Source organism: Rhinolophus hipposideros (genome assembly GCF_964194185.1).
Source record: "Rhinolophus hipposideros genome assembly, chromosome: 3".
Lineage (NCBI taxonomy): Eukaryota > Metazoa > Chordata > Mammalia > Chiroptera > Rhinolophidae > Rhinolophus > Rhinolophus hipposideros.
Window position 1 is genome coordinate 97,879,240 of NC_138049.1, and position 71,532 is coordinate 97,950,771.

At 43.8% G+C, this 71,532-nt stretch overlaps 2 protein-coding genes across 3 annotated transcripts in view; one reads left to right on the forward strand and one right to left on the reverse strand.

The window, feature by feature from the left end:
- Nucleotides 1-34,944: 34,944 nt before the first annotated feature.
- Nucleotides 34,945-44,226, forward strand: LOC308496215 (triggering receptor expressed on myeloid cells 1-like). 2 transcript variants are annotated; one of them, XR_013993142.1, is made up of 4 exons: nt 34,945-35,036; nt 38,197-38,562; nt 39,917-40,511; nt 43,762-44,224. XR_013993142.1 is itself a non-coding variant. In XM_081045098.1 (4 exons), the coding sequence occupies exons 1-4, from the start codon at nt 34,988-34,990 to the stop codon at nt 43,886-43,888; spliced, it is 744 nt and encodes a 247-aa protein (XP_080901224.1). In that variant the 5' UTR covers nt 34,945-34,987; the 3' UTR covers nt 43,889-44,226. The 2 variants fall into 2 exon arrangements, 1 of the variants encoding a protein (XP_080901224.1); XM_081045098.1 differs by having other exon boundaries at nt 40,310-40,511; nt 43,762-44,226.
- A 24,406-nt stretch (nt 44,227-68,632) lies between these two features.
- The window catches only part of LOC308496216 (class I histocompatibility antigen, Gogo-B*0103 alpha chain-like), a 3,966-nt gene continuing 1,066 nt past the window's right edge, over nt 68,633-71,532 (reverse strand). The window contains exons 3-8 of the mRNA XM_081045099.1: nt 71,363-71,532; nt 70,427-70,702; nt 70,197-70,310; nt 69,731-69,763; nt 69,546-69,593; nt 68,633-69,390 (exon numbers count right to left, since the gene is read on the reverse strand). The exon at nt 71,363-71,532 is cut by the window's right edge and continues 106 nt beyond it. Coding sequence (XP_080901225.1) covers nt 69,386-69,390; nt 69,546-69,593; nt 69,731-69,763; nt 70,197-70,310; nt 70,427-70,702; nt 71,363-71,532 — 646 coding nt within the window. The 3' untranslated portion in view covers nt 68,633-69,385. The remainder of the gene's footprint in view (nt 69,391-69,545; nt 69,594-69,730; nt 69,764-70,196; nt 70,311-70,426; nt 70,703-71,362) is intronic.

The following is a 71,532-nucleotide window of genomic DNA, read 5'->3' on the forward strand; positions in this document are numbered from 1 at the left end:
CATTTCAGTTGGTCGTGTTAATTTGGATGATGGAGGGGATAGAACAAATATGTAATTAAAGTGTTAGCAAGCCCGTGAGAACATACCACGTGGAAGATGAGCCTCCAGAGAGGACATGGAGACTTCCTGTCCCAGGGCACTTTTTCAGGAAAAGGCACACACATTTCTTGACTGCTTTCTCTGCAGGGGTGGAGGTGGGGAGGGTGCGAGGCTCCCGGGACCTCTGCTTACCTCACTGTCCACTCGCTTCACCAGTCATGAAAAAATTTTCATCTTATTTTACTCATGTACACATTGTTGTAAAAATATTCAAACAATACAGAATAGAATGTGAAAGTCTCACTTCCCACCCCTGTCACACACGCCTACCCACAATCCTGTTAGCCTGGTGAGGTGATCCCTGCACACAGTTGTCTCTGTTTTGCACATGCACACACACGCTGTTTCTATGGATGTAGCTTTATTTTCATTTTAACTTCTATTAATGAGGGGCGATGATATGTGTCACTCAGCCGCTATATTGAGTATTTGGACCTAAATGTTTTTTTGGCCATCTGACCTATGCCTGTCGGGACACACAGATCTGCCTCATTCTTTCTAACCCGCTGCGTAATTCCTCCTATTATAGATGTAGCATTCTTTAGTCACGAGCGTCCTTCGTTTTATTGCTCATTTTCATTGTGCTTCACAGATACTGCATTTTTTTTTAAATAAATTGTAGGTTTTTGCAACACTGCCTGAAGCAAGTCTGTTGGCACCATTTTTCAAACAGATGCAGCTGATGGTTAGCATTTTTTAGCAATAAAGTATTTCTTAAATTAAGGAATGTACATTCTTTAGACACAATGCTATTGCAATATGATAGGCTACACAATAGTACAAACATAACTTGTATAAGCACCGGGAAACCCAAAAAATCCCCGTGACTCGCTTTATTGTGATATTCGCCTTGTTGCGGTGACCTGGAGCCGAACCCCGGTCCTCTGAGGTGTGCCTGTAGTGCCTTTCCTATTCACGGCCACTTGGATTTATTTCTAAGTTTCATATTATGTAAAATGTTGCGGCAGGTAACTGTTTACATACCTCTTTTTGCACATGTGAGTATATTCTCCTACATACACACCAGAAAGGACTGAGCGATTTGCAGGGAGGGATACACATTTAATATTCTGAGAAATCTGCACAGATCGATTTCCTAAAAGGACGCACTGATTTCTATTTCCGCCAACAGCTGTTGAGACCGCCAATTTTCTCACACCTTATTGCCATTGGAAATGACCAGTCTTTCAAAGTTTTATTAATTTAATGGGTGAAAAAATGATCCCCCCATTGTTTTCATTTGCATTTTCCCACTTACTGATACCATTGATTCTACCTTCATATATGCGTTTTTGGGGGAGTTTCCTTGGATTGAAGTTTCTATCTATCCTTTTCTGTTTCTTCTATCGAGTAGTTGCCCTTTTCTTTGATTTTGCAAGTGCTTTGTACATTCTGGATATTAATTATTATATAACATGTCATTATTTTCTATCCTGTCACTTTTAAAAACACAGTTTATAGTGTCTTTTATCATACTTAAGAATTGTTTTTTTTTAAAGTGGGAAACCTATCAGTCATTTCCTTCTTGGCTTTTGAGTGGGGGAGCTGTTTGTATGGGGGGGCCAGTCCTCTGAGGAAAGGGCGAGTGGCATTTCTCTCTTCTGAGAGAACGAAGCCTGTGAAGGAAGACCCATTTTCTCACGGAAGGAGTTCACTTCGGATCACCCAGGATGCCTGTGAAAATACTGATTTCCACCAGTGTGCCTGAGTGCACTTTGTGGAGTCCAGTTAGAGTGCCAGTGAAACCAGACCCAGGGTCAAGGATGGGGAGGACACAGTCCTGCTTTGCGCCTGGGTCCAGTGACAGGCAGGTCACAGAGATTTGCTCAGACTCCCTCCTTTGCCCTCTCCCTGGGGCAGGAGCTTGGAATACAAGGTCAGGGACCCTGCAGGGCTGGGGGAGGGGCACCCTCCTGTGTGCCCATTCCTGGAACATGCCTCCTGGTGGGCCCTCTGCCTGCAGGGCCACTGCTCCCTGCCTCACCCCTCCTGTCCTCTGTCTTCTTTCTGGTCCTCTTCCCTAACCCCTAATCTGAAGCCAAGGGCCTGGTGGAGGGGGTGTTAGCAGCACCAGTAAGAGAAAAGGTCCTCCCAACCAAGCTACCCTCTCCTTGGGGGTAGCTCTCGGACGGTGGTGGCGGGGCTAAAGAAATGAGGTGGTCCCTGGGCAAGGGGCCTGATTCATTGGGGCTCCCTGCCACCTCTGATCAGAAGGAATTTAGAAGGACAAAGGCCTCCTTTGAGAAAGTGGGAGGCGTGGGGTGATGGGCTCTATGGAAATAGAGGAGAAGTGAAGTGGAGCCAGGAGCTTCCTTCACTCAGTTGCATGGAGGGTCTTGGGCTTTGAGAAGCCTCAGCTCTGCCCTCCCAAGGCAGCCACCAGAACTAAGGTGCTCTTGCCTCCCTCTTGCCCAGTTTCCTCACCCCCTTAGGTGGGAGGGCAGGCAGGGGAGACGCTGAGAAGTACAGGGAGGAAACTGTGGTCAACTCAAAATTGCCCACTCTTTTTCCTTTCCCTCTCTCTCCCTGCACACTCTCTCATTTCCTGGTTCCTGGTTTTACCTCTCTCCCCCAGAAGGATGGGCTGAAGATAGCTGACAAAATCAAAGGGTCATTCTCATCCTGACCACCGTCCTAAACCTCGATGGACCCCATAAGCCTCACGCTTAGGTTTAACTGGTAGGTCAGTGATGTGTTTTCACCCTGGAAGGTCATATGGGTTTTGAGGGGAGAAGAAAGGTGTGGGGAGCCATTATTTACTGTTGCTCTGGAGTCTGGTGGTCTGGCTCAATTTATGACTAAGGCCTTATCTCTGCAATAAAAACCTTGAGAGTGTTTTTGCAAGTTGCTGAGGAATGAGGTGGGAGTGGCCGTTTCCCCAGACACAGATAACTGATGGCTATCAGGATGATTGGTAGACTTTGTCTTGTTAATTACTTTAGAGAGTTTTGTAGTGATTTGTAGTTTCTTTGTAAAAGTTAGAAAATTTACTCTCTGTAAGATAACACAAGCCAGTGAATGTTAAACTGCACGTACCCAAAGGATATAAATTGGTGAAGGTGATTAAATCAGTGCTCCAGCATCCCTGGAGACCAGCCGCATCATCATTTGTTTGAGTGTCTCTTTTTTGCATTCTCACTCCCCCTTTTAGGAACCTTTCGACTCGTGGCAGCTGGCCCGTCACAGAAAGGGACATTGGAAGTGCAGGGAGGTTCCCGGGCAAAGGGCAGAGGTGGGGAGAGGAGAGCTGGGATCCACCCTTACTGAGCATGGGCCTCAGAAGGGCTGGTTGGAGGGGTGGGGCTGGCTCTGGAGAAGAGCAGGGAGGAGAGGAGAGGCAGCCTCAGGGCTGAGACACCACTCTATCTTAGCTCCCATGGCTGCCCCACTGATGGAGGTGTGGGAAATGTCACTTGAAAAATAAGTCGGTGAAAGAATCAAATCTCGTATTTTCCTTTAATGGATTTCAGAGTTTATAGAATCGGGAAAATGTTGATGTTGACCCATAATTTACAAAGAAGAGAGAGATAGAGAAAAAAACACCCCAAGAACCTTGGTGTGGTGTGTGCAGCTCAGAGACCTCCTTCTATGTTGCTCCTGTGGATTCCTTAAGGCTCTGAGGTGGGAGGAGGGGAAGAAATGAATGAAGTGGCTGAGTCCATTGTTTGACCCTGTTCCCCTCTCCCCATCCCTGCCCCTCTTCCAGCAAGCCTGCTCCCTGCCTTACCTAATCCAGTTTCCACCCAGCTTCCACCATTTTTCCTGGTATGCCCCGTTCTCCCCAGAGCTTGCAGCTTTCTCTCTCTTATGTGAGCCTCTCTCCCTCAGGACTTAGGACAAGGCAGCGTCCTGGGCTGGTGGCCTTGGGCCAGCATTCCTGGAAGGACAGTTGGTGGGAGGACTTTCTGTACAGGTGAGTGTTCCTGAAGGAGGAATGAATCAGAGAGGGAGAGAGGGAGAGGAGTAGAGGGAAGGGAAGGGAGAAACGTGGACAAGATACCTGAGAGTTTACACCTGAAAGACAAAGTGGGTTTGTAAAGAACAGCAAGACAGCTGGATTCAGTGTGGCTTTAACATATAGAGAGCCCTGTCAATCATAATTTTCCCTGCCTCTGTGTTCTCTGGCTGATGTCCCCTCCAACCCTCAGTTCAGGGACAGAAGCTGTTTCCTGCTCCATTAGCCCCCAGTTCAATTCAAACCCATCCGGGACAAGCAGGGCTGACAGAATCAGGCTCTTGGTCAGGAGGAGACCACAGACATGGGGACCAGGGCACTGGGGAGGGGGGTAGGGCAGGAGCAGAGGGTGGAGTTTTGTTCCCTGGAGGACAGAGGGACAAAAAGGGGAGATGACAGGGCTGGGGTGGCAGCTCTGTTCTTGGCCCCTGATCTAGGCCTGTGTGGATGAAGGTCCCACCTTCGACTCACTGTGGAGGGGCAGTGATGGCAGAGGAAGCCCTGGGGACCGCTCTGGCTTTTGCAGTGGGGGACACACAGATCTAGGTCCATGGTGAGCCCAGGTCATTGGGAGCCCAGGTGACCTGCCTGGAGGCAGAGGCTGCTGGGGAAAGAGAAGGGACAGTATTGAGTGGGGAGCACAACCCACCCACTCATTCCTGAAAGCAGAAAATCTGGAATAAAGAACTGGGATGAAGTGGGAACAGAGCCCATCTGTCTAGGGGAAAACGAATTTTGGGATTGGCGACTGGGTTGTGAAGTCTTCTGGCTCAGGATTAGACAAATTGCTGCCCGGCTGTATCGAGTGTCTGTGGAGGTGTCACTGGCTCCAGGAGGAGCACTTGAACAGGAGTCAGGAGACCTGGGCCTTCCTCTGAGCATCTCGTCCACTGTTCCCAGGCCCTCTCTACCTCTCAGCCTCCTCAAGTGTGGACACAGCCACCATCTTGAAGCGGCTTACATCTCTGATATCCATGCCCTTTCTTACACGTCTAGGGCTGATAGGGAATGAGACACCTTGTGGGGAATTTTAGGGACATCCCTGTCCTTCCTGGTTCTGTGGCAGAGCCAGCCTGTAGGTATTTACCCACTGGCTCAAGGGCCTGGCTAAATACCTTGTACGGACCCCCCTCTGTCTTCTGAGACTGTGAGCTGCCCGCCCACCACTCCCACTGCTCTGCCTTCCCATTGAGACCCCAGACATACCCTGCCTGGGGTCATCTCTGGAAAAGTGATGGGACCTTTAGAGGATAAAGAGAAGACCATGGCTAGGGGTGGGAGTAGGGGGCGGGGGGGAGGACCAGAAGGGAATGAAGTGGTGTCAGCTCCAAGGAAGTGGGAAGTGTCAGTGTCCGTGGCTGGGTCTGCACCCCTACCCAGGGTCCATGAGGGGAGCCGTCTGTCCAGCAGGGGAAAGAAAAGGGCCATAGCTGGGAGATTCCTGGAGAACGGGGTACCTGAGGGCCAGGGGGTTCCCTGGGAGGTCTCCCTGGAGAGAGAGAGACCTCAATGTACATGTAGGTATGATCGTGTCCCCCAGGGGCCCTCTCTCTGAGGCTTCCCAGAATGAGGACCAGGAGCAACCCATGTGGCCAGCCTGGAGGAGGTCCTTGGGACACTTTGGGAAAATTCTAGTCCTGAGCTACTGAATGTGCGATCTACCAGTTGGGGCTGGGAGTAAGTATTTTGAAACTTCTGTGTCAGTTTGACTTTGCCTCAAGGTCCAAGCATGTGGTCAGTAAACTTGTTTTGTGTAGTCAAACAGGGTGTAGACCAGTTTGCGTGTTGTCAAATGTCACGGATTGCTACATATGGCACCAGCTTTGTCCTAGCGACATGCAATAGGACTATGTTCCAGCATGTGAGACGTTAAGGTTACTTGGTCGACTATAACCCAAAAATATAGAAACACCTGGAAAAATTATTTTTATCATTTGTTATTTTTATAATCATTTTCACTTTCAATCTAACCTGTTTGTTTTTAATTTAGACTTGAACATGATTAACTAACTTAGAGTAGTGATTAGCTCATTGAAGTACTAGTTCACAGATAGCAAAACCAAAGTCACTGAAATTTTGTCAAGAAACGACATATCTTTTCTGAATGTAGCAGTAATAATAAGCCAAATGATAATAGTGGAATTGATTCCAAAAGCATTGTTCTTTCTGAAATCATTCCAAAGAGTTTGTACTAGTTTTATTTGAAGATGTAATCCCTCTTTGAGAGGCAGAATAATGCCCCCACCCCACCCCCACCACCTTCAATGTCCACATCCTAATCCCAGGAACCTACGAATATGTCACCCTACGTGGCAAAAGAGACTTTTCAGATGTCATCAGGTGAAAGACCTTGAGATGGGGAGATTAGCTGGGTGAGGCCAATCTTTCATATTTAAAGCTGGGACTGTTCCCCAACTATAGTCAGAGAGAGACACCAGCAAAAAGGACCTCTGGCTTTAAAGATGGAGGAAGGGGGCCACTGCCGAGGAATATGGCAGACGCTAGAAGCGGGGGCAGCTCTGAGTACACAGCCACCAAGAAAACAGGGCATCGGTCTTCTAGCTACAAGAAACTGAATTCTACCTGACGTCTGAATGAGCACTAAATGGATTTTCTCTTAGAGCCTCCAGAGAGAAACAGCCTGCTGATGCTGGATTTAATCCAGTGAGACCCATACTGGGCTTCTGACCTACAGAATTGCATTGCTTTAAACCACTGCATTTGTCGTAATTTGTCATGGCAGCACCTGGAAACTATGGCACTCATCATATAGAGAGTGAGAGTTTTTAGTTATCAGTAATGGTGAAAATACTAATACCAGTGAGTTACTTGTTGAGATGTACTGGCTAATGAAGGGAATCCATCATAAAACCAGTGGAATTTACATACCAAACACAAAAACACAAGTTCAAAACAAACCAATTTTTTTTTGAAAGACAGAGTATTGAGGTAACAAGCTTGAGAGCAATCAGTATTTCACATATAAACTCTAGTGTTCTGTGGGCTTCTTGTGAAGTAACACTTTGTGTTGCTAAGACTAAAAATCTATCTACAATTGCCAAACATTGAAAAACTCCATCAGAGATGTTTGCTTCACAGGGTTGGGTTAACTTGTGGCAAGAAAGAAAGCTTAAGCGTCACTTTCCATCGAATCTTTAGCTTTGGGCATCCAGAAATATCTAATGGCAGGAAAGACCAAGTCCCAGAACAAATAAAGCTAGCAAAATATTTTTCATGGCAACTTGAAAAGTGCACATATATTGTTGACATAAGCTGTTCTTTTACGACATGTGCAATTTGAACATGATGACGTGAAGGAATTCTGCATCTTTTAACTTCATTGCCAAACCACAACCAGCTCTGAACTGTATAGAACTATGAGGGATCAAATTATCAACAAGTGGTTTGGGGTTTAAGATTTATGTTTGGGGTTTAAGGAGTACCGTGTTTCCCGAAAATAAGACCTAGCTGGACAATCAGCTCTAAGGCCTCTTTTGGAGCAAAAATTAATATAAGACCCGGTCTCATTGTACGATAATGTAATAACGGGTCTTTAATATAATGTAATGTAATATAATGTAATGTAATATGATATAATACCGGGTCTGATATTAATTTTTACTCCAAAAGACGCCTTAGAGCTGATTGTCTGGCTCCGTGTTATTTTTGGGGAAACACGGTATGTTCTGATGGCGGCAGCTGCTACATCGGGAAAGCATTCTAAACCAGTCAGTCACTCAGATTAGGGAGACTTGTGCCAGAATGTAAATCAATGCACTGCTTCCTTCATTAAGAAAGTCTCGCTATGACAAAAATATCAGCTGAACTGAACAGTATGCTTATCAATGTGGAAAATTATGAATTACATAAAGATGAATGTATTGAATTGGAAATCATTCCCTTCATTATGCGATAAAATGGAAACAGCAGAAACAGTTGTTTTCACATGCCCAGTTGCAATATTACTGAGAGGGACAGTTCTATTGAGAATGTTTGATCTATTGGAAGGACTCTTCAAGTTTTGGCAAGGTAGAGACCAGTCTAGTGAAGGTGTGAATTGCACAGTCAGACTTGTTTATAAGATGGCCTTGACGTTCACGTTTCCATGCAACAGGTTTTTCACTGGCAATAAAATCTAAGAGCAAAAGCGAAAGACAGAAGCTTAGAATAGTTTCTGTAAATTGTTATGACATGTTCTTAATTTAATAACAATTATCGCCAAAATAGGTGATAATCTTGATATTGCATATCTATAAAAATGCTCACAGAAAAACTTTAATAATTTGATAGGATGTCAGATTTCGTTTTCTGTCAAAAGAGGAAATATGCATTGGAAATTCATAGATCCAGAATCCATTATATCATCCCAAGATAATTTGAGTATAACTATAGACTTATAAGATAATATTTTGGAACGAGCTACTAGTGGAGGATTGAAGATGCAGTTTGAAAATATAGCATCACTCGCTTCCTCTTGTAAAAGTTAAGATAAAAATATTGAGCTTGTTGAAATGGCTTTAAAATTCCTTCTTGTATTTTTGTCAACATAACTGTGAGACCAGTTTTCTACTATGAGTGTTATTAAAATAAAGCATCAAAACAATTTCTTTATACATTTTTCCCTAAGAGTGATGGTGTCATTAATATTACTTAGATTAGGTGAGTTAATAAGCAAGAAGAATCATCATTTGTCACATTTAAGTCTTTAAATGTAGATATACAGGGTATTTGTTCAAAGTATAAATTTTGGCCTTTATATGGAAAATTGCTCTCTTCCTTCTAACTTTTTGTTTACTTATGACTGAGAAACAACGAAACATTACAGGTATAATGTTAAGCCACTGTATCAGTCACATATAGGCACACTTTCAATGAACAATGTGTGAAGTTTTTATAATTTAAATTTTCCCCCTGTGCTATATTTGTTCTGGTTGTATTTGTTGAAATGCAATTTTATGTCTGTCAAATCTAATAAGTATTTTAGGCTTGCACTTTGTATGTCTCTTTTTTGTCATTGTTTCTAGTAATATATTTTTGTTGTATTTAACAAAGAAAAAGTCATTGATGGATAGGAGGGTTTTTTTTTGTTGTTGTTTTTTTTTAGGGTCCTCCGCCACTCTCTTAGTCTGCTCAGGCTGCTATAGCAAAGTACCACAGTTTGGTTGGCTTAAAAAAACAGAAATGTATTTCTCATAGTGCTGGAGGCTGGAAGTCTGAGATCAGCGTGCCAGCGTGGTGGGTTCTGGTGAAGCCCCTCTTCCAGGTTGTATCCTCACCTGGTGGAAAAAGGAGAAGAGAGGTCTCTGGTGTCTCATTTATAAGGGCACTAATTCCATCCAAAGGGCCCCAACCATGACCTAATCAAGTCCAGAGGCCCCACTTCCTAACACCATCACTTTGGGGGTTGGGATTTCAACATGACTTTGGAGGAGACCCAAACCTTCAGTCCATTACAACCACAGATACTTTGAGAAGATCGAATTTAGACTGAGGTTGGCAAACATTTTTGCAGAAGGCTGAGTGCAACCACTTTAAGCTTTGTGGGCCATATGGTCTCTGTCACAGCTTTTCACCTTTGCTGTTATAGCAGGAAAACAGGCACAGATGATACATAAACAAATGGATGTGGCTGTCCCCAAATAGCTTTCTTTATGGACTGAAGTTTGTATTTCCCATAATTTTCACATGTCACAAAATATGTTTTTCTTTCAAGTAGTTCCCCAGTCATTTAAAAACCACGTTTAGCTTTCAGATTATAGTTTGCTGACCCCTGATCTGGGCCACGAGGAATGGACAGACCAACATGACGCCAACACGGTGGGGGTGGTTTGTGGCCAGAGGACACACATTTCCTGAGCACCTACTATGTGCCAGGTACAGGTGCCTTCTCCGAAGATGCTGGACAGTCTTGGGCTCCCCTGTGGCCAGGTCATAGTAGCTCAGGTCATGCCCAGCTGGTGTGTGTGAGCATCTTTGAGGAGGCTTGTACGTCCTTACCACAGACAGAGTTGAGGTGGGTATGTGTGTGCACACCTGCGAGTCCCTTGGGCACACGTTCCCAGCAGCCTGCCCAGGAGACCAGGATGCGGGAGAGGAAGCCTGGCTTATATGACTAGGAAACCAGGAGGAACCAAATGGAGCCAGGGGACCCTAAAAAAAGGGGCTCACCAGAGAAACTGCCAGAGAGAACGTTTTGGAGTTTGAATCTCCAGGACAGAGTTGCTGGAAGTGGTAGATTCCACACCAGTAATGTCCTGCGTCCTCCCTCACATCAGTCCTGGTGACAATGAGGAATCCCGCACCAGGGTTGTCTCAGATTGAAAGCCAGGAGCTGAGTCAGTGTGTGGGGCCTGGAGCTGGGCACTAAGCTGGCGCACATGAGCACCAATACCTCCTTACACCAGCCTTTCTTCTCGTAGAGTCAGCCCTTGGGTGGGTACTGGCACCTCAGGGAGAGGGTCTGCCCCCCAGGCTCTGCCTTTGCTGAGTGTGTGACATGGCCCACGAGCCTGGAGAGCAATGCTGCAGGTCAGGGCCATGCCAGGACTTGCCCTCCAGCCCCAGAGCCCCTTGCTCTGTACCTTGCTGTCCCAGCAGTCCCCGTCACACCCATTCCCCCCTCCCCATGCCCTTGCTTTCCTCCTCCCCTGGGAGCTTAGCATCGGCCTCAGTAGACGTGGGGCTCTGCAGGCCATACCACCATTTTCTCATGTGCTGGTGGGAGGGGATACGGGGGTGCCTGGGAAGAGGGAACGGGGCCCTGGACCTTATTCTGCTTGGCTCTTCCAGCACCTCTGAGATAGACAAAATGGAGAAAGCTAAGGCCTGGGTTAGGATGTGGGAGAGCAGGGAGGGCCGATACTGTGGGCAGAGAGAAGCAGGGACCTCCAGCTGCAGGTTTTGATGGGGCGCTGCTCGGTGGTGCACAGCTCAGGTCTGGGAGAGGCTGCAACTCTCCTCTGTGCCCAGCTGCCCCTTCCCCACTGAGACCTCTTCTGGGGAGGAGCTGAGAAGGCCAGGAGGCCCCTGTGGTCAAGTAGCGGACAGCTTGCTCTTTCTCTCTTTATGTGCACCGCCTCTGCTTTGCAGGGCCCTGGCTCTCTCTCCTACCCCCTCCCCCAAGGAGAGTCACACTGAAAGTGGGTGACAAGCTCAAGGGCACTTAGAAGTCTGAGAGAGAGGCCTAAGCCCCACTGGCCCCAGGGGTGGTCAGAAACTTCATGTTGGGGACCTGCCTGGTATGTCAGTGATGTGTTTCCACGTGGGGAGGTTTTGTGGGTGCTGAAGGCAGGAGGAGAGAGGAAGTGGAGATTCAATTCTAGGAAGGAAGTGTAGGGAGGGGGAGAGGAGAGCTAGGAGCAAAGAGAGCAGGGGTCCTCAGAGGGGCTGGTGGGAGCCATGGATCAATGGCAGGTGTGGGGGTGGGGGATGGGAGCCAGGAGCAGGGTCCTGGCATGGTCTCTGTACCCTCAGCTCCCACCATCTAAGGGCACTAGAGAAACATTTGTGTAATTAACACACAAACACACAGATGAAAGACTCTAACATCTCTTTCTTTAGTGAATGCTGGCACTTTTAAGATTTAATTTCTAAAAAGATGGAATTTCCAAAGCAAAGGATTGTTTTATATATAAAAAATATATACCCAATAATGTACTTTATGTATTCAGTAAATATATATTACTCGATAAATACATTATTTAATAATATACACACATATTTATATACTTAATATATTTATGTGAGGTCTGACAATTACGTTCATGAATTTGTTGCAACATTTTTTTACATCAGAGGGAGTATGCATTATGAATTTGTACCAACTGGACAACCAGTTAACCAAGTTCACTATTTGGAAGTGCTGAACAGGTTACGTGAAAAAGTTAGACGACCTGAACTTTTCACCAACAATTTATGGCTCTTGCATCACGACAATGCACGTGCTCACACGGCACTGTCTGTGGGGGAGTTTTTAACCAGTAAACAAATAACGGTATTGGAACACCCTCCCTACTCACCTGATCTGGCTCCCAGTGACTTCTTTTATAACCTGAAGATAAAGGAAATATTGAAAGGAAGACACTTTGATGACATACAGGACATCAAGGGTAATAAGATGACAGCTCTGATGGCCCTTCCAGAAAAAGTTCTAAAATTGCTTTAAGGGTGGACTAGGCGCTGACATTGGTGCATAGCTTCCCAAGGGGAGGACTTCCAAGGTGACCCTAGTGATATTCAGCAATGAGGTGTGTTTGAGATGAGTTTGCGAACTCTAGGATGAGTTTGCGAACTTAATTGTCAGATGTCGTATACACTTAAATATATACTTATATATGGAGGGTGCCAAAAATGCATACGTTTTAGGAGATATAGTTATCTACGTATACTTTTCAAAGTTGAATTGAATTACTGTAGCAATGTGGAGTATGACATTTGCTCAAAAGATGGCTTTAATCAAATGAAGGCTAGCGGTATTCATTACATTACAATTTTAATACAGTTTCTTCCTTTCTTAAAAGGTGTATACATTTTTTCTCCAGATTTTATTGGGGAAGGTGAACAGGACTTTTATTGGGGAACAGTGTGTACTTCCAGGACCTTTTCTTAGTGGTGAGGGCGCCTTTCAGCTTAGTTGTGGAGGGCACAGCTTAGCTCCAGGTCCAGCAGGCAACCTTGTGGTAGAGAGGACTCGCTCCAACCAACTGAGCCGGGAGCTCAGCCCAAGGTGCTGTGTTCAATCTTAGTTGCAGGGGGTGGAGCCCACAGTCCCTTGTGGGACTCGCAGAGTTGAACCGGCAACCTTGTGGTTGAGAGCCCACTGGCCCATGTGGGAATTGAACCGGCAGCCTTTGGAGTTAGGAGCATAGAGCTCTAACCGCCTGACCCACTGTGCCGGCCCCCTTATACATTTTTTTGGCACCCTCTGTATTTAATAAACATATACTTATAGGTATATACGTATTTAGAGAGAAAATTAGGTGCCGTGTGTAATTCCAGTGGCGGCCAGTCTAATGCCTGCCCAGGGAGCTGTGTGTGCAGTTAGACTGCAATGGGAAACTATCAAGGAGGCTTGATTCTAAGTCTACTGCTTTGCCCCTGTTCCCCCAGCCCCAACTCCTACTCCTCACTCTGCCTCAGTGAAGGGTTCTCCTTACCATAGGAGTGAGCAGAGCCCGGGGATAAGGGCAAAGAGACAGACAAAAGGAGGACGGATGTTATAGGGGCATCAACTATCAGCGTCCAAAGGACCACAGGTGGGAAAGCAGGATTGTTTTAGAGCGAGAAGGAAACCTCGGGGACAATGCCCACTGGGCTGGGGTGGAGGAGCAGCTCTCAACTTCCCCCATGATGGAGCTGGGAAATAGCTGCTTATCAGAAATGAAAGGCCTTCCATCAGTGCGGATTCACAAGTGAGGGCAATGAGGCCTGTCCCAAGTCACGGGGCTCCTTCAGGGCTGAAGCAGGACTAGGACCCAGGCCTCCTGTCTCCTGGTCCTGTGCTTCTCCTGGCTCCTGGCTCAGGTATTCTCCAGGGCACCTCTGGGTGGTCCCCATCCAGGTGTGTCTATTGCACATCTGGGGCTCTCTCCCTCTGTTCTTCCCTTGGGACCCAGAGCTCTGTGCTGTGGCCCCCCTGACAGTGTCACCCAGAGAAATGAGAACTCTGGTCATTTCTTTTTTTCTGGACAAACTCTCCCTCTACCCAGGGGGACTGGGTCCCAGTGATCTTGTTCGAGGAGGTCCCTCTGGCTGACCCGAGTGAGTTCAGGGTGGGTCTGGCTTATACACAGGCTCCAGGCTGGGTACAAGGGCTGCAGCCCCAACCTGGATCCTCCCTCTATTCTCCCTCAGTGGGACCAAACTTCTTTCTCCCTCCCTGTTTGCCTGCTAACAGTTTCCCGGGGCTTCTGTTGTGTGGACTTCTCATGAGCAAGGTCCTGGTGCTGACAGCCCTCCTCATGCTCCTGACCTGTGGAGCCCCGGCAGGTGGGGCCTGGGCTGGCCTGGGGTCCATGGAGCAGGGGAAGCTTCTCTCCTGCAGGAGGGGTTGCAGGACAGGAGTAGCCAGGGATCCCACAGATGGGTTATATCAATTGTAGCTTACATCAATTTAAATTGTCTCTTACCCCGTCTGGCTCTCCACACTCATTTGATTGTCACAACCACCATTGCCTTTGGCCTTCACATGCACGCCCTAGGGTCATATCCATCCACAGCAGCTGGGTCTCCCGGTTGTGAAGCTGGCCTCAGGTGTCTCCCATAACTAATCCTCAGGTATGCACGTGGACATGCTGAGAGACACACGCACACTTACAGAGATTCATTCCCTCCATCAGAAACCAGACCTGCACATACAGAAGTCCCCTCTTAGGGTCCCCCAAACCTAGTGGACGGGCACAGCCTCAGGTTCTAGAGCTCCCACCCCAGGACTTTGTATCATTCTACGTTCTGAGGGGAGCAAGTGTGGGCACAAGAAGAAGATGACAGAATCTGGTGAGGAGAGACTTTAAGGGATGAGAAGGGACTGGGGTCGGAAAAGGGTCAGATGAAAGAGAAGGTGTGGCACTGTCAGGGAATGTACTTCATGCCCTGAAATGCCCCTCTTCCCCCACCCTTCCGGAAGACACCTCCCAGCACCTGAATCCACTACTGTGATGGCGCTTGTACCCCAAAGCTGAGAACCCCCAGATTGCGTTCTCCAGCTCCATGTCCCTAAAGCGTGGACCCGCCACCTCTGGACTCTCCCTGTGCATCTGGGCCACCCTTCTCCCACCCGGCTCCCCCAAGCAGGACCAGATCAACTGGTAGATATCCTCCCCCTTAACCTGATCTTATCCCTTCCTTTCAGGGTTCCCTATTTTCCTGTCAGCCCACAGATTAGCTGGTCGCCCAGGTCGCCCTTGCCCGTGTGGTCAGCTTTGGTTTCTTTCTCCCAGTAAAAGAAATACCCTTAGTTCATGGTATATAAAAAATATGATATTTGATATTTCTAAAACTGGTATAAATTTAGAAAGTATATGGCAATGAAGGAAAATAATATTTCCATCCTGTATACCAGACAAAAAGGTTAATAGCTTTAGTACATAAACATCTTTTTCTTTTAAATAAATAAGAATCTGGCAAGCCATTTCAATTTTAAAAAGGGCTGAAAAATATGCACAAGTAATTCATTAAAGAATAAAGAACAAATAATATGTATGAACATGGGTTCAAAATGGCTGATCATCAAAGATGTGAAATGAAGTGAGACCCCAGGCTTGGCCTATCAGTTCAAAGAAGATTAAAATAAATGATAATCATATTCTGAGCTGGACAGGTGTAGGGAAAAGGGAATTCTCGTGAATTGTTGGAAGGACATAATTTATAGCCTCTTCCTGGAGGGCAGTGTGGTGATGAATTAAAAGGCAGAAAAAGTAATTTATTCATCCATTCCACTGTTAATGGACATTTGGGTTGTTTCTAGTTTGGGGCTGTTGTAAATAGGTGGCTACGAACATTTAAAAAAAGGTGGAGAAAGGAAAACAAAGTAAAGAAGCAGCTAGCTGGTGAAGCAGCCGGTCTAAACAATTGTCTAAGTAATTTGACAGTGTGCTGATAGCTGTTGTTTAAAAAGGCAAATCATTGTACAAGACTCAAACAAGCACAGCGTTTCCCTGCGCCACCATTTTAGGCCCCTGCTCCCATTCCCCCTGAAGGAACCCACTTTAGATCTATTTATTCTGAAATTGCCTCTATAGTTTTGGAAGAGAAAAAATAAAGCTTCTCCTGCCATTTGTTGATTTTCCAGATTTAGTATTATCCATTAATCCCCTATGAAGGAAGATGAGAACTGGTCACTTAACACATCACTTTCCTACCCACCCCACTCCTCTATCCCTAAACCCACAACATAGTCAAATCACAGCTGTCCGTAAGACAGATATTCAGATTTTACATTTTCTGACCATGTAAATATTTTTTTATAGCCTAGCCATGGAATGATGTACTGAGATTGTGTTTTATTATCCCCCAAATTACCTTATATTTCGTTCATTTTATTTTCTAAGTATTCACCACAAACGCATTTCTGAACTCTCTACCACAAGTATAAATTTCATCTTTGTGGGTTCAGATACCTTAAGGCATCACTTGGACCCATTCCCTTGAGACCCGGTAGATGTTCCTTGCCTTTTGCCGGTGTCTGCACTGGTTTCTGTGTAAGCCCGCCGCACAACTGTCCCAGGATTCCTTCTTGCCATCTTCTCAGGCACTCCGTTGGACGTGCTCTCTGCTGATTTTCATGACTTTCTCTGTCTAGTTTTATACTTCTTTTCTTTGGAACATTCCTGCCAATATCTTCCCTTACTTTTGAGAAGTCCAATGCTGTTTTTATTTCCAATCCATTGACTGTGAGATTTTTTTCTCCCCTCTTACTCTTGATCCTTTTAGGATCTCCACGCCCCCCAACCCCTGTTCTGAAATTCCATGCTGGTGTGGGTCTTTTGTCATTTATTGTGCTGAGGACTCAGGGGGCTCTTCAATCCAGAAAATCATATCCTTAATTCTGAGGCATATATTCCTTATTTCTTTTATAATCTTCCCTTGGTTTTCTGGTTTTTTTCCCCCTCTATGGAATTTCTGTTATACAAATGTTAGGCTTTATGGACTCATCCTCCAAATTCCTCATTTTTTCTTTTTTACTTGTCATCTTTTTTGTTTACCTTTTATTACAATTTACATACAGTCAAATGCACAGATCTTAAATGTATAGTTTGATGAGTTTTGACAAATGCACGTAACCTGCTCCTGTATCAATATATAGAACATAAATTCAGCAACACTTCACTCCCAGAGGCAACCACTACTCTGATTTCTTCCCAATTGTTTCAGTAGCATTTATGTCTTCTGGAACTTTTTGTGAGCAAAATCGTAGAACATGTACTCTTTTGTGTCTGGCATTTCTCACTCACCACAAAGTTTTTGAGGTTCATCCATGCTGTTCCATGTATCAGTTCCTTTTTGTTCCTCAGCAATATTCTTTGCAAGAATGTACCACATTTGCTTATCAATTTACCTGTTGACATTTGGGTTACCTTCCAACTTAGCTATTATGAACAAAGCTGCTGTGATCATTCCTGAATAAGTCTTTTTATGGACATACATTGTAATATTTGCTAGGACTGCCATAATTAAGTGTCACAGAGTAGATGGCTTAAATAACAGAAGTTTATATTCTCACAACTCTGGAAACCATAAATCCAAGATTAAGGTGTCAGCAGGGCTGGGTTTTGCTGAGGTGTCTCTACTTGGCTTGAGGATGGCTGTCTTCTCCTCCCTGTGCTTTCACACGGTCTTCCCTCTGTACTTAACTGTATCCTCATCTCCTCTTCTTATAAGGACACCAGTCATTTGGTTTAGGGCTTACCCTAATGACCTCATTTTAACTTAATTGACTCTTTAAAGACCTTATCTCCATATATAGTCACATTCTGAGGTATAAGGGGTCAGAACTTATATGAATTTGGGGGGACTCAATCCAGCCCTTAACATGCATTTTCCTTTCTCTTGGTTAAATACTTAGATATGAAATTGCTGGGTCATAGGATACGAGGACATGAAACTTTATAAGAAATTGCCAGACAAATTACCAAGTGATGGTATCATATTAACCACCCTCCACCCCACCAATGTATGAGAGTTTCTGTTCCTTTATATCCTTGCCAACATTTTGTATTGATAGTCTTTTTAATGTTGGCTATTCTCACAAATGCGTACAGGACTCTCACTGTGGTTTGACCTTGCATTCCCCTGATGACTGATGATGTTGAGCATTTTTTCTGTGCTTACCAGCTACTACAATTTCCTCTCTTAGAAGGTACCTGTTCCAGCTTTTTGTTTACTTTTATTGGATTTTTTTTCTTTCTGTTATTAAGTTCTAGGAGTCCTTTAACTATTCTGGATATAAATCCTTTTCCAATTGCAGAATTGCACATATTTTATCTGTGTGGCTAGACACCATTATTTTATTAATAGGGTAGACACCATTATTTTCTTAATGGTGTCTTTGGAAGAACAAAAATTCTTAAGTTTGATGCAGTCCAATTTATATATTTTTTAATGTTTAATGTTTTCTAAGTACCAAGAATCTTTGTCTACCCGAGTATCATAACAGTGCTTGTCTTATGTTTCCTTGTAGAAGCTTTATTGCTTTTGCTTCTATGTTTAGATGTATAATCAATGTTTCATTAATTTTCATGTATTGAGGTTCATTTTTGCCCCATATGGATATTCAATTGTTTCTGCAGCATTTGTTGAAAATATTTTTCTTCTCCATTGAATTGCTTTGGCATTTTTAATTTTAAAATAATTAATTAAATATATAAAGTAGATCTACTTCTGAACCCTCGATTCTGTTCTACAGATCTATTTGGTTATCGGTTAACTAACACTATACTCTTTTAATCTTTGTTGCTTTATATCAAGTCTTAGAATCAGGTACTGCAAGTCCTCCAACCTTTTTTTTTCCCTCACAGTTTTTTTTCTGGTTATCCTAAGTCCTTTGTTTTTTCATAAAAATCTTAGAATCAGTTTATCAGTTTCCACAGAGAAGTTGTTTGGGGGGCATTGTGTTGAACTTATGCATCAATATTAGGAGAGTGGGCATCTTAACATTATTGAGTCTTCTGATCCATGAATATGGTATGTCTCTTCACTTAGTTGGTTTCCTGGATTGGTACTTCATATTTCTCATGCTTTCTATGTTAATTTTCATCTCTTTTTGTTTTTTGTACTTCCCAAAACATTTTGTCAGTGTTCTCTTCCTACTATTTTATTAAGTTATTTTTTATCTCTATCATATTTTTAATGGCAAAAGGTACTATTTGTGTTCTCAGTGGAGTCTCATTTTATAGTATTCTATTCTAGTTTCATGGATGTCTTCTCTTTTCTTTTTAAAGATATGATGTATAGGGCCTTTAAATGGTTTAATTCAGGGCCCTGTGTTATCTATTTCCCTCGTGTTGCTTTATATGTTTAGATTTTTTGTGCTATTTATTAGAGGCTTTCCAAACAGGTGTTGTTGCTCATATTTCATATTATTCGTTCTGTATATTTTTTCTGTATGTTTGCAAATTTTTAAACATTAGAAGTTAAAGAAGAACGACTACAGCATAAAAGTGCTTGGAAATTCTCTGTGTGTGTGATTTGCTAAATGTTGGATTTTTACTCTAGAACAGTTTCTGACCTTTGGTACTATTGACATTTCGGCCTTTGTTCTAAGGGCTGTCCTGTGCATTGTAGGATGTTTAGCAGCTTCCCTGGCTTTTACCACTAGATGCCAGTAGCACCTCCTCATCATTTATGACACCCAAAAAACTTTCTAGACACTGACAAATTTCTCCTGGGAGGCAAAGTTACACCTATTGAGAACCGTGTAAAAGTAACTGCAATTTAAAAGGTTAAAAATAATTGCAAAAAGCGCAATTACTTTTGCATCAACCTAATAGAATAATCAGGCAAAGCCTCTGTAGTTTTTGAAGGATGCCCAGCTCTCAGCATCCCTAGTACTTTTCTCCTGTACTAGTCATTTTTCCCCAGAAATGAATCTGCTAACATTCCTATCTGGGGTGTAGACAAGGGCTAACGTGGCTGCTAATATTCTTAAATCACAGCTGCTGCTGTGGTAAGTAATCATTGATATGGAATAACAACTTCAGAATATCTCCCAGAATGTGGAAAGAAAAAGTAATTTAATTTTAAAATGATCATCTACAAAACAATAAGGAATAGGGAGACAGCAAATGCATAAGTTTTCCTGAGGACAGGCCAGCAGAATAAAAATAGAATTAATGATTTAAGATGTTGTAGGAGAAAACTTTCTTGAAGTGAAGAAAATTGTGTGTGCTGATTAAAGGGACTTACTGCATCCCAGACAAAATCAATAAAAAGAGATTTATATCCTATCAGTCAGGATAGGCTTGTGTCTGCTGGAGCTATTCAGTGGCATCGCATGAGAAAAGTTTATTTTTCTCCTGTGCAATGTCTGCTGAGGATCCAGGATTTCCAGTACACTGTCCTCGAAGCTTGGTTCTTCAATCTTATGGCCTCTCCAAATCAGCAAGTGTTTCTACAACAAGAGAAGAAAGATAAGCAATTAAATGCTCCCATGCAGAAGTGACACTTCCATTTACATTTCTGTGGACAAAACAAGTAAGCCTGTCTTGCCCAATTTCAATGGGGCTGAGAAATATGATTCTCCTAAGTGTGTAGAAAGAAAGATAATTGAATACTGCCTCTAGGCATAGCTGGCAAAATTTATTCTTCTATGACTAGTAAGAAAAATAATCTATAATCATCATTGTTCAAAGAAGAAAGAGTTACTTGCAAAGGACTTAATAAAAAATTTTGGTTTCAAAGTTTTCTACTGCTGCAGTAAATGCTAGAAGATGACAAATTAGCCTCTCTTGAGAACAGGGAGAAATATTTTGATCTAGTAATTTTATGCCCATTAAATTGTCCTAATTTTGTAAAGACAACCCAAAGAGTTTTCATAGGAAAGAACCTAAGGTATTTTTCCTTAAAAATATACATTGAAAATGATCTTCAGTTCACTGAGATAAAGTGAAACACAAAATGACACAGCTGCGGTTTAAAAAACCAGAGTAAATCAGAAACCAGTCAGACTAAAGATAAGCTCAAGTAGCTGCTGTAATTCTGTGTTACAGATACAGAAACTTACGTCTGTAATTGTTGCTCGTGCCTAGAAATGTAATGAGTTCTGCATGTTGATCTTGTGTTTGGTGACTTGGTAGTTTCTCCTATTATTTCTAAAGCCTTTTTGTGTATATCTTTGGAGTTCCTTCATATCACCTGCAGACGCTAGTTTCATCTCCTTCCTTAGGCCTTCCTTTGCTCTTGTCTTAGGTGTTGCTTCAGCTTTTCACTGTAGTGATGACTAGAAGAGGTGATAATCAGTCTGCTGGTCATGCTCCTGAACTGCAAGGCAATACTCCACATTTCCAGCCAGGATTCTCACTGTGCCATCCATTGCTCCCGGGCGAGCAGAAAGCACACAGCAGCCTGGTCCTCTGTGAATTTTCATCACGAGTTATTTTGAAATGTGATATTAATTTTTCCATTATCTACTGTTAGTTATATTTTTGCCATTTATTCCATATTTAACTTCATCATGGTTGCAAAATGTGGGCTGTATTCTGAGGTGGAATGTGTAGTGAGTGAATGGTGTCCAGATTCCCTGGTGGGTACAAGTGGCCATTTCGCTAAGCTCTGCCAGTGCGGTTGAAGCCCAGTGTTTAGTGTGAATTCCAGGCAATCTTGAGAAAAAACTTTGGGTTGATCTGTGTGCACTTTTCTCCCATGTGATAAACCCTTACAATTTCCTTTCCTGTGTAATAATTTGTTTTAACTGAAATTTAAACAATCGTCTTTAAAAAATTTTGTTTTTCTTTTGGATGTTCTGATACAATCCAATCCCAAATTCCTGGTCACATGTCTGAATCTCCTCTCAAGACATTCTGACACAGCAGGGATTCTGTTGATTCTCTTTCTACAAAGTCACTCCTGCAGCCTTCAGTTGGAAGGCTGGACTCCTTGCTTCTATGCCTGGTACACAGCTGCCATTTGGGGTCTCTCTTCCTTCATGACCTGCGGCTTCCCTTCGTCTCCCCCTGCATTTTCCTGGTTCTTGTACCTTTGTTTACTTCTTTGTATGGGTGGATCATATCCTTCAGCAACAACCAGAAAAAAGGGGAATGCAAAATACATCCTGAGGCTCTTTCTATCTAAAATGTCTCTTTTCACCTTGAAACTAATAGTTTGATGCCCTGTTTTGAGCTGGAAAATATTTGTCCTCAGAATTCTGAAGGCGCTGCTCTAGTCTCTTCTAGCCTCCATGGTTGTTGAAAAGTCTGACCATTATGATGACTATGATAATATGTGATCTATTGCTTTCACTTTATTAGTATCTTCTCTTTGTTTCCCGCGCCCTGAAATGCCACAGGGACAAGACTGAGCCTGTGTCTATTTCCATCCATTTGCTCAGCACAACGAGAGGCCTTTTCGATCTAGAAATTCATGGGGAAATTTCTTGGATTAGTTCATGAATGAGTTCCCCCTCTCTGTTTTCTCTTTCTAGAACTCCCTTTCTTCAAATATTAACCTCTTGGACCAGCTGTCTTATTATTTTTTCTCTCTTCCATTTCTCTGCTGTTCTCATTCTTTCTCATTCTCCCTCTCCTCCTTTTTCCCCTCCCTCCATCCTTTTCTCTTATTCTTATTATCTGGGCAATTTCCTCAGCTTTATATTTCACTCCTTTCATGGAAATTTAAATTTCTGCTGTCATAATAATTTTCAATTTCCAAGGGCTGTTTTATTTCTCTGAATGTTGCTTGTGAATTGTTTACCTGTTTTTATTCATGACTCCCTTGATGGCCACTGTTTCCTCCAGTTCCTTTCCCCACGCTCTGTTCAGTTCTTTCTCTTTCACTGGAGAGCTTTTCCTTAGCTATGTGACAATAGGAGGTTAACTGTTCAAATTTCAAAGATCGTTGGACGCCCTGAGCCACTGGCGGGGCTTGTGCCCTGGGAACACTGGGGGCACTGGGAGGCTGAGGTCCTTGGCTATTTTGTTGAAGAAACACCCTTGTCATGTTGTTCAGCCTTCCCTCTCAGGCTGCTTGGATCCCCAGGGAAGACTCACAGTTCTCTTGTCTGGAGGAAGAAGGGTCTGGCTGCCAACTTTCTGGAATGTAAATAGAAGAGGGCTGGGGGGTTTCTCAGACTCAGGTATGCATTCTTCACTAATCCCATGGTCTTCTAGTCACCATCCTCAACCACGCCTCTCACCCACCCCCTTCCCACCTGGCCAAGAAACCCTTTGTAACATCTCTAGGGCATTCCCAGTCAGTCCTTTTTCCAAGGTGGGGAAAAGTCAGCCATCCAAATGCAGAAAGTGGGCGAGAGGATCTGGGGGCCTCCTTCCTGCTTCCATGACTTCCTACCATCCCCTCTTCATCGGATGCCTCCACTGCTCCCCCACCTCCTCAGCCATGGTGGACATCCTGCAGTGTGAATAAGGTTTGATTTGCATTTTCCTCAATTCTCACACAGGATTCTGCTTTCTCAGTTCTGCTAAGTCATTTTTCACTTGTTGGTATCCTTTTCAGTTCCCCCAATTTTCTTGCTCTTTTATCTTCCAGTTCTCATCCCTGTGTTTCCCCCATTTCTTCATGTTTGTTTCAGTGGGTTTCAGGAGGGAGCAAACATCAGGGTGTGTGTTCCATCTGTCATCCTTACCCGAGAGTCTGCATGTTGATTTTAGATTACTCCATCTATGTTCATTACTAAATGGACTCATCACCTGTTAGTCTCATTCAGTTCTTACATGGTTTTGGAATTAATGCTGTTCTAGTCACAAAAATGATACAGGGAGCTTTTCTGTATTTTTTATTTCCTGGTATAAGTTGTATGAATTAGGAAATATCTGTACTTCGAAAATGCTTCCTGGCCTGGGGTGGCCTCTCCCTCCGCACGCTCCATAATAATCATATGATTGGATTTTTATTTTTAAGGTCTCCAAAGTATCTCTCATTTGTTTTTCTTTTTTTTTTATTTGCTTTTTTTTTTCTAACTTTCCTCTTGTTTAGTCTTGCTAGATATTTGTATATTTAGTTCTTTTATCCGCAAGAAAAACATTATCTTTGTTCATCTCTTTCTTTCTCTCTCTCTCTCTCTCTCGTTCTCATTTCCATGTTTAATTGATTTCTGCCTGTCTTAATAGGATAATCATAGCTGCTATAACAGATATATTCCACGATCGCAGAGAATAAAGGTTGATTTTTACAAGGGTGATGGGGGAGACCTTGCAAAGGACCGCTTAGGGATCCAGGCTTTCTCCATCTCGTGGCTCCTCCACCCTGAGTCCCCTGAGTCCTTTGCTTCCAGCATCAGATGGGGAAAGAGAAAATATGGCCCCTGGGAGGGCTTATAGGCCAGGTCTGGAACGGATTTAGAACAGTGCCCATCACTTCTGCTGCCACAATCTGGGAAAACATGGGTTCTACTGGAGTGCCCAGGAAGACCAGAAAACAGGTTTGGGTGGGCATGGAGCAGCTCTGCCTCCCTGCCTTCACATCTGTCATTTCCTTCCTTCATCCTGTTGGGGGTTTGCTGAAAGATGGGGCCAGCTCCATTTCCTGTGTCCACCCCCACCTCAACAACAAATGAGAGTGACCTGCAATTGTATTCACTGTGTATATCCTTCTTTTAATTTTCATCAATTTAATGATAAAACAAATATGTCCCATTACTGTTTTAATTTGCATTTCTTTGACTATTAGGTATGTTGAGCAATTTTACCTTTACTTGTTGTCTGTCTATTTGTATTTCTTCTCTACTGACTATCTCACTGATGTCTTAGATCCCTCCTCTATTCAGGTTTACATCTTTCTAGTTGACTTCAAAGACTTACATGACATGTTACATGTTACGTGGACCCAACATGTTACATGACATGTAACAACGCTTGGAATATTATATATTGATGTATAGACATTTTTTCTTAGTTTGCCCTTTTACTTTGTGTGTAATTTTATGTTGTGCTATATTTTTTTATACAGTCAGATCTTTCTATCTTTCCTGTATGATTTCTGCCATTGAGTCATGCCAAGAAGCTTCTGTTTCATTGCCAGCTTATGTAAATGTTTCATGTAAGTTTCTTCTAGATCTTTGCTAAATAGTGTCATTCTAGAAAAAAATATACAATTAAGAATCAAGCCAATAACTGTAACTCCTGTGGATTCTTGTTTTTCTCTCATGGCCCATATCCAATCCATGAGCAAACCCTATTGTTTCTACCTGAAAAGCTTATCTGGTCACTTGCTACCACCTCTACCTAGATTATTGCCAAGGCTTCTTAGTGGATTTCTCTGCATCTACCCTTGTTTTCCTACAGTGCACTGTCCACACAGTATCCAGAATCATCCTTTTGAACTGCAGATCAGCTCAAAACCCTTCAATGGCTTCCTTCTCAGAGTAAAAGACAAAGTCCTAAACTGGCCCACAAGGTGACCTTGGGGTCTGGCCCCTCCCTCTCACTGACCCCTCTCCTAACACTCTCCTCTTCTGAGTTTGCTCTCACCACACTTGCCTCCTTACTGCTCATTGAACACACATCAAACGAGCTCCCACCTCAAGGTCGCTGCACTTTTTCTCCGTCTGTGTGAATGTTCTTCCTCCAGACCGTGGATGCCTTCTTCCTTCCATTCTTTTATGTCTTTGCTTAAATGTCTCCTTATCAGTGAAACCTTCTCTGCTCCCTATATGAAATAGCAACTTCCACTCCCAGACGGACGACACCCTCTGAATCACTGAATTCGAGAAGGAGGAACATTATGAGACATTTAGAATTACGGAACTTAGTGGTATCAGACCTTATGCGAGGGTGGGAGCTGGTCTAAGAGGTTGACTTGGCCAATAGTCACTATAAGTCAGCAGGGCTGACAATTGAAAAGAAAGTTGAACTTGAAGGAAGGAAAAATGGGGACAGATCAAGACCCAGGACCCACCATGGCTTCTCAACTTCAATGTCGACGGTGGACTGCAGGAGGTGTTGATGCACGTGGCCGCAGAGCTGTACACATGCTGGACCCAGGACTCCGGGAGATGAGCTGAAGCAGCTGCAGGCCAGGGGCTGCCCCAGGCCAACAACTCAGGCCCAGGTGCCTCAGCTGCTGGAGCACCGACACCAACCTCCAGGGCATGATGCCTGCGGCCTCACTGCTGCCTTCCAACTCTCATGCAATTTGCTCTGCGGCAAACCCTAACGTGCAACCCTAGAAGGAAGCGGATTCTGAGAAATGCAGTGACAGCTTCTCTAAGCTGATACAGTACAAAACCAGCACAACTTCTGTCTCCCCACTATCTTCCTCTTTTTCCTCCATAGCACTTGTCACCACGTGATACGCGGTTTACTTATCTATTTGTCTCTATCTCCCCATGAGAATGTAAGCTCTCTGAGGACAGGAACTTGTTTTGTGTGTTTACTTTGTTTATTCTGGTATCCCAGTCCTAGAACAGCACTTGATGTACATACAGCACTAGATAACACCTATTTACTAAATATTTACTAAACTGGAATTTACTGAATAGTATGTACCAGACTGTGCTCTAAGTCCAATGAAGGGTAAACTCATATAATTAATAAACACCCATAGGGAACCACTGACTTTAATGTTTTAGAGATGAAAAAATTGAGACGAATAGGGGTATTTCAACGTACTCAATTCATGCGGCTCATAAGCGGCAGAGTTGGATTACAAACCAAGATGTGGGACTGTAGAAAAATATGACTTTAGAACTTAAGAGTCATGACAACTACAATTCAGTAGATGTATATATGACTGTATATGTTCCTTTTCCCATTTTGTTCATTTATTTTTAATGCAGCCATATCATACAGCAAATAACTTTTTAATCCAGAAAAACAGTTAGGAATGCTGGAATCATCAGATCAGAAATTTTAGAAACTGTGATGAATAGGCTGAGGGTTCTCATGAAAAAAATAGACAACACGTAAGAATAGATGGGAAATGTAAGCAGTGAAATGGAAATTCTAAGAAAAAATATAAAAGAACTGCTAGAAATATAAAAAATACTGTAACAGAAATGAAGAATGCCTTCGATGAACTCATTAGTAGACTAAACACAGCTGAGAAAAGAATCTTTGAGCTTGAGCATATGTCAATAAAACCTTACAAACCTGAAAAAGCAAAGAGATAATACACTGAAAAAAACCAGAACTGAATATCCAAGCACCATGGGACAACTACAAAAAGTATAACATGCATGCGAAGAAATACCAGAAGGAAAAGAAAGAGATAAAGGAATGGAAGAGACATTAAAGCAATAATGACACTAATTTTTTAAAAGAGGAGTAGTTATATTAATTTCAGACAGAGCAGGCTTCAAAGCAAGGAACATTATTAGGGATCATGAAGGGCATTACATAATGACAAAAGGATCAATTCTCCAAGAAGACATAACAATCCTTAACATGCATGCACCTAACCAGGGACTGTCAAATTATGTGAGGCAAAAACTCCCCGAACAAGGAGAAATCGATGTGTCTCCTACCATAGTTGGAGATTGCAACACTCCTCCATCAGAAACGGACAGATCCAGCAGGAGGAAATCAGTAAGGACATAGTTGAACTTAACGACATCATCAGTCAGCGGTACATAATTGACATCTATAGACTCCTTCATCCAACAACAGCAGAATACACATTCTTCTTAACCTCACATGGAACTGTCACCAAGATAGACCACATCCTAGGCCATAAGACACATAGTAACAAATTTAAAAAATAGAAATGATATAATGTCTGTTCTCAGATCACAATGGAATTAAACTAGAAATCAATGACAGAAAGATAAAGAGAAAATACCTGGAGATGAAACAACACACTTCTAAAAGAAGAAATCCCAAGAGATTAAAACATATTTTGAACTAAATGAAAGCACAACTTATCAAAATTTGTGGGATGCAGTGAAAGTGGTGCTTAGAGGAAAAATAACAGCATTGAATGCATATATTAGAAAAGAAGAAAGATGTAAAACCACTTATGTAAGTTTCTATCTTAGAATGCTAGAAAAAGAACCCAAAGTTAACAGAAGGAAAGAAATAATAAGAATTAAAGCAGAAATCAGTGAAGTTGAAAACAGGAACTCAGTAGAGAAACTTAATAAAACCAAAAGCAGTCTTTCTGAAACCTAGATGAAATGGTCCAATTCCTTGAAAGACATAATCTGCCAAAACTCACACTAGAAGAAACAGACAATCTGAATAGGTCTATATCTATTAAAGTTGAATCAACAATTAAAACCTTTCCAAACAGAAGGCTCAGATGAATTCACTGGTGACTTCTACCAAATATTTAAAGAAGAAATTATACCGATTTCCCACAATCTCCTCCAGGAGACAGAAGCAGAGAGACTATTCCTTACTCATTCCACGAGGCCAGAATTATCCTAATACCAAGACCACACAAAGACAACTACAAGAAAACACACAAGAAAATTACAGACCAATATCTCTCATGGATATAGATACAAAATGTTTTAATAAAATATAGCAACTATGAAATATGGAGCAGACCAGTTAGGAGCATGTAGGGGGCAGTGCTTCGTGAGAGTTTTAGAAGGATGGAAGTAACTGATGATGGTTGAGGAAGTGTCTTCAAGCCTGGACACACTAGTAGACAACAGCGTTGCTATCCTTTCAGATGCTCTACAGTTTAATGGGAAAGAGACAGAGGCCCTGGTTCTAGTCCCACCACCACCAGGATGTAAGTTCAGGCCAGGTTCTTTCTCTAGACTTGGAACCACAGCTCCCAGCATTGTGTATGCCTCAGACAAATAGCATTTCATAATATATGTTACATGCTGACACACAGCCAAAGTTTTATTTTATACAAAGATTACTTTCATCTTTGGTGGCTACCATTTTCTTTCAAGAAAAGGGATTTTGAATTTGTGAGTGTTGCCTTGGATCATGAGTATAAGTACCACATTTGGTGATAGTAGCATATTGAGCGGAAGGAAGCCAGAGCCTGAGAACTATGTGGAGCACAGCACCATCCACCCCTTAGACAGCACAGCTCTAAATTTCACATGAGATGGAAATACACCTCTAAGCCCTGCTATTTGGAGTCTTTCTATTCTTTATAGCTGAACCTAGTTCTACTGAACACAGCTCTCACTATTGACAGTTTTGCTAGGTATACAACTTTGGTTTAACAGTTACTTTTCTCAAGCATTTTTATGACATTATTCTTTTACTTTCTGGCTTGCATTGTTGCATTTGAGAAGCCTATTAAAAGTTCTTCATAACTGATTGCTGCTTCCTCTCTGTTTTGGGTTCTGCAGTTTCTTGACAATATGCTGAGATGCGGATTTCTTTTTGTTTATATTGCCTGGTGTATAATAATGGGTATCTGTGGCTTAATGACGTTTCATAGCTCTGGAAAATTCTCAGCTATTACACCTTCATATATTGCCTCTCATGTTCAGTTTATGCCTAGAATGTAGAAAGCTCAAGCGAGTAGAGCTCCCATCTGAACAAGAAGAAAAGGACAGGTAAATGACAAAATCATAACTCTTCCTGAACCTGTAAGAGAACTGAATTTGAAAGGCAACCAAGTAACATAAAATCCAAGGAAAGACAAGCCACTCCAAGGGGACTTGGCGATGTGAGCACCAGCTCACCTGTCTAGCAGAAAGGGAGGAAGAGATGCAGAATACAAACAAGTGGGTCCGAACAATTCAGCTAGGATTTAACAACTTGTCAGTGGTCAGTGCAGGCTAGCATGACAGTGTCGAACCCCGAGATCCCAAGACATGAAAGGAGTGTTTAAACCCACTTGCAATCTCTTTTCTAGCTGCTCATGAGAAAGACGGAAGGCAGGGAATCTCCCTCAGTGAGAACCTGGAGAAAAGGTGTGGGAAATAGACATTTATCCTCTGTGGAACAAAAGCATCAAGCCACTAGGGTAGGGGTAAGAAGTCCCAATACCCCAGAGCAGAGGTGGAGACCCACTGAAGCTAAGGAAGTATATATGACACAAATTCTGGCTGCCTAGAACACAAATGTGATGAGTGGAGCTCCAGCAATTATTTGGCCCACAGGATGATGGAATTTAGAGATCATGAACTGGGATGGAGAGAAGGAACCAAAGTAATTGAGGATACAAAACTACCATAGCAGTCCTGAGGTTCCTGTCTTGGAACTTTTTTAGTGAGAGATAATAAACCATTTTGCTTAAGCCACCTTTACTGGAGTTTTCTGTTATATTGAGCTGGCTAATTCTAACTGAATCAGAACTAGACCTACAACTCATTCATAGAGAAACCTCATATCCTTGGGATTTCCCTAGATCATAAACTCTGTGTGTAAATCAAGATTCAGCCAGGCCAGAAGGCAACCTTGTGCTTCCATGGGCCGACCTTGCAAATGCCAGCTGCTAAGAAAAAAAAAATATTCTAGGCTAAAATTATTTTAGTGTGAAAGATGTTATTAAGATAAAAGATATAACTTTTTGAATATTGAGGCTGAAGATAGAGTCCAAAAACTGCTGGCCCGGTAGAATGCCAACGCCCACTTAAGTAGGCCTGTGATGTTACAGAAGCTTATCCAAAGATAAACTAGGAAAATTGCTCCCTCTAGTGGTGACTTCAGATTTATACAAGGTTGTGATATGATTTTGATATGGTTTTGTTGTTTTATTAGGGAACTAAAAACAGGTCTGAGTTTGGAAATTTTGTTAAACTGATTTTTAAAACCCTTTTTCTTTAAAAAGTGAGTTTGTGTTCATTTTTGTGATAATAGTGTAGTTACTGTGGAATGAATGGCAGTGTTTTCTTACTAAAACTTACATGGCTAAAAAATTTTATGACAAATTTTAAAGTAGCCATTGTGAGGCTGGTTATTGTATAAGTAACTGGTGTCTGTATAAAATTGGTTCTTGTAATCCATATAAAAATGAAAATTGCGTGGACTGGTGTTATCATTCCACTTTATCATTTACCTTTTGGTAAAAATTTAAAAGTGTAATATTTCTATAATAATTCTTCAGATAATTGAATTGATTGTTGACGATAATCTAGTCATATTTTATGAGATTTTTAATAAACTTTGGACTAAAACTGGGGCAATAAATATATTTATCTAAATATTTTTGAGAACCGAGTTCAAAATTAAAATATATTATGGTCAAAGAAATTAATACTGGCATATATTAGGGACCGAGTCTAAATTAAAGATCTAATATATACCATACATACATGCATATACCGGGGGTACCAAAAAATGTATACACATTTTAAGTGATGTTATCTATGCTCAAGCAGTAGTTCACCGTCATCAGGAGTGTCTGGACGCTGATGGGAACCACTTTGAGCACCTCTTGTCATTGCAGACGTCAAATGTGACTTGTATTCATCTTCTGTTGTCGGTATATACTGAGTATTACATTTAATACAGTTTTTTCCTTTCTTAAAATGTGTATACTTTTTTGGCACTATAAATACTATATATCATATATACATATATGTACACACATATATTATAATGCACATATATGTATTATAACGCACATACACACAGACATACACAGATATAGGTAATTCTGACCAATGGAATAAAGTACTAAGAGGATTTTAGATAAAGCTTCAAAAACTTGTTCTTGTCAGCATTCTCCCTTTCATTCATCATATGAAATTTCCCCTCAAAGTTATTAGATGCTCTCCCTGTTTTCATCCTGAGGTTGGAACAGAATTGCTTCTTTGCAGTTTACTAAAGTCATACTTATAGGAGGATACTCTAGACAAACACCACAAAATAAATGCCAAGATTTTGGGGCTAAGAACGCGGAAGAATAAGTATAGTCCTCACACAGTTCCCATTTGTTCTACACCTATGTATGAGTATACTTGTCAAAATATAGAACAGGCTGTTTCTTCCTAAAACACAAATGAAAAGGTAAGGAAACAAATCTATTGCTGACATTAACTTATCAATGCTTGAATAAATATTAGCATTGTAATAGAATGGGCTAGATTGTGAGAAGGAACATCCTTTTCCCTCTGCCTTTCGGAATCTCACTGGTCTGGTCCAACAAAATTTTGCCCCTCATATCTCATTTCTGATGCAAATGAGCCATCAAATCTCTGCTCAGTGAAGTTATTTAGAGACTTGGCTGATAGAAACTTCTACAACCGCTTTAGAGAAAGAGGAAAAAACAGAGCCTGAAAGTACAGTTAACCCTTGAACATCACGGGGATTAGAAGTGCTGACTTCCTGTGAAGTTGAAAATCCATGTATAACTTTTGACTCCACAAACATTAATAGCCAACTGTTGACTGAAAGGCTTACTGATAAACAGTCGATTAACACATATTTTCTGTTATATGTATTACATACAGTATTCTTACAGTAAAGTAAGCTACAGAAAAGAAAATGTTATTAAGAAAATCCCAAGGAAGAGGAAATACATTTACATGCTATATGTATTTATTGAAAAAAATCTGCATATAAGTAGACATTTGCAGTTAAAACCCGTGTTGTTTAAGGGTCAACTGTCCACGAAGCAAAAACTAATAGAGCTGAAACAAACAAAAATTGTTTTCCTCTTAATCTTCCGGGAACTTGATTCTCAAAACAACGTCTGAGAAGACACAAAAAATGAGAAAGTGTTGTATTATTCACTTAGGTGTGGGAGGTGTTTGTTGTGAGAAAAGGGATTTGCTAAATGAACTGTGGTAATCTGACTCATCCCTGTAAGACTCACGTGGGCTCCTCTCTGAGTCAGAAATTTCAAAACCCCTATATCTACTTTCCCTCCGGTGGGCCAAACAAGAAAGTCAAACCGTGGGTCTGGCAGATTTCAATCCAAGCATAGTTGGAAGCCTGGTGTCCGATATTATTTATAGAACAAAGAATTCTATATTATTTATAGAACAAAGAACAAAGAAAGGGAACTTTAGGAAAATCATAACTATGTCAACAAAAGAAACGTCCAAACCTGTAGAAAGCCCTAACAAGAATTTATTTGAACCAAGATTTTGGGGACCTGCCGAGAAGCAAGATCTCCACGGATTGAGAAAGTGCTTTGGAGAATGGCCATTTTAGATTTCTTTTTATATATTTAGACTCAAAAGAGGAAAAATAAGGCGGTTACGTGAAATCTATTAGTGGTAGATAGATTAAGGAGCCTGGAGAAAGCAAAGTGGAGAAATCTCTAGGATGGGATAAAAAGTAAAATGGAAAAATACACACTTCTTTTACATAGATGGGCACAAAGTAGTTAACATGTGACATTACAGCAAATAGAGATATGTGGGCAATGAGAACCAACAACAGGGAGTTTGGGTGTCTTTGCACTCTGTTGCCAGGGGGTCTGAGTTTGAGGGGTCTGGAAGTGAAAATTACTCTGACATTCCAAAGACATGTAACCCTAAATGTACAAGAACAATAGACAGGGCATGCTTACGATAAAGATGAAACTTTTATTAAGGAAGCTATAGGCCCGGGATGTGTCTACCCACTGTGACCTACCCAGTTAGGAGTTAAGGACCAGACCATCCTGTGGGGTCACTGGGCTTGTGGGGCCTGTGTTGCCCCCTTTTCATTCACAAATGTAATGCTCTCTGAAGGGTGTAAAAGTAGGATTTAAATCTTTTCATTATTGTCTATATTTTATAAATTGTTACATTCAACAGTTTTAATTTAAAAAGTTACCCTTAGAATCTTTTTTTAATTTGCAGACATGATTTGAGTTGTTTTCATACTCAAACAGCAATCAGTTTGAGTATAAATTTAGAGTCATAATGTTCTTTACAGGACATCCCACTGTGCCATAGTATTTCTCATTCAGAAAAGAAATCAAAGTCCTGCTCCTTTCAATGCTTTTGGAGAAATCTGTTTGTTTGTTTGTTTGTTTTTCCCCCTTCTCCTGCTTGTTTAGCAGCAGAAGTCTTTTTATTCAAATTTAATAGGTTTCATGTGGAAATTTTCTAGACTTGGTCTTACTTCGTTAATTTTTCCTTGCCCATGTTGAACTCTCTCAAGCCCCAATTACAGATTTCTTTTCAAATGTAGAAAGATTTTTTAAAAAATTTTTACTGAGGCATAGTTGACATACAACATAATATTAGTTTCAGGTGTACAATATAATGATTCAGTATTTGTATATATTGTGAAATGATCACCACAAGAAATCAATTTAACATCCATCACTATACATAATTGCAGAATTGTTTTCCTTGTGATGAGAACTTTTAAGATTTCCTCTCTTACCAACTTTCAAGTATGCAATGCAGTATTATTAACTAGAGTCAATATGCTATACTTAACGTTTTTAAAAAATATACATTTTTATTCTCGTTTGTGTTCCACATACATATACATATAATTGTATTATATGTTCAATTTCAACAACATTTTATTTGTAGATTATGTGTAGGTTGGATTTCTATGACTTATCCTCCAATTTATTTCTGAGCTCTTCAAAATGTATTCGTTTTATATTTGGGAAAATTTCTGAAGTGAATCTTCTCTGTTATTCATTTGATTGTTCACAGCATCAAATCTGCCTTTACTGCTTCCAGTATGGAATCTGCTGGGTTTTTTTCGTCTTTCATCACTCTCCTGACCTATATCACCCTGGTTTCTTTGCTTTTTCATCTAGGTCTATTCTTGTTTAATGTCCTCTCGAATTGTTTCTGGGTCTCTGACACCTCTGTGAGCCCCCAGGCCATGTCTGTGACAGGATGCTGAGGGCGAGTGTGGAGTGTGAGCCATCCTGGTAACGAGGAGCCTCACATCAGGAAAAGCCAAGGGAAAAAGGAAGGTATGAGAAGGGACAGGATGTAGCAATAATATGTGTGTTTGGTACTGTGCTGAGTACTTTCCATATGGACCTCTTTTAGTCCTCATAGAAACCCTAAAAATGAGATATTATTATCCAATCTGTCCCTCTATGTGCCTGGCACTCCTTACCTAGGCTGAACTGGACGGGAATGGAGAGTGGGCTTCAGGAAAGCAAGGTGGCCCTCTATTCCCCTGATAATATTAACACCTTACTTTTGGTAACACAAAAGTACTATTCTCACTACAATTTTGTGAGATTCGTTGAAAAGTTAATTGTCATTATCCCCAGGAAACAGGAAACTGGGGTTTGGAGAAGCTTAGTTGAGGCTGTCTCTGGTTTTCTACGTTGTCTTTGACGTCTGGAGCCAAAGCAACCAGTGATGAAAACAGAACCTCCCAGGAATAGCATCATATCCTGTTGTGCAACTTTCTGGAGCCTCTAGGTTAGGGTATCGCCTTGTAGCTGTCCCAGGAGGCACAGTGGCAGTGGAGTTGGTGCCCATGAAGGATGAGAAAGGTCAGGCTCCAGGTGCTGCTCTGCGTGTTCTTCATCTCAGGTAAGGAGAGAAAGAGACGTGAGCAGGTGAGGCCTCTGCCTAGGACCTCAGGGTGTCCCACCATGAGAAAGGTTTCCCTTTGGTTTTGAAGCTCCAGGGGATATGGCTGCCAGAGGCAGAGCCAGCCAATAGTTACGCCAAGCTGGGTTTCTCTACTCAGACTTAGCAGAATCGGGAACACACAGGGCCTGAGAACAGAAATAAAAGGGGATGGGGAAACAGGCTGTCTGTGCATTTTGATGTTGTTAGAAATGTGAAAAACCCTGGATGGGATAAACGATAGAGTACATCGAAACTTGACATGACCTATAATACTTTTACTGGAGTTTGAAGGTTTTTGCCTTATATTCCATCATGGTGCTTTTGCTATTGACAGCTTATTAAACCCAAAGGACATAATTCACTCAAGAAATAATTCCCAGGGTTCTCCTCTGGGCCAGGAAATATGCTCCTGCTGAGGACACAGCGGTGAACAAAAGAGACCTGCCACCCTCTTTCCTGGAGGGTATGCTCCCAGGTCTCCCCTCTGCGGGGGTGGGAGGTGCTTTGCTCAGGCTGCTCCATCTCCAGGCCCTTCCTTCTCCCCTCTTATTGCATAGCTCATCCCTTCAGTAAAAATGGAAGCCTTTGGGGCTTTACTTGCTCCTCTTCCTAATCCTTAGGAACAAATTGGGAAAATAAGCAGAGAAAGGGAAAATGTCAATAGTGAGTTAATAGTAAGGTTTGCCTTGGAAAGACAGGAAAGGCCACAGGGAGAGGGTGCTTTCTGGGGACCCACCACCTGAGCTAGGTCACAGACGACCGCCTTCCAGAGCTCACACACAAAACTTACTTTGGGTCCCCTTGGAGCTGGGGTGATAATCCAAGTGGGCAGATGAAGTTTGTTTTTCACGTATGAGTACATTTCCTTGTGTCTTATTCATGTTTTTCAAAAGGAGAACTGGGAGGGGTGATGGTTGTGTACTTGTGTGAGAGAAAACCAACGGTATACATTTTGTTGCGTACTATGGGGGTAAGTTACTGGTTAACTAAAAGCTCCTTCTAGCTCCTGCATCCCAGGGAACGTTGTCACTAGACACCTATTCACACTTGGGCTGGACTGCTCTAATTCCAACCAGACAGGTATTGGGGGCCATGGAGTATAGAGGTTTAGGGCTGACACTAGAGTCAGGCTACCTGGGTTTGAGTCGTGACTCTACCACTTTCCACTGTGGGACCCTGGGCAAGTCACTAACCTCTGATTTATTAAATAACCTGTGATTTGATTTCCTTACTCTCAAACAGGAATCATAGCAGTATCAATCTTATAAATTATGAAGATGAAAGGATAAAGTGATGAAAGTTCAACGAGATAGTATGTTAAGCACTTAACAATAAGTGATATTTGGTAATCTTTTCAGTTAACATATTATAAGGAACTCCTGGCAATGGTGGAAAAAAATGGTACACAGACAGCACATCAACATTAATTTCTTACTGTCTCCATTCACAACAGGTAGACAAATTTGTAGGCAATCTCAGTCTCCTGGAACGCCTACTGTTTAAGGCCACTTGGGCTGCAATAACAAAATACTACACACTGGTGGCTTATCAACAACAGAAATTTATTTCTTACAGTTCTGGAGGCTGGAAGTCCGAGCTCAGGGTGCCAGTATGGGGGGGTTCTTGTGAGATCCCTCCTCCAGCTTGCAGACTCCCGACTTCTCATGGTGTCCTCACTTGGTATCAGGGGGCAAAGGCGCTCTCTGGGCCTCATTCATAGGGGCACTGACCCTGTCCATGATGGCAAAGGCCTCATGCCCTAATCCTCTCCCTCCTAACACCGTCACATTGGGGATTCAGATTTCAACACATGAATCGTGGGGGACACAAACATTCAGGCCATAACAACCACGTTGCCCATGGAGTTCGCAAATAATTGATCTATAATGTTAATTTAAGAGATGAACGAAGGAATGAACGAGGGAACCAGACTTGGTTTAAGATGACCCTTAGCCTCTGCTCACCTGTCTCTTGGAGTGGCATTCCTGACTAGAGTTCATGGGAATCACCAGGAAGTGTGTTTTCAAGGTTTCCTTAGAAACTGGAGTCTGGTCCTAGAAGAATCAGCCTTTCAGCATGGCTTCATTTTCAAAACCCTCAGGAGTCCTTGAGCTGGGCCTTCGCAAGGTCAGGCTGAGGTAGGCTGGGCCTGCTGGAGTTCTTGGCCCGTCCTGGGATGGGCATGCAGGGCATCTGTGCTGAGTGCACAAGGGGCTCCACCAAAGAGGCAGCTGTTGGCGTTTTTCAATGTGCACTCTGGGAGCTGCCATCCAAGGATCACAGTGCGTGTTTGCAGTAAGAGGATCCACTGACTTATCAACACCAACAAGAAAAAGCATAGCTTTTAAAAGGTGCAGCAGCCCCAGAGAGGATTCTGATTGGTACAGCCTCAGTCATTTGCCAATTCCTAAAGCAATCACAGCGGCCAGGGTGATGTAGTTCTTCAATTGGCTGAGACTGTGTGGTGTGTCCATCCTTATGAATGTGGGCAGTTCCAGCAGTAAAGCCACAGAGGGTGGATCTCCTGAGAAAGAGGTGCTCTGATACTCAAGGAAGGCCCAGAGGATACCAGAAAGTCAGCTATCAATGTCCACTGTATCCTCAACATGGCTTCCTCACTGCTTTTCCAATAGTCTCTTGAACTAATCTCTTTCCCCTAACTTAGATGAAGTTCCTATAGGTGTTCAGAGAGGTCACTCTCCGCTAGGATCATGTCTTCACCTCCACTTTTCACCTTGTATGTCTTTCTATAATTTTCCCCTTCGATTATGCCCCTGTCACTCATGGTCTTAAACTCACCTCATGTTCTATCTCCAATCAGGCAATTTCTTCCTCTCAAAAACACTGATTTATAAAAGTTGATTTGCAAGAACCATAGGCAGCCTTTCTCTTGTAGTTAAAAAAACAAAACAAAACAAAACAAAAACAAACTACTCACAATGAAGACCTGGGGCCTGGTGCTGGTTTGTATGGAAAGTTGCATCTTTGCTGGAGGACTTAAGAATCTAGTCTGAAAAGTGGGTGATTGAATAAGAAAACAGAGGTGTTTCCTCTCTTCTTTTTCCAAGGAGAGGAAAGTTATTCTTCACAGAGCCTAACTCTGATTCCCTACTTACAGAACTCCAAGCTGCAGCTAAATCAGCCGAAGATAAGTTTATCCTACGAGAGGGGCAGACCTTTAATGTGAACTGTTACTTCTCCATCTGGCAGTACCTCAACAGCCGGAAAGCGTGGCAGAGGTTGACCGATGGAGGGGAACGCCTGACATTGGCATTAATAGACAAATCTTCCGGGGGGCCTAGTGAAGTCCAGGTGGGGAGGTACTTCTTAGAAGAAATCTCAGATGAAGGCATACTGCACGTCCGCATGACCAACCTTCGAGTGGAGGACTCGGGATTATATCAGTGTGTGATTGACCAGCATCCCAAAGCCAAAGACCCCCCCATCCTGTTTCATCATCCTGTGCGCCTGGTGGTGACCAAAGGTGAGTGAGCTGGGCCTGGGCGATAGAGGATGGGGGTTGGGGTAGTGTGGTAGCACCAGCAGAGCTGTGGCTCAGGATTGCTGGCAGCCTGTTTCTCTCTCAGAAGCTCCTTGCCTCTCATTTGAGAGGCGTTTCGTCCAACAGTGAGAAGTGGTTTCTGTGGATGAGATTCTTAATTTGGGGTGCTGTTGTAGGAAGTGGGGGAACAGTGAAGGGTGAGTGGTACATTTGGGATAATTTAGTCTAATTCTTCAGGTCTCCAGGTAGAAGGCATTCCCTTGGGAAGCTTCTGTGATCCACTCACCCCCTCCCAAAGATGCATTTCATGACCCTCCTATGTGCTTACAGAGCAGTGCTTCTCAGACCTCACTGTGGGCACAAATCACCTGGGGATCTTATTTCAAATACAGACTCTGATGCGATAGGTGTAGGGTGGGACCTAGATTGTGCATTTCTGATCTGCTCGCAGGAGATGCTGAGGCTGGGGTCCATCGGTAGGACGGCTCCAGAGTTCACTTTGTGTCCCTCTCATGGACCGCGGTATCTCACTGGGCAGTAGTGGCCAGTTACTTAACTGTCTCTCGTATTCATCTCTGAGCACTTTGAGGGAGGGGTCAGTGCCTTGCTCAGCTTTGCATCTCTAGCAACTGATGGTGCTTGGCTCCCAGTAGGCCCCAAGTAGGTGCTGATCAGGTGAATTAAGGAAGAAAGAAGAAAGAGAGACAGTTCATGTTCCTAGCACCTGGGGAATTCTAAACCTAAGGAAGATAAGGTGGTATGCGCTCTATCAGTAAAAGGTGACTTGTGAAGCAGTATGCCACAGGTAGAGGTGAGTGAAAGGCAGAGTGAATGGTAGGGAATTATTCCTGAAGATGGTGGGGGCACTATGGATTGGTGACAAATAGCAGGCAAGTGCGTTTCTAATAACATGAATAGAAAATTGCTTCCTCTTCCTCTTTCTTACTCTCACCTCTCCCTCCTTTGCTTGTTCCTTTTTTTAAAATTTATTTATTTATTTATTTATTTATTTATTTATTTATTTATTTATTTATTGGGAAAGGAGAACAGGAATTTATAGGGAAACAGTGAGTGCTTCCAGGACTTTTTTTTTTCAAGTCAAGTTGTTGTCCTTCCAATCAGTTCAGCTTCAAGTTGTTGTCCTTTCTGTCTTAGTAGTGGAGGGCGCAGCTCTGCTCCAGGTCCAGTTGTTGTAGCGAGTTGTAGGGGGCGCAGCCCACCATCCCTTGAGGGATTCGAACCAGCAACCTTGTGGTTGAAAGGACGCGCTCCAACCAACTGAGCCATCTGGGAGCTCACTGGCAGCTCAGCTCAAGGTGCCGTGTTCAATCTTTAGTTGCAGGGGCCGTGCCCACCATCCCTTGCGGGACTCGAGGAATTGAACTGGCAACCTTGTGGATGAGAGCCCACTGGCCCATGTGGGAATCGAACCGGCAGCCTTCGGAGTTAGGAGCATGGAGCTCTAACCACCTGAGCCACCGGGCCGGCCTGCTTCTTCTTTTTTTTCTTGTTTCCTATCTCTGACCCAGGCTGACGCCATACAATTTTTTAAATCTTAGCAAAAGAAAACCTTGTTTCATGAATGGTCATGTTCATTTTCCTCCTCAGCTTTATTTACCTTGCTATCCATCCATCCACCCATCCATCCATCCATCCATCCATCCATCCACCCATCCATCCATCCATCCATCCATCCATCCACCCAGCCATCTAACGTGTCTTCTTGCAGATCCTTCGGATACCCCTGCCTCAGACAAAACTCCTTCCCAGAACAAGGCTCAGCTTCCCACCCTTCCTCATGTCACCCCCAAGTCCCAGAGCATTCTCCATACCAGCCCCAGAACTGTGACTCAATTCCTGCCCATGGTAACTGCCAGCCTCTCCTCTCCTGGCCTCGGAGTCAACCCCACACAAAGGACAGATGCCATCAGGTATGGCTTCCAGGTCTCCGGAGCCCTGGTTTGGACACCGAGCTCCTTGATCCCCAGTCCACGTGCGGAGAGGATGTGGGGAGTGGAGGAGGGGGGCGGGGGAGCTCGGGAGCAGACTTGAGTCACCTCAGTCTAGTGGAAATTCCCAGGGGAGGAAGGAGGTGGTGCCAGAGTGAGGAGGAGGCTCTTGGTGAGGCTGCCACTCTCCCCAGCTCACCTTGTGTGTGTGTTTCCTTACCTGCCAGAGGAGGAAGGAGAGGGAAATGGCATCTTTGCAGAATTCCAACGGGCCTCAGCCAAGCCCGGGGCCTAATGGTGTAGTGGAAAAACATTTTGATTCTAATGCCAGGCAGTTGATGGGCTGAGTGACTTTGAGTGAGTCAGGAACACTTTCTGGCCTCAGTGTCCCTGTCTACATAGTAGGGAAGCTAGGAAGCCAGAGGTGGAAGTGCTGACCTAGATGAACGGTTCTCAGCAGCTGCTGTGTTAGGATTACCTGAAGTGTGTGCTTTTGCTTTGGCTTGTTTTTTGTACCGTTGTCTGTACCCTACTGCAAACTCACAGAATCAGGATTTTGGGAGGTGGGGCTGGACTGGTCTCAGCAGTTTTTATAAGATCTTCAGGAGATTTCTTAACGTGCAGGCAAAGCGAAGAACCATCAACTTTGCATGCACACTCCCCTTACAGTTTATCCTCACACGTTGATTCATCTTAGCCTGTGTTTATCAGGAAATAGTGAGTTAGCAGAGAAAGAGATGTTCTCCATAGTCTCACTCATCTAACACGTCCCTTTTTCTCCATATTCTCTTCTAGTCTTTACTCATGTTTATACATATTTTAACATAATAGTAATTCTAATTATAAAGATTTTTATCATTTTTCTGTGAAAACTATTCTTTGATGTTGCTGCCTAGTCATTGTAACGAGAATTTCAACAAATGCATACTTTCTATCAACGGAGAAGCCATAACTTCTGTGATCATTTCCCTGTTTTAGACATTGATATTGTTTTCATTTTTTATATTATTAACTCTGAGATGAACATATTCTTGTAGATGTCTTTGTCTTTTTAAAAATCATTTATTCAAATGAAATTCCCATTGAGAGAATCTGAACATGTATATCGCTCTGTAAACATATTGCCAAATGGTCTTCCAAAAATTGGAAACAATTTACAGTGTGGTCCATAAGGCGTAAGTGAAGCCGTGAGACTGCAGGCTTGCTTACAAGGATTTAGCATTTCTAAAATTTTCCTGCCAAAACAGATGTGAACCTGTACCTGCTTCAATTTCTCTATTACTGTGGACCATAAGCTCCTTGCAGGTAGAGGTGCCTTTTCTCCCTGCTGTTGTTTCACTGGCACCAGCCTAAGTGCCTGGTACATAGTAGGTGCTCATTAAATTTGGGGGAAGTACATAAAATAAATGATCTAGTGAGAGTCAACATTTTTCTTTAGTCATTACTTTGATTTTCCAGTATGTGAATGAGAGAGCATAACTTTTGCCCGCATTCCTACTGGAGCCTGTACCCCTTTTATCTATTAGCTTCATCTGTTAATTAGTTACAAACGAGTCTCTCAGTCACAGTTGTCAGGAATGAGAAGCCGCTGAGCTGTTTGAAAAGGAGGTAATTTAATACAGGGAGTTGTTTGACCAGGTGATGTGAGAGATGAGACTCCCAGACTGGGGATGGATGGCGAGGCCCCTCAGAGGAAGCCACTTGTCACTCTGTCTTAGGGTGGGTTCCCCAGAAGCAGGCTGTGGGAAAAGTGTAAATGTTTTAGGAAGTGATCACAGATAAAACCATTAGGGAAGAGGGGCCAGGAGAGAAGGAAGCCTCATAAAAGGTGTCATAACCACGCTGAGATCCACACGGGGAATTCTGGCTCAGTCCTGCAGAGGGTCATGGGAACCCACATGTCTGGCAGCCCAGTGCAGTCTCCGGAAGGGCCTGTGCTGGTCGCTGAGAGTGGATGCACTCAGGAGCTCTGTGAATGAATCAGTTAAAGGGCTGGGAGGGGAAAAGGCGGGACACTGGCAGGAGAGGTTGGGAGAAGGTGGAGTTAGCTGAGCCCAGAGCTGGGATCTTCTGGCAGCAGGGCTCAAACAGCTCAGGGGTCTCACAGAGGAGGGCCAGAGAGGCGCTGGCCAGCAGGCCCTTTCTCCTCTCTCTCAACAGAGCTACCAATGGCTGAACTTGACCAGGCCACTTTGGATAGCTAGTTCCCAGTGACAGGGGACAGTTTCGCAGGCTGGAGGTGGTTTTCAATGCAAAAGGGCCGTTTCCTGTTTTTTATCTCCATTATGTCATTTGCTCTTTGCTGGTTTGTACATTCGGTTTAAGTGTTGTGTAGCAAATGTATCGATTTTTAAAATTAATGCTTTGCTTTATTCCTTTCTTGAGCTTGATTCTATTTCCTGGTGACTTTTCTGTTATGTTAAAAAAATTCCATTTAAATCTTTAGTCCATCTTTGGAAGGGGATTATTTTGCTATATGGTATAAATTGTAGAAAAGATGACTTTTTCTTCATATTGCTATCCAGGTACCACAAGACTATTTACTAAGCAATCCTTGTCTACCTACTGGGCTGCCGATTGATTTCCTTAGATGTTAAATTCTTACATAACATTAGATCTGTCTCTGGACTTCAGTTTGTTTCACTGCTAGTCATTTTCCTTTTTGTTCCCATGTCTTGTCATGCAGATTAGATGTGCTATAATCCATTTCCGTATCTACTGAGTCTAGTCAAGTATCCTCACTCATTTTAGTCCCTTTCTTAGGTTATCTACAGACATTTACACAGGACGTTTAGAATCATTTTTGCTAAAATCTATAGAAATTCATGGTGGGATTTTGACAAAGATTGGATTCTTCTCAGTTGATAGATGGCCAAAGAGGTGAGGTACTTCTCCCAGGAAGTAGGTCACGATGCTGAGAATAGAAACTAGGTTTCCTGGCTCTGGACCCCCCTCTCTTCTCTACTCATCACAGTGGAGGAAGAGGAGCTTAATTAGCCTGGCCTTCCACCCCACTGCCTCTTCTGGACCCTGTGTTCTCTACTAACTATATTTCTAATCAGTAGTTGTAGGCTGTTGGGCAAACTAAAAGCACAGGGCCGTCAGTATGGGGAAAGGTTCCAGAAGGATCTATGCAGATAGAATAAGGGGCGTGAAGGCCTTTTGCAGCACAAAACTGAAGCATGAAGGAGCGCCATTGCCAGCAGCAGCATTAAACCTTCTCTCTTCCCAGGATCTCTCCGATCAGCATTGTCATCTGCGTGGTGTGTGGAATCCTGAGTAAGAGCCTGGTTTTCACTGTCCTGTTGGTTGTCACACAGAGGTCATTTGGATCGAGGCCCGTGAACCCACAAGAATGACCTGTGACCTTCATCCCTGTCCATCTGACAGTTGTGCTGGGAGAAGAATGCAAAGGAAAAGGAGAGGGGTCGGGGGAGACAATGACTGAGTTGGGTTTGTAACACAGATTGTCTCGAAGGTTCAGGATCCCACCTTCCTGGCCCCAGGAACTCCCCCCATTTCACTAATCACCTTGGGTGTGTGCTTTGTCCCATCAGAAGAGACAATACAAAAAAAAAAAAAAAAAAAAAAAAAAAAAAAAAAAAGAAGAGACAATACAGCCCCTAGCATGCCCTGGACCTCCATCCCACCAGTGGCTCAGGATGTGCCTTAAATAAAGACAATGCTTGTCACTGTCACTGTCTCGTGGGTGCCGTGAGGTACAGAGGGCACAGCTGCTACGTCTGCCTTGGTCCTTGCCCTGGACTATAGCATGTTGGCCTGACCTGGACAGAGCTCCATGACAGAAGCGTCAGCTCTCCTGGACACTGGGGCCTCCCTTTCTTCTAGAATCAGATGCTTGGGTTTCTCCCTTCATCTGTGACCCTTACCAACAATCCCAGAAAAGGGTGTTGAAAACCATGGAAAGAGGAGAAGACATGACACCATGGTGTGAATTCCATCACTGAGAAAGAGAAACCCAGTTAAGCAGAATGCTGCATCCTGGGAAACTACTGGGAGGGTGAGATAGGATTAAAGGTTAGGATTGATAGAGAATATCATTTGTCTAATGTGTATGTCATCACTGGATCCTCAGAACAACCCTGGGAAAACAGAGAAGTGTGACTAGAATGAGGCCACATGAGTAGTAAGCCACCACTTAGTGGCAGGAACAAAAACAAAAGAGTTCCTTTACTGAAGACTAAGCCTGTCAAAAACACATAGACTAGAATAGCTGGGGTTCTGCCTATAAAGAGGCCTCTGAGTGCCTCTTTTCCTTGTATCACACAAGGGGCAGGGATGGTGGGGTGACAAGATCTCACCATGAGGCTTCTGGAAGCTCCCCCTTATGTGTCCTCCTAGCTCTGCACTGTCTTCCTCTTTCTCCCTTTATCTGCCCCTATATCTCCCCTTCAGCTTCCATTACCACCCATGGAATAGGTGTCCAGACACACCTGTGTCTTGCAAACTCCAACACATTTAAACCAAGACTTTCCAGTTTCCCACCTCTTTTGGCTCTAAAGGAGAAGGGTCCCACTTGTGGGGCAAAGATGATGGGTCCTTCTATTACAATTCAGCAATGGCCAAGGCCAATTTCATCCTAAACTCCCCCAGAGCAAACACGCATTATCACACATCATCCATCTCATGTTAGAAAAACATGTTCCTACAATCAGCATGAACTTCCCCCCGCTTCTGTGAATAAGGTACCTGAGAGCTAAGGTGCAGTCCCCCCACCTGCTGTCCTGATCCCACTGCCATCATCCAAGGACTTCCTCCTCAACCTGAGAACAGCTGCTCTGAACATCTGCTCAGGAAGATGTCACTGACCTTAGAGAGATTATCTCTGATTCCCTAATTCTGAGTCTATTAGCTGTGAAGGGAACTCATGTTTTCTGAGAAACACTTGTTCCAGAAACTATTCATTTCAGTCAATCTATTTTCCTGCCTAAGAGAACCGAGCGGCTCAGAGGCAGTAACCACACAGCGTGCAGTGTTGGCTTTCTGAGGTTGCCTGTGTGGCACCCGAAGTTTTGCAGTTTCTATGTCACTCCTGTTTGGGAAGTTGACAGAAAAGGCCAGGGGGAGGGAGGTACCATTGTTAAATGCTACCGAGGAGAGTCAGACTGCTTCAGGGCAGTGTTTCTCAAACTGTAGTCCTTAGACCAGCCGCATTGGGGTCTCCTGGAGTATTTGTTTAAAATGCAGATTCCGGGGGCCTCGCCAGACCTATTGGATCATAGCGTGTGGTTCTCTCTTAATGGTCCTCAAGCTTATTTAGGGGATGAAGTTCGGAGAAGTCATCATGCTCCATACCAAACCCCAGGACACATTCATTGTAGAGGTAACCACCTGCATGAATTACTGTGCTTGCGTGCTTAACTTAATTATAGAAAAAGCCGTGTTTAAGTCCAATGCATTAAACTTGCCTGAGAAATTATATGCCCTACACGGAAGACAAGTGGTTGTGTTGGACGCTCAACTGTTTGTACCTCTAATACGCCCATCTCCATCTTTTCCCTTCCTGCTCTCTGCCTGGGAACCTGTCCGAGGTGGGCTGAATCAATATACTCCCCTGCCTGCCAGCTTCTGGCTGCGTTTAGCTGGTGGGCCGCATGAAAGCAAAGAGGAGGATGGGAAGAGAAGGAGGGCAGGGATTTTCTCCTCTGGGCTCCCTGTCTGTGGAGTGGCTGCATTCCTCTGCTGGAGGTCTCTTCAAGCTCCTCACCAACAGTTACTCCCTCCCCTCTCCCCTCTAGGCCTAGAGGTGGTAATGACTCCCCACTGTCGCTGGCTTCAGGGTACTCCAGGCATCCTTTACTGGTTTCCCCCAATTCTACCACACTTTTATCAAACACTTCTCAATTACCCAGTTTCAGGGACTCACCGGTTTCTCGCTGAGACCTTGACTGACACCATCGTGTTATGCGGTTATTACACAGGCCTTAGGATTAAACAGCAGCTGGGTTTGAATCCCGCTCTGCAACTTCCTTGAAGTGCTGTATCTGACCTCAACTGACTCGGTTAGGCTCTCTCTCCCTCATCCTGGAGATATTCCTCATTTCCTCGTGGGGCATAATAACCAACACGTCAGGATTCTCGATACAACAAGTGAATCTGATTTTGGCTATCTTAAACAGCAAAGGAATCCAGAAGGATATCAGTAGCTGACAGAGTTGATGAGAAGGCTGGAGGACCAGGTTGAGCAACTAGCAGAAACTAAGGGAGAGTGGACAGCAGAGGCCGCAGCGGAGGTTATAGCAAGGCAGTCAAGTGATGAACTTGGCGTTGGTGCCAGCGCCCCTGCAGGCTTGAAGCCAACGCATACTTGCCACCAGACGATTCCTGGACTCGTGGTGAAATTGCCTCTGTGCAGTCATCTCCCGCCGGCCCTGCCTCTGGCCTCATTCCCTTCGTACCCAGAAGCCTGGGCAGATCACGCATTTGGCCAAGCTTAGGTCAAGTGACATGCCTGTACCATAGGTGCCAGGGAAAGGGGCAGGAAGAATACCTGCCTCCATACTTCACAGACCCACACATTGGGCATATCCCCCAAATGGAAAAGGCATTGGTTGCTTGAAACCCAAAAGATGACAAATATTTATTATACAACCTCTCAAAGCTGATAGGATTGAGATAACTTGATGTGGGGTAGATGTTGAGGAAAACTTGCCTTTGTTGGTTGATGTGAGCTTTTGTCTATTAGCTTTTATCTGTTCCTGCATGTGAGGGGATTTCTGTGCTGTGATCAGGGGTTGAGCAAATTCCCCCTTTGGTCTCATTCTCCCGAGCAGGGGAGATATGAAATGATGTTTGTTGTTCTGTCTGCTGTGAGGTGATGGTTAGCTTATGGTTAAAGAAATGATTGATCAGGGATTGAGAGAATTCCCTCTTTGTTCTGTCTGTTTCACCCACATCAATAGATGAAGTGAAGAAGTAGCTAAATTATATCAGGACGACATGACAGGCACATTGCCAGGCTTTGGAAGACCTTGGGCTGATGATCCCGAGCAAAAACAGTAGATACTGCTTATCCGGATGAATTAGCCTTTCGGCCAGATGGGCAGCACTCATACCAGTAACTGCAGGACCCTCTCGGTACTGGCCACTCCCAGAGGGGGAGGCGGGAACAAGAAACTTGGCTCTGGGGTGCATCTAAGGAGATGTATAAGAGAGCTCAGGTGGGTTGATTGGCTGATGGCTGTTTCAAGACATTGCTATTCAGAAGATTTGCTGTTTCAGGACTGCTTTTAGGGATGGATTGTTTCAAAGTAAGAGATCGGAACTTGCCTCAAGGGATTGGTGATTGTCATCATTCTAGCATCTTTGGGAACTTGTATGCAGCTTGCAGCTTATAACATCAGAAGATTTCCTGCCTTCTAACAACAACAACTGCAACAACAGCAGCAGCGTTCTTGGGAACTAACAAGCAGCGGTGTGGGAGACCCTGAGTTTCTCTGAGCTACAGACCTGGCAAGGTTTTGATTTGTGACTTTTCCAGTGCTGTTCTCCCCCACTTTGATGACCTTTCGGCATCATCTGTAATAGGTACTATCCTATAGAGCTTATCACTGCTGTTGGATACTCCTTACTGATGTCATTTGTGTATTTAGCCAAGTGATTTTTTGATCAACAGCAAACATATGTTGGGATCTCGTAAACTTATAAGTGTGTGTATACCTTTGGCGTGACATTGGTATCAATGTATATAGTTTAGTCTTAACCACCTTTAATTTCTGTCATTAGCACATTCTATTTATTGCCTTTGTCTTTTGCTATTGCATATTGCTAAATAAATTGATTAGGTATTGCTAAATAAATTAATTAGCCCCATTGCAGCATATGTTCCGCCTCCTTCTTTTCCCTGCTCATCATTACACCTGACGAAAGCACTTGGCACACAGTAGGCCTCCGATCCATGGGAGCCACCCCCAGTACCATTATAGTTGTGGTGTTCATGGCTATGCCTAGACTGGGGCTCAGGGAAGCGCACACCTCATACACAGGCAGAGTACCTGAGGAATGCCTTGGGGCCCATCCAACCTCACACAGAGCTGTTACAGGCAACGTTTATTTGGACCACTTGTCTCAGCATCACCTGGGCTGCTTGTTAAAATGCAGATTCCTGGGCCCTCCCCACACTTACCAAATCAGAGTCTCTGGAGGTGGAGCCCAGGCATGTTTACGTTTGCCAAGCTTGCAGAGTGATTCAGCCACATGCCCAGACTTGAGAATCATTGTGTGGAATAAGATTAAAGAAGGCACATCATCAGGAAGCTTTGAACCAGACCTTGAAGGGAAAACCAAATGTAGATTTACAGATAGTTCCTTCCACACAGAGAGTGGCAGGAGGGCTTGCGGGAATGTAGTGCCCAGTGTCCAGTGACGAGAATGTCTCGGAAGTGAGTGGAGCAGAGGTGGGACACCAGGTGGGTGGGTCTAGAATTGCTATGGTAGGGAATGGGGTGCTATGGAATGTTGCCCAACAGGGATATGCAGGAAAGTGAAAGCAGGAAGGAAGCTGTCACAAGACCAGCGGATCTCTTTTCTCTTTCTTCTTCTGCATTTTCCTGAGCTGTTCTCTCTCATTGCATTTCCCGCAGGGTTTCTCAATTACAAAATAACAGCTAAGCCTGTCAGGGAAGGTGGAAAACACCGATGTGGGCCAATATCCTCCAGCAACTGCTAGAGCCCTCGGGACAGCCAGCACACAGTGGGTCCAGGAAGCAGACAGAATGGAGAGGACAGGGCTCTGGGGGTGGCCGTGGCTGCTGTTGCTGCTGCTCTGGATCTCAGGTAAGGAGAGGCAGGGAGAGGGATGTAGATGGCTGAGGAGAGGTACTTACTGAAAGTGATTTTCTCTCACTTCTTTAGGAGGGACTGGAATGGGAGCCGGGTACGTGTTAGAGGCGGGAACGGGGAAAGGAAGGCATAAATGTAGCCTGTGCTGGTTGACCTTCACCTAGAGGGAATGGGTGATGAAACAGAAGCTGGAAGTTGAGAAAATTATGTGAAATCAACCAAACAAGCTCTTGTGCTGATTGATACCCTGGGAGATGTAACGCGGTATAAGGCACGGTCTCCCCTTAAAGGAATGCTGAGGCACTGAGGTGGAGGAGCATTCGCAGAGGAAAAGGTCCATAATGACAAAAGGGCCAAGTGACAATATGACGATAGATATGCCATGGAAGCCACCCCACCAAGGCACAGAGAGGGAGTGTAGAAAAGAGGATAAGGGTGCTGGAACCAGACAGAGCTGGGTTCAGATCCCATTTCTTTCACTTTCTACATATGTGACCTTAAGATACCCCCTAACCTCTCATTTATAAATAGTAGCCCCTCAGAAGTACTCATTTGTAAAAGGTACCTGTATCAGAGGGTTGTCCTAAGCGATCAGCAGCAGGCTGATATAAAATACTTGGCTCAGTATTTCGGGCTTAGGAAGCGCTTAATAAAAGTTATGATGGATGACGTTGATGAGCCTGCTGATGGAACCAGGTGTAGGTGATGAATGACATTGAACATTGAGGGGAGAGAGATTAGTGTTATCTGGAACTGTTTGGTACGTTCCCTCTGGGCCCAAATGGGATGGACATGGGTGGAGAGTAGTGGGAAGAAGCCTTCAGCTGGGTGACACCAGGAGCTAGTATAAAGTTCTGTATACTTGAAAGTAGGGGACTTGTCTGGGGAACCCCTAGTAGAATAGAACATGGGTGGTAAAACTGGTTACGTGTTTTTTCCATTTTTTTAACGTTTTTATTATGAAAATTTTTCGATCTACAAAATATTGATAGAAGAGCCACCATAAAGTCCTCACCTAGATTCAAGCATTGAACCATGATTGCTGTTTTCCCTTATCTGCGCCACATATGTGTATACTGCTGAACCATTTCACAGCAATTTGCAGAAATGTAAATTAGTCCTAAAAGCTCGATGGAACTACTAGGACTCTCACCTGTGCCCTTGTACCTGTGGTGTGGTTGTGGGTGTGGGGATGCTGAGAGAAACCTTTGCTCAGAGAAGCACTTTGACTTCTTATTCTAGGATTCGAAGCGGTAGGTGAAGAGGAGAAGCAAATATGCCTACAAGAAGGAAGGAACCTGACCGTAACCTGTGTTTACAACATCATGCTCTATGACTCCAGCCTCAAGGCCTGGCAGCGGGTGGGGAGCCAGGGTCCCCCAGAGACACTGGTACGCACGAACACGAGAAACCCGGACCAAAACTTGGCCCGGGTTGGGAGATACCTCCTGGAGGACGATCCCACCATGGCCGTCATCAGCGTCACAGTGACAGAGCTCCAGAGGCAGGACTTGGGGCTGTACCAGTGTGTGATTGACCTCTCATCACAGAGCCCCGTAGTGCTGCTTCCCAGGATTCGGCTGGTACAGTGTGAAGGTGAGTAGCAGTGAGAGCCCGGACAGGAAAGGGTTGTGAAGGCTGAGCCCCTCAGCCACAGGCCGCCAGCCCAGTCTGCTGTGAGGGTTGCTTTGGGGAGAGAGCGCAGGGTCATGGGAAAAGCTCTCCACCTGCAATCAGAGCCCCTGGGTCTTCTGCTCTCTCGCTTTATGACTTTGAGAAAGTCACAGCTGCTCTCTGGGCCTCAGTTTTCTCACCTGTTACGGCAAGAAAGTTGGACTAGGTAATCTCAAAACTCTTCTTAGTCTGTGGCAGGGAACTTGCTAGAGGACCTGGATAACGCGGCATCGACCAGGCCCCAGCATTTTGTTCTCCACTGTCCAAGGGAAGACGCTCAAAGCGGTTATGTTATTCACCGTGTCTTTCAGCTGATACAAGGACACCCCCCTGATTGGATGGTCCTTGGTGAATCCTGGAAGTGGGCCCAGTAAAAACTGTCCCCTTTCCTCAGGATCTAAAAAGATGCCGATGAGGAATAGACATTAGACAGCAAAATGAAGGGCCTCTCACTGTCCTTGAGCTGCTTCTCGTTGGTCGGAATTCTTCCCCTCCTTCCATAGAAAGCCTGTCTACCCACATGGGGAGACAGAGCCGGGAGGGTGGAGCCCAATACTTCTGCTTCAAGCTTCTCAATAAACGTCTTGAGCCAGTGCGTTGGACAAGCCTCCACCACGTAGGACCCTGCTCGTCCACCTCCAGCTAACCTGAACATGTGAATATCAGGCCAGGGCTGGGCTGAAGTTGAACTTCACAGTAGTGTCTGGAACTAAAGAGTTAACCAAACAAAATGACAGTGTTGTAGGCAGGAGTGGAGGGAAGCTACGGAGCCCATGTGTTAGGAGAAAAACCCCCAGTTCTTGAGGAACATTCAGTGACACCCAGTAATTAACAGACTGATTACAAGTGACTTATGCAATCAGTTAATCAGTTTCATTGCCCTCTACTCAGGAACATTTTATTAATTTAATCTTAGTACCTATACACGTGGACGTACTAAAACTGTTGCTCTTTACAAAGGTAAGTGGGGCTTTGGTGGGATAATGGGAGGCGCACTGGCCTGGATTTTCATTCCCTCTCTACCTTGAACTTACTCAGTTACCTTGAGCAGGTCTGTCACCCTCTTCTCGGCTTTCTCCATCGTGACATTCCATGGCTCCAGTTCTCTGGGTTTCTCTGTATTCATTAAGTTCTGAGAAACAACGGCCTTATATTTTACTCTTGGCAAAGTTTGTCCACTCCGGTAGACAGCTTAGGTCCCCCAGCTCTGAATCCATCATTCAATAGTAGCCTGGTTCTTTAACGCGAAGTCTTTTATTTGTTTAAAAATTTATTGTGGTGATAATTGTTAATGAAATTACATAATTTTAGGTGTACAATTCTGTATTACATCATCTATAAATTCCATTGTGTGTTCACCACGCAGAATCAGTTCTCCTTCCATCACCATATATTTGATCCCCCTTTACCCTCATCTCCCACTCCCCACCCCCTTTACCCTCTGGTAACCACTAAACTATTGTCTGTGTCTATGAGTTTTTGTTTCTCATTTGTTTGTCTTGTTCTTTTGTTGTTTTTGGTTTATATGCTACATGTCAGTGAAATCATATGGTTCTCTGCTTTTTCTGTCTGACTTATTTCACTTAGCATTATACTCTCAAGATCCATCCATGTTGTCACAAATGCTCCTATATCATCTTTCCTTAACGCCGAATAGTATTCCATTGTGTATATATACCACAACTTCTTTATCCATTCATCTATCGAAGGACATTTTGGTTGTTTCCATGTCTTGGCCAGCGTAAACAAAGCTGCAATGAACATTGGAGCACACGTGTCTTTATGTATAAATGTTTTCAGATTTTTTGGGTGGATACCCAGGAGAGGGATTGCTGGGTCATATGGTAATTCTATTCGTAATTTTTTGAGGAACCTCCACACTGTCTTCCATAATGGCTGCACCAGTCTTCATTCCCACCAACAGTGTATGAGGGTTCCTTTTTCTACTCAGACTCTCCAACACTTGTTACTATTTGTCTTGTTGATGATAGCCATTCTGACTGGGGTGAGGTGATATCTCATTGTGGTTTTCATTTGCATTTCTCTGATGATTAGCGATGTTGAGCATTTTTTCATATGTCTATTTGCCATTTGTATGTCCTCTTTGGAGAAATGTCTCTTTAGGTCCTCTGTCCATTTTTCAATTGGGTTGTTTGTTTTTTTGTTGTTGAGTTGCATGAGTTCCTTGTATATTTTGGATATTAGCCCCTTATGGGAGGCACTGTTTGCAAACACCTTCTCCCGTTCAGTTGGTTGCCTTTTTATTTTGTCGATGGTTTCTTTTGCTGTGCAGAAGCTTTTAAGTTTCATATAGTCCCATTCGTTTATTTTAGCTTTTACTTCTATTGCCTTTGGAGTCAAATTCATAAAATGCTCTTTGAACCCAAGGTCCATAAGTTTAGTACCTATGTTTTCTTCTATGCAGTTTATTGTTTCAGGTCTTATGCTTAAGTCTTTGATCCATTTTAAATTAATTTTGGTACGTGGTGACAGATAGCAGTCCAGTTTCATTCTTTTGCACGTAGCTATCCAATTCTGCCAGCACCATTTATTGAAGAGGCTGTCTTTCCTCCATTGTATGTTTTTAGCTTCTTTGTCAAAAATTATCTGTCCATATTTATGTGGTTTTATTTCTGGGTTCTCAATTCTATTCCATTGGTCTATGTGTCTGTTTTTCCGCCAATACCAAGCTGTTTTGATTATTGTAGCCCTGTAGTACAAGCAAAAATCAGGGAGTGTGATACCTCCAGTATTGTTCTTTTTTTTAAATATTGCTTTGGCTATTCGGGGTCTTTTGTGGTTCCAAACAAATCTGATGATTTTTTGTTCTATTTCTTTAAAAAATGCCATTGGGATTTTGATGGGGATTGCATTAAATCTGTATATGGCTTTGGGTAATATGGCCATTTTAACTATGTTGATTCTTTCAATCCATGAGCACGGAATGTCTTTCCATTTCTTTGTGTCTTCTTCAATTTCTTTCAAAAATGTCTTATAGTTTTCAGCATATAAATCCTTCACATCCTTGGTTAAGTTTATTCCTAGGTATTTTATTCTTTTTGCTGCAATTGCAAAAGGAATTGTTTTTTCTATCTCTTTTTCTGAGATTTCATGTTGGTATATAGGAAAGCAATGGACTTTTGTACGTTGATTTTGTAGCCAGCAACTTTACTGTATTCATTGATTGTTTCTAATAGCTTTTTGGTGGAGTCTGTAGGGTTTTCTATATATAGCATCATGTCATCTGCAAAGAGTGATAATTTAACTTCTTCATTCCCAATTTGGATGCCTTTTATTTCTTTCTTTTGCCTGATTACTCTGGCAAGGACTTCCAAACACTATGTTGAAAAGCAGAGGTGATAGGGGACAACCTTGTTGTGTTCCTGAACGTAGAGCAAAGGGCTTCAGCTTTTCACCATTAATGATGAGATTAGCTGAGGGCTTGTCGTATATGGCCTTTATTGTGATGAGGTATTTTCCTTCTATACCAATTTTAGTAAGTGTTTTAATCATAAATGGATGCTGTATCTTATCAAATGCTTTTTTCTGCATCAATTGATATAATCATATGATTTTTGTCCTTTATTTTGTTTATGTGATGTTTCACATTGATGGATTTGCAGATGTTGAACCATCCTTGTGCCCCGGGAATGAACCCCACTTGGTCGTGATGAATAATCTTTTTAATGCATTGTTGTATTTGATTTGCTAGAATTTTGTTTAGGATTTTTGCATTTGCATTCATCAGAGATATAGGTCTGTAGTTTTCTTTTTTTTGTGTTGTCCTTACCAGGTTTTGGTATCAGGGTAATGTTGGCCTCGTAAAATGAGTTAGGGAGTACTGACTCTTCTTCAATTTTTTGGAAGAGTTTGAGCAGGATTGGTATTAGATCCTCTTTGGAGGTTTGGTAGAATTCACTGGTGAAACCATCTGGTCCAGGACTTTTGATTTTGGGAAGGTTTTTGATGACTGATTCAATTTCGTTACTGGTGATCGGCCTGTTTAGATTTTCCAGTTCTTCATGATTCAGCCGTGTAAGGCTATATGTTTCTAAGAACTTGTCCATTTCTTCTAAGTTATTAAATTTGGTGGCATATAGTCCTTCATAGTATTCTTGGATAATCCTTTGTATTTCTGTGGTGTCTGTGATAACTTCCCCTTTTTCATTTCTGATTTTGTTAATTAGTGTCTTCTCTCTTTTTATCTTAGTGAGTCTAGTCAAGGGTTTGTCAATTTTGTTAATCTTTTCAAAGAACCAGCTCTTTGTCACATTAATTTTTTCTATTGTCTTTTTGTTCTCTATTTCATTTAGTTCTGCTCTGATTTTTGTTATTTCCTTTCTTCTGCTGACCTTGGGTTTCGCTTGTTCTTGTTTTTCTAGTTCTTTAAGGTGTAACATGAGGTTATTTATTTGTGATTTTTCTTGTTTCTTGAGATAGGCCTGTAATGATATAAATTTCCCTCTTAAAACTGCTTTCGCGGCATCCCAAAAATTTTGGTAGGATGTATTTTCATTGTCATTTGTTTCTATGTATCTTTTGATCTCTCCTCTGATTTCTTCTTTGACCCTGTCGTTCTTGAAAAGTATGTTGTTTCATCTCCATGTATTTGTGTTTTTTCCTGCTTTCTGTTTGCAGTTGATATCCAATTTCAAAGCCTTGTGATCAGAGAATATGCTTGGTATGATTTCAATCTTCTTAAATTTGCTGAGGCTGCTTTTATGTCTCAATATATGGTCTATCCTTGAGAATGTTCCATGTACACTAGAAAAGAATGTATAGTCTGATGTTTTAGGATGAAGTGCTCTATATATGTCAATCATGTCCATTTCATTTAATGTGTCATTTAGGGCTGCTATTTCGTTATTTATTTTCTGTTTGGATGATCTATCCATAACTGTCAATGATGTATTTAAGTCCCCTAGTATAATTGTGTTTTGGTCAATTTCTCCCTTTAGTTCTGTTAGTAGTTGCTTGGTATATTTTGGTGCTCCCTGATTGGGGGCATAAATATTGATGACTGTTATGTCTTCTTGTTGTATAGTCCCCTTACCATTATGAAATGTCCATCTTTGTCTCTTATCTTTTGCACCCTGAAGTCTGTTTCATCTGATATCATTATGGCTACACCTGATTTTCTCTGGGTACCATTTCTTGGAGTGTCAATTTTCACCCTTTCACTTTGAGTCTATGCTTGTCCTTGTAGCTGAGATGTGTCTCTTGGAGACAGCATATGATTGGGTTTAGTTTTTTGATCCAATCTGCTACTCTGTGCCTTTTTATTGGTGAGTTCAGTCCATTTACATTTAGGGTGATTATTGACTTGTGAGGATTTCCTGTCATTCAATGTTTAGTTTTCTGTTAAGGCTGTGTCTCCATTGTTTCTTTGCCTTTTTGTTGTTGTGTATTATTTCTGTGTGGTGGTATTCTATGATGTTTCCCTCTGTTTCATCTTTTATTACAGTATATATTTCAGTTCTGGATATTTTTTGAGTGGTTATCCTTAAGTTTATGTAAAAGAAAGTTTGATATTTAGAGTATTCCAGTTTCTTCAGCACGCTTACTTTCTCTATTCCCATATTCCAGTTCAGGCCTTTACTCTCCCCCTTTTTATGTTTTGGTTGCCTCAAACTGTCCCTGTTGATGGTGGTCAAATAGCCTCCTTTAGTATTTCTTGTGGTGCAGGTCGTATATTAGAAAATTTCCTCAGCTTCTGTATGTCTGGAAAGGTCTTTATTCTTCCTTCATATCTAAAGGATATCTTTGCTGGATATGTTATTCTTGGCTCATAAATTCTCCCTTTCAATATTTTGAATATTTATTTCCATTCCCTCCTGGCTTGTAGAGTTTCTGCTGAAAAATCTGATGATAATCTAATGGGCTTTCCTTTGTAGGTTACAGTCTTCTTTTCCTTGGCTGCCTTGGGGATTCTTTCTTTGTCATTGATTTTAGACAGCTTCAATACAATGTGCCTTGGAGAAGGCCTGTTGGGATTGAGGTAATTAGGTGTTCTATTTGCTTCTTGGATTCGAGGATCCAGTTCTTTCCACAGGTTTGGGAAGTTCTCATCGACAATTTGTTTGAATATAGTCTCTGTTCCCTTCTCTCTTTCTTCTCCTTCTGGTATGCCCATTATTCTTATATTGCTCTTTTTGTTGGAGTCACAAAGTTCTTGTAGAGTTCTTTCATTTCTTTTAAGTCTCAAGTCTCTTTCTTCTTCTATCTGTGTAATTTCCAGGTTTCTGTCTTCGATGTCACTGATTCTTTCCTCTATCTGGTCAACTCTACTACTTAAGCTGGTTATTTCATTCTTAATATCTTCTATTGAGTTCTTAATCTCTGGAAATTCCATTTGGTTCTTTTTTAAAATTTCATTCTCTTTCGTAAAATGCTCATGGTGTTCTTTGATTGTTTTTCTGAGTTCGTTAAACTGCCTTTCTGTGTTTTCTTGCATCTTGTTGAGTTTTTTCAAAACTGCAATGTTGAATTCTCTGTCATTATATCACATATTTTTATATCTCTAAGTTCCTTTTCTGGAGTCTTTTCACTTTCTTTCTGAGCTGTCTTGTTGCCTTGGTTATTCATGGCAATTACTGATTTACTATTTCTCTTCCTAGACATCTACAGGAGTGGCTTCTGCAACAGGTTGATAGGAAGAGGTCTTTCTTTTATTTTCCAGTACTTGTTTGTTGAATGTTTATTTGTTCTTTGATTGCTGCCTTTTCTTTCCCCTCTCACACAGTAGTGCTATGTTTTCTCTGCACTACTCCAGCTTCTCACACAATGGTGGGATTCCCTGGGAGACAGGCTTCTCCTCTGTTAATAGTTCACCTGGGTCACAGGGCGCAGTGTCCGTGTGGGGATGCGGAGAGCTTTTGAAGTTCCAAAGCTCTTACTGCACCAGATTCAGAGCCCGTATGTTTCAGCAGTTCTGTTTACTCCTGCAGGGATCCGCCCAGATAGATGGGGCCAGGGACGGGGTGAGTTGTGAGAGGTGGCCCAGAGCAATGGCAGCGACCACCACCACAGCTCCCTCCTTTGCCGGAACAAGTTGTGCTATGAATCTGAGTCTGCGGTCCACAGTTCTCAGAACTGCAAATATTCTGTTCTTTTGATCTGAGACTGCTACTGTTCTGCTTCTCATACAGGGTAGGTGGGGGCGGGGAGAGCTCTGGGAGCGTAGGGAGGGGGCGGCTAGTCTCAGGGCCTAAGGCTTCCGTTCTCTGCTCGGCTTGAGGGTTTAAACCACTGTTTTCAGCCTTCTTCCCTCAGTCTTTCCTCCGAGGTCTCTGCCGTGAGCGTTGGGTTCAGCCGTGTTATATGCTGCCCACTCAGCCCTGTGGGCCATAAGCGGAGCCCTAGAAGTCCGAGTTCTTCCCTCTCCCGCAGCTGCGGTAGTTCTGGGATGCAGTGAGCTCGGAGCACTGAGCTAGGTCTGTGTCCTGCGCCCGCGGGGCTCTGTCTCCACATTTCTCCATTCCCTCCTCCCCCGCTCACGCGATCTCCCACCTTTAGGTGAATTCTGTAGTAGGCCTCTTCGTCTTTCCTGTCTGCTGTGCAGGGAGTGCTTTGTGGAGTTATTGTTGTGCGATTAGTTGTAAATTCCAGGGGAGCTTTACAGAGGCTCACCTTACACCGCCATTTTGATGACATCTCCCACATTTTGTTTTTTTCATGAGGAAAGCCAGAAGGATGTATCTCAAACCCAGAAGGAAAAAAAATTTTTTTTTAATGGGCAATGTTAATCTGAAAAACATTTTCCAAGTTTTACAGCCCTTAATGAAGTAACTGACTAGGAATTCTCTTCATACATACAATCAAATATCCTGTGGTCATAGGAGAATTTCCTGTGACAGAAATGGCTTTGGAAAAATTACAAGACTCTCTACCTTTCCTCTTCCCCATTCTACCAAAACTCTATGGCATTACGCCATATCTGCATCAAAAGATAAAAGGAAATATTGTTATATACAAACATTTATGTTTGTAAAGTAAACTCTGTGAGCTATGTAAGGTAATGATGAGGGATTGTATTAGCTAAATACTGTGTATAACTTAGAAGCCAAGACAGTGACCAGACAATACTTCATCTGTCTAATCAGGAACCCAGAGCACATAAAAGATAAATGGGAATAACCTAAAGACACTGAGGAAAGTGAGACTCCTACATTGGGGGAGGACCCAACAACTAGAATGAATAAGCTAGGTAACTTTTATATCAAATCGTATATCAGGTTTATTTCAATTTGAGAAAAATACCTTCAGCAAACAAAGAGAATAGCTTCACATCCAATTTCTACCTAAAATCCTGCAGGGGGAAGCGCTCTCTGACCCGCTCATGAAAATTTTACTCTCAGAGTTCCTCTATCAAGAGCAAAGAGCTCCTGTCCTTAGGGCCAAAAATGTGAATCAAGATAATATGTCCCTCTCTCCCCCTATATCCATTTTATTTTACATAGAGGTTATGTATGGTAGGGAGGAGTAGTTTAAACATTCCTTCAAGAACACTACCTTCCTTTCCTCTTATTTTCTATACAGAGTAATCTTTGCGATAAAACCATTAGTCACACAAGAAGTCAGAAATACACTAATTGAGGTTATTGAAATGGAAGGCAACATGGAAATCATAAATAAAATGAAAACTATTCTGTTTGCACACTCAGGCTCACGGAGAATGTATATTGCTTCACAGAGCATACTTACTCCATAATTTCCTTAAAAAGCTCTATCGAATCTTTGCATATTTAAAGTCCCATTTCCTGGTCTTTCACAGCACACCAAGTAACTGTTGAATTAATCACCATAGACTTTTTTGCTAAAGAAACATCACTGCAGCCAATAGCTAGCTTTTTCAAACGCCATATCCTCTATTTCAATTAAACATGAAACGTTTAAGCATGATACGTGGTCATAAAGCAGGTTTATCCCAGCCTACTTCAAAGGACAAACAATGTTAAGAAAAAGAAAAGGAAACATCCCACTCACTTTTGCTGGTAGATCTAGATGAAGGTGCTCGAAACATCTTGGGACTGAATGGTGACGATTGAGAAGACTTGTCATCCCTAATTTTCCTCTGGTTATCAAGTAAAACAACAAAGCCATAAAGGGCCTGATGTGGTGAGAATAAGCTGTTTCTAGCTCCTCTCGTTTGCCGGCTGGTGTCTGATTGTAGAGAACCATCTCACTGGCATATGTTTTATTCAGTCTTATTTCTAAATAAAAGAACTTTAACACATTGAAAGTGTTAAATTGATTTATCAGGAGGCCATTAGGATGAGGAGGTTTGAATGCCTGGGCAGCTTATGGAAGCAACCAGAGAAACGCAAGCTTATATAAAATCAAAACCTAAGGACGACCAATCCCAATAGGCAGATAGGCTTTAAGGCTGTAGCCAATCAATAATTTCCTTACTTTGTATCCACCTGTATCCAGAAAAGTCTCTCCCAGAGATCCTATTGGTGAAGCATTCTTAGTCACTTCCCTGGTTGGTGTTGCCCAGTTGGAATTGAGTATTGAGTTTTGCTCAGAAAAACTCTCAAAATTAATATGCCTCAATTTATCATTTAACAATTTATCTTTTAACCCTTAAACAAGGGTTGTAAAGAAAAATATACTAATTTCTGGTTTTAGTCATGTGTGTGCGTTTTAAGAATTTTACCATGAACAACAATTTCTGAATAATATTGGAATACATCAGTGCTTCCAGAGGACTGTGATATCGGCAAAGCTTTCTTCCCTTGTCACTTTCCTGACTCATACAACTTACCCTGATGGTCCACTGGGGCTTCTGCTGCTTCTCCTGAGTGCCTCTTGTGATGTGCTAGTTGCTGCTTCTGCTCTTTCTTTCTTGGTAGCTGTGTTCTTAAGGGCCAAATACCTTGTCGCTGGGTAGGTTTGTTTCTAGGTATTGCTTCTCAAAACTTCATTCTAATTTGTATCTTTGGTTTGTAAAATCACAGCCCAAATTTTTGATTATAATCTAAGGAATCAGGCAGAAACAAAGTAAACAGGTGTTGCATAATTGTTAATTATACAAAATATATCCATCTGCCATCTATGTTTGTGGGGACAGAGTCCCAGAGAGCAGTTTCTAGGCTCTCGGCCTTGTGTGGGGAGGTGCTGGCTCCGGTAGTGAAGGACCATGGACTGTGATTGGATGGCCATCAGCCCAGGTGGTTGGCCATTGCCTGTAGCCTGTTGGCCAATTGGCTGCTGATGTAACTGCCGTGACTGTGTTGGTAGGTTGGCTGGTTGGCAGGCAGAAAAGTTGGTAGATTGGCTGGTTGGTTGACTGCGGATGATGTGGATTCTGCTTCGTGTGTCTCGTTGGGCCACCAGAGAGAATATAGTGGTGTGACTCCCCTATCTACGGTTCCGTGGGTGTTCCTTTTTGGCCTCACCATATCCTGCATTCTTATGTGGGGAGTAGGACCAGCAACTTCGCATGACACCACACGTGACAGCACCCCATTCAGGACCCCATCCTGCTCGGGAGCTCTGACCCTTTGCTTTTTAATAAACTATCCTCTTTTACAACTCCTTGCCTCTCCTTGGTTCGTGCTTCCATTCTTTGGTTTCATGAGACACAATCCCAGCACTCACTCAAAAAATCTACTGTATCACTGGTTTTTAATCTGTTTTCCAAGTAGAAGAAAATTTTTTTCCTAAGTTACTTATGACCTACAGTAATTCGGCAAATTATACTTTTGTAAAAGCATTTATCTTTTTCTTCCGATCTGATGCCTCCAGATTTCAGGTCCTCTTAACTAATCCACGTTTGACCCAATTTAAAGGTGTTGACTCTTGGACTCATGTTTCCTAATTTAAAGAAAGCTCTTACACCAAACTGGACAGCTCAACCAACATAACATTTGAAATTTAAAGTGACTGGGAAATGAGGCAGATCACATCTGTCGTGGAGAGCTAACCCAAGGTTCCGGATAATTCCCCTGTATAATTTTCCTACCTTTCTTCTCACTTCCTTCTGATCTCACAAGAATATGAGAGGTCAGCCACTCGCTGTAATAGTTGTTGTTTGCTTTTCCCCCTTAGTTTCTATCTGGGCAGATAACACTGGGCATCATCTTTAAACCTACTTCACACGTCCAAATGCATCCTAATTACACACATATAGACAAGGACATTTCATGCTTGGCGATGTCAGCCCCCGTGAAGGCACCAGATTTGGAAGAATACTTTTTCCTTGTGCAGGTATTAAAATAAAAAAAATACATGATTATCAACACATCAAAAGCCTTGGAGGAAATCGCTGGATACCTCTGAAACAAAGCTGACTAGGAAAAATCTTTAAATCCCCATATGTGAGTTATATTAGGCAGTAGAATTGATCTTGAGCAGCTCCTAGCAGAGCATGTGGGGTTTGCTCTGTTGTTAATACCTCTTGTACTTGGATAAAACACCTCTGGAAAACAGACAGAACCAAATAAAATCCAGGCACAAATGCAATGACTAAATACAGTGCCCACTGACACATCAGGTTTTTAAATCTTCAACTAACTGCCCTCAGGCTTTGCCTCTTGGTTCAAATCTATTCTTCAAATTGAACTTAACATTTTATTTGCTATTATAAAATATTTGCTCTTCTAAAACCATTTCGCTTGTCTTTATGTTATAAGGACACCACTCTGATAACAGTTGCTCAACATTTTTGAAATGCTCACTGAGGCCTGTGAGACTTTATATAAAAAACCTCAAGAAACTACACACGATGTCTGCCGTTAAAAGGAAGACGACGGCAAAGCCTTCCTCTGTGCTGGCGCTCTTGCTGCTCCAATGTAGCTAAAGTTCCTAAGAACAAAGAAAACCACTTTCCCTCCGTCGTGGGACATGATGTACCAGCAATGACTTTTCCTGGCACTGAGAGATGGACAGTGGCTGGACACCCCGAAAATGAGCCGTCCTAACAATGGAGGGCCAAGTACGCTTTACTGACCGATCAGTGCTGCTTTCCAGTGATTCATCAGCGACACTTTGAAGGAAAGATGTTGATCAAAATGGGGGAAATGTCAAAAAAATATTAAACAGAGCCACTTTATACTGGAGTGGAGCTGCCATCCCAGCGGAACTGCTTTGAGACATTAAAACCGGGCAAATAACCTTTACACTGGGCCTAAAGCAACATTATGTCTCAAAGAACTGTTTGCAAAGATAACAGGAAAGCAGTTATTCTGACTGCTGAACTGAAAATTTTCATTATTTAGAATTAGCATCACTATGTTGTTATTTGCACCAATAGAAATGCCTTCCTTCTATTGATGTAATTGTTCCCCTTCCCTTTCTCATAAACACCCATCCCGTTTGTTTCCTTACAGGAATATTCTGTGCGTTTCTGTCTGAATCAATGCTTCCCAAATAGCTATTCTTTTTTTTTTTTTAATCTCAAATGCTTATTGCTTCTCACTTTGAAAGCCTTTTTATTTTAGGTGAACACACCCATAGAAAGACGTGGATGAATCATAAGTGTACAGTGGGTTTTCCCAAAGTGAATGTTGGGATAAGCAACACCCACATCAAGGAACATTTCCAGTTCCCAGGAAACCCTCTTGAGATGTATTCAGTCATAAACCAACCTCTCCCCAAGTAACTCTTAGCTTGAGTTTTAACAGCAGAGATGAGTTCCTTCAGGTTTCAGTAGAATGGAATATTATAGGGGAAACCCCTCGGTATCTGCCTCTCACGCAACATTATGTCCCCAGGTCTCACCCCTAAGGCCGCGTGTGGTTGTGGATTATTCATTCCCACGGCTACAGAGGGTCCGTTATATGAACAGAACCACACTTCTGTCCTCTGACATTCATGGACATTTGTGTTAGGCCCAGATTTCAAAAATCATGCTGCTATGAATAATTTTTTCATATATTCTGGCACACACATGCATGTATGCCTATTAGGTATATAAGTAGGAGTAGAAATGTTGGGTCATAGGGCGAGTGAATGTTTGGCTTTAGAATGTACGCCCAAAGAATTTTTCAAAGTATTTGAATCAATTTATTCTCCCACTAACAATATGAGAGATATAATTAAATTCTTGCCAACATTGGTTTTCTCTGAATTTCATTTTAGCCATGATATACCATTATAGTTAATTTGAAATTTCCGTTTGACTGAAACGTTGGACAATTTCTGTAAATTTATTAGGCATTAAATATCTTCACTAGGACACTGGACTTGGCTAATTGTAAATAACTGAATGGGTCTCCTGCAATATGCCAGCATCTTTTAACTGTTACAGTCCTTTTGTTATAAATGGATCTGTGGTCAAAGACCTGTGATATAATAAAAAAATTTGGTCTTTGTCCCCAGTTCCTGACACAGAGTTCCTAAAAGCTTTGAAATCTCCTGAGTGAGAAGACTGTTTTTGGGTGCCAAGGATATGACTCTTGGCTGAGGAGTCTTAGAGAGCTTTGGGATGAGGGATCGTCACCAAAAAGACCAGCCATGATTAGAAGGTTGCAACTCTCAGCCTCATTCCCTGACCTCTGGGGAGAGGAGCTGGAGGTTGAGTTCAATCACCAATGGCCAATAACTTAATCAGGGCTTTGTCATGAACTTCAATTAAAAACAAAACCTAAATTGACAGAAATCAGAGACTACCAAATTGCTCATCACATCCATATGCTAGGTGACACACTCCACCTCAGTGACAGAGGCTCCTCCGCTGGGGACCCTTCCAGACCTCACCCTGCGGACCTCTTCATCCTGTATCCTTTATAACCAACTGTAACAGAAGCTTAGCATTTTCCTGAATTCTATGAGTTGTTCCAGCAAATTATCGAACTTGAAACAGGGGACACCCAACTTAGTACCCACGTCAGGCAGAAGTGCAGGCAACATGAGGGGTACCTGAAACTTGTGACTCGCGTCTGAAGTGAGGGCAGTCTGTGGGACAGAGACTGTACCCTGTGGGGTCTGACGCTGACTCCAGGTAGTGGCAGAATTCCCTGATTGTGGGAAACCCAGGTGGTGTCCAAGAACTAGAGAATTGATTCAGTGGAGAGAAAAAAATCCCTCACCATCCCACAAAGAAATTTAGAGTAAGAGAGAGCAAGTCAACCTACCCTTTGGATGTCAATTATTAGTCCCTGTTCTTCCAGCCAAACCTGAGTGCCTAAAAGTACCAGAGAAAGTTCTAGTCTCAGATGTTTGCTCCGAGAATTGAAATTAGGTATTCTTTTTACATCCCTCACCTTGAACACCTGAACTCTTTTCCTACATTAGGAAAATTTCACACAGAGACTCTTGGTGAGAAACAGAGGCCACTTTACTCTCTAAAAGAGGGAAATACACTGTCCCCAACACTCTTGCGCTGGACACAGGATGAGGCTCCCGGTCAGGTGACCGTATGCCAGACTGTGACTCAGGACGTGGTGACACAGAGGCTGGAACCGTGCAGAACGCATTTGGCAGTAACAACACAGCTGCCAGGAGCAGCAGTGACAGCAGTCATGGCTACAGGGTGCGGTGTCCAGATGGATGTCAGTGGTGTGAGCAGTGACACGTGTGCCCAGCAGAAGGGGCAGTGGTTCCCACGTGAGACCCCACCTGGGGGGACTGTGGGTCAGTTCCTGGTGTGTGGCCTCAAGCCTGTTCTGTGGCCTCCCCACAATAGCATTTTGCCAGAATGTTTTACACACACACACACACATACACGCACATGTGTGCATGTGTGAGGACAATTAACCCTGTGAACTTGTTGTAACAATGTTGCTAACCTTTTTTGATAGCAGAGGGATTATTCATTATGAATTTGTACCAACTGGATAGTTAACCAAGTTTACGATTTGGAAGTGCTGAAAAGGCTGTGTGAAAGTTAGACAATCTGAACTTTTCACCAACAATTCATGGCTCTTGCATCACGACAATGCACCAGCTCACACAGCACTGTCTGTGAGGGCGTTTTTAGCCACTAAACAAAAACTGTATTGCAACACCTTCCCTACTCACCTGATCTGGCCCCCAATGACTTTTTCTTTACTGGAAGATAAATGAAAGATTGAAAGGAAAACTTATGACAACATTCAGGACATCAAGGGTAATATGACGACAGCTCTGATGGCCATTCCAGAAAGAGTTCCAAAATTGCTTTGAAGGGGGAATAGGCACTGGCATCGGTGCACAGCTTCCCAAGGGGAGTATTTCAAAGATGACCGTAGTGATATTCAGCAATGAGGTATGCAGCACTTTTTCTAGGATGAGTTCCTGAACTTAATTGTCTGACCTCGTGTGTGTGCGTCTGTGTGTGTCCGTGTATGTCTAAATTAGAAAAAAATTGATTCCGTTGTTTGCTCCTAGAAATCAATCTTGGGAATAGTTTCAGGAGAGAGCTTTCAGAGATTTTATTACACTGACCTGTGACCCACTCCTAACTCCCACCTGACTCTGCCCCATGGTAGAGAGAACATGTAACTCCCAACATCACGTCTCATAATTGACGATATGTGTCCTCCCCTTTCTGAGGAAAAACACCTTTAAAAGGTTATTTGAGACCATTGCCCACCCTGAGTTCCATCACTGACCTCAGAGGTTCCCAAGCTGGCTGAGCCCCAGGACAGTTTGTGGGTTTCTTACAAACACTCAGGCCTCTCCCAGACCCACCGTCTCAGAGAACAGGACACAAGCCCAGGAGTCGCTTCTCTAACAAGTCCTACAGGTGAGGCTGACGCACAGCCCTGTGGGAATCCCGGTGACGGTCTTGCTACTAAAAGTGTGACCTGAAGACCAGCAGCGGCACCAACCTCCTCATAAATCCAGAGTCTCTGCTCTGCTCCAGACTTTCTGAGTCTTAACGAGATGTCCAAGGGATTCCTGTGCCCAGGGAAGTTTGCAACTCGCTGGTCTACCTGCCTTATCTCCGTGGGGCCAGATCTGTGCTGTCTGCATAGGTGGGTGGTCTGATCAGATCACAGCACTGGGGGTCCAGGGTTCAGTCCTTTTCCTTTCTCTTCTGCAGCCATCACTCCCTTGGTGACCTCATCTGTGCTCAAGGCTTTAAATACCATTTATATGTGTCACCCCCCAAGTCCATTTCTCCAGCCCAGACATTTCCCCTCATCTCTAGACTTATCTGCTCAACTGCCAGTCTGATGACCTCACTTGTATTTCTAACAGACATCTCAGCTCCAGCGTCTTTAAAATGAATGTCTATGAGGCCCCCCACCCCTCAGATATGATCCTTCCAGAGTCTTCTCCATTTCTGCTGAGAGCAACTCCATCTTTCTAGTTGTATCCTGAGATGTGGGGTGTCCCTGACTCTCGCATCTGACTCACCCATTAGGAAATGCTGTAATGTCCACCTTCAGGACGTACCCAGCCCCCACTCCCACTATTCCCACTACTCACCCCCAGTGGCAGCAGGTCCAGCCCAGAACCCTGCAGATTCCTCCGGCTTCCCGAGGGCCTCCCGCCCCCAAGTCTGTTCTCAGCAATGAAGCCCCAGCGGTCCCCTGAAAGGAGGTCACACCATGTCCCCTTCTGCTCCTAACTGTCCTGTACCTCCACCCTCACTCAGCGCACAGCTCACTGCCCTCTACCACCCTCCCGGCCACGTGGTCTGGCCGCACCTGTCTCTTCTCTTCACTCTCTGCTGCAGCCACACTGGCCTCCCTGCTCTTCCCAGAAACCAGACACACTCCTGCCCCAGGGCATTCCCACTGCAGGCTCCCTGCCTGGAAAGATCAATTCCTTATGTCCTTCCCATCTTTCCTCAAGGTCAGCTTCCCAGTGAGGCCCCGTGAGTACCCCAATCTAAACAGCCATCTTCCCAGGCCCCACACCCCACACCCCGGACCCCCTTCCCCACTGCATTTTCCCTGGAACACTTACCTCCTTCTAACATAAACACCTTCCTCGTTTACTGTGCTATAGGATACAGTCTGTCTCTTCCCACTGGAACAGACGCTCCCCAAGTTCAGCCATTTTTCTGACTTTACTTCAGTGATGTTTCCCAGAGGCAGAAACTGTCACACATCTGGCACACAGCCAATATCAATGATCAGTGACAGCACCTCCCTGTTCTAAGGACAGTGTCTTTATTAATGTAGCCTTGGGTCAAATGCTGTTTTGAGCAGCTACAGCACCAAGTCCCCTCACACTGGCATCAGTGCCACCTCCGCTTTTCTCACAGGTGCTGCTCTCCCCCCTCCCCCTTCTTTCTCCCACACCTGCCCTCCTGCACACCACAGCAGTTATATTTCCCTCTTCAGGGAAGTGAGCCCCGACTTATGGGTCCCCTTTTCAAACCAAATATAAATCTCAAGCAGACCCTGCTTCATAAATATGAGTTTGGACTGCGGTCAGCACTAGAGCTCAGGGCAGGGAGAGAGGGCGGCGAGCAGAGCAGAATTCCAGCAGGAACTTATCTAAGATGGGAAATCACGGGATCCCTCCTCTGCTCATTCCAGAACCTGGTTCTTCTGGTAGTTCTGGAAAGATGGAAAGAACCATCAAGCCCTGGAAGGAAGCGAAAGCTGGAGGAGCCTGAAAATATATCTCTCAAGGCACATACTCCTGTGTGCAGGATCCCCTGGGCCTTGTGGGGACAATGACAAGTAAAACACCTGCTGCTGACAGACAGGGGACACCCAGAGAAGAATGAGACCAGGACACGTAACAAGAACAAACACAGTCATATTCCTCTATAGAAACAACAAATGAACACTCGAAGGATGGGGGCCGAGAGCCGGGCCAGGCCTGAGCCTTGGTGACCCGGCCACACGAAGCCCTCACTGACAAGACCAGACCTGGGTGATGTTCAAGTCCCTGTGATCACAGGTCCTGCTGGGACAAGGTCCTACTGAAGGGACAAGGACAAAGGGGCAGAGAGGTGACCCCGCTGAGGAGTGACCACGTCAGAGCCCACGATGCACTAAGCCTGCGCTCAGGCCGCGTCCACGCTCGGTCCTCACAGCCTCTCCTGTCTCCACCTGCAACAGACACAGCCCAGCAAACACACGGATTCTAGAAGTTTCTCAGGTCTTCCATTTATTTCCTCTCCAACTTTAGGATTTTCTCCTTTAATTAATCCCTCAACGGTTCATAGCAAGAAAAGAGAAAACAAATTCATATCCAGATTCTTATTTCCATAGAAAGTAAGACGTTGCCGCTCAGTGTAACATGAAGGAAAGGCGGGGATGGAAACAGCCTCTGCTGGAACAGGACAGTGGGTCATGGAAGAGACTCGGTCAGTGTGGGGAGGGGGCTTGGAGGGCAGGGGGCGGGCAGTCTCCTAGCTCCTCACATGATGCGAGAGGAACGCAGACACACTCAGATGCCCTTTGCAGGAGGAAAGCTCAGAGCTTCCTGTGTCACAAAGTGGGGCCATGAACAAATCTCGCATTGTCAGTCCCCACAAGGTAGCTGTCTCACGCTGTAGAAACAAATAATCACCAACAAATTCAGGTTAGTGGCTGTAAGTGGTGACATTCTCAACAGTCCACCGCAGCTCAAACTGTCCCAAAGAATCCCCAGTACCCAGTCCTGTCCCCTCTGCCCCACCCCCAACTTCAGGTCTCCAGGTCTCACCTTTAGAAGCTGTGAGGGACACATTAGAGCACTGGGAACTGTCACCGCCTGGGGGAGAACCAAACAGGATGTGGTCAGAGCTCACAGCACATGAGGCTAAAGGAGGAATTATGGGGGTGGGTAGCTCCCCCAAGGGCTTTCATCTATTCCAAGGGTCTCAGGGATCACCCCCCTTCCATACTCACCTGCAGCCTGAGCGTAGCTCCCTCGTTTTCCACCTGTGGGAAGAAAACATCACATGAAAAGCCAAAAGGATGCAGGACCATGAGGTCCTAAAGGAACCCCCTGGTCGAGACCCCAGAGAAGTTTCCAGAACTGTGATTACAGACCCGCGGCAGGATCAGGAAACCAGAGGAAAGTACATAAGTGGGGAGTGGACCCACCACCCTCCTGGAGGTCTGTCCTCAGCAGGGACCTCCCGCTCTGACCTGTGACTATGGAGAATCAGGTCCCCATCACCAGAATCATCAAGGTGATAAATCTGTCCCTCATTGTCACACGTGCATTAATAAAGTGTTAGCAAATAGGGCCCCATACAGGGAAAGCACACGTGTGTGGATGGTCCTTCCCACTAACGAGGCAGGACACACGTCCACCTGGGCATGAAACCCCCAGTGGGACAGGACACCTCAGTCCCCGTCCCTTCCCTACCTGAGCGCTTCCTGCTCCACAGCACAGCTCCAGTGACCACAGCTCCAAGAACGACCAGCACAGCAATGACGCCCACCACCACGCCAGGGGGGATGGCGACCAGAGGCGGCGGCTCTGGAAGGGAAGGGCAGGTGAGGGCCCTGACCCCAGGCCTCAGCCCCCACCTGACGTCCTCCTGACGCCCCTGCTTTCCCTGAGAAGAGGCCCTGTGCCCACGGCCCCCTCCGTACCCCATCTCAGGGTCAGGGGCTCCGGCAGCCCCTCGTGCTGCACATGGCACGTGTATCTCTGCTCCTCTCCAGAAGGCACCCCCACGGCTGCCCACTTCTGGAAGGTCCCGTCCCCCGCGGGCCTGGTCTCCACGAGCTCCGTGTCCTGGGTCAGGTCCTCCCCGTCGCGCTGCCAGGTCAGCGTGATCTCCGCAGGGTAGAAGCTCAGCGCCCAGCACCTCAGGGTGACGTCACGGTCGGGGGTGCGGTGGTGGGTCACGTGTGCCTTTGGAGGGTCTAAGGAGAAGGGTCAGAATATTCAGGACGTTTGCATCCTCAGGGGACACTCCCGCAGTGGTCACGTGACCGTCCTGAGAGCTGTCAGGACACCTGGTGTGGGGGAAGGGAGCACAAGACCAGACACCGCACTGGATACAGGCATCGGGATAATCTCTAGTCTTTAGAAAGTTCTAGAATCAGGGTGAGACAGCCCCGTCAGAGGCAGGTCTCCGATGGAGAGAAAAGGGGTTTGTGGTCCTGAGCTGGGGGTCAGAGCTCAGTCACACTGTGTGCGGGGCAGGGAACACGGCCTGAGAGAGAAGGTCCCCGGGTTCCCAGGACAGCTGCCAGGGTCACAGGGAACCGCTGATGGGTTATTTCTGGGATGGTCCCCCCTCCATCCTGCGAGACCGCGCCCCTAAGTGTCCCTGAGAGAAGGGCCCCGGGTTCCCAGGACAGCTGCCAGGGTCCCAGGGAACCGCTGATCCTTATTTCTGGGATGGTCCCCCCTCCATCCTGCGAGACCGCGCCCCTAAGTGTCCCTGAGAGAAGGGCCCCGGGTCGCTCTCTGGTACCGGACCTGAACACCCGGGCGGCCTCCATCCCCCGGGGTCGGGAGGGGCCCGGGTGTGGGTCCCATGTCCTCCCCTCCCTGCAGGAGCCCCGCGCCCCGCTCACCTGCGCGCAGCAGCGTCTCCTTCCCCTTCTCCAGGTATGTGCCGAGCGACTCCCTGCACACGCTCTCAAAGTAGCCCCTCCAGTACTCCGCCACCCCGGCCGCCTCCCACTTGCGCCGGGTGATCTGAGCCGCCGTGTCCGCCGCGGTCCAGGAGCGCAGGTCCTCGTTC

Coding starts and splice junctions, on each gene's coding strand:
- LOC308496215 (XM_081045098.1), top strand. CDS start 34,988: ATGAGAAAGGTCAGGCTCCAGGTGCTGCTCTGCGTGTTCTTCATCTCA. Junction 35,037..38,196: donor CTGCGTGTTCTTCATCTCAG/GTAAGGAGAGAA, acceptor CCCTACTTACAG/AACTCCAAGCTGCAGCTAAA. Junction 40,512..43,761: donor CAAAGGACAGATGCCATCAG/GTATGGCTTCCA, acceptor CTCTCTTCCCAG/GATCTCTCCGATCAGCATTG.